At 44.9% G+C, this 71,833-nt stretch overlaps 2 protein-coding genes across 15 annotated transcripts; both read right to left on the bottom strand.

The window, feature by feature from the left end:
- Positions 1-22,819: 22,819 nt before the first annotated feature.
- On the bottom strand, positions 22,820-32,491 carry C19H19orf18 (chromosome 19 C19orf18 homolog). The gene is made up of 7 exons (XM_060084809.1): positions 32,168-32,491; positions 31,980-32,084; positions 30,996-31,037; positions 27,970-28,071; positions 27,451-27,553; positions 24,267-24,421; positions 22,820-23,074 (listed from the first exon to the last, which is right to left on the bottom strand). The coding sequence occupies exons 1-7, from the start codon at positions 32,289-32,291 to the stop codon at positions 22,956-22,958; spliced, it is 750 nt and encodes a 249-aa protein (XP_059940792.1). The 5' UTR covers positions 32,292-32,491; the 3' UTR covers positions 22,820-22,955.
- A 1,772-nt stretch (positions 32,492-34,263) lies between these two features.
- Positions 34,264-64,265, bottom strand: LOC132480134 (zinc finger protein 606). 14 transcript variants are annotated; one of them, XM_060084056.1, is made up of 10 exons: positions 63,910-64,265; positions 62,742-62,850; positions 61,958-62,014; positions 61,236-61,324; positions 53,011-53,137; positions 52,684-52,782; positions 47,482-47,599; positions 39,904-40,072; positions 39,280-39,384; positions 38,131-38,201 (listed from the first exon to the last, which is right to left on the bottom strand). In XM_060084056.1, exons 2-8 carry the CDS (start codon positions 62,770-62,772, stop codon positions 40,051-40,053), a joined length of 543 nt encoding a protein of 180 aa, XP_059940039.1. In that variant the 5' UTR covers positions 62,773-62,850; positions 63,910-64,265; the 3' UTR covers positions 38,131-38,201; positions 39,280-39,384; positions 39,904-40,050. The 14 variants fall into 14 exon arrangements, with proteins under 14 accessions (XP_059940031.1, XP_059940032.1, XP_059940033.1 ...); XM_060084048.1 differs by lacking the exons at positions 39,280-39,384; positions 39,904-40,072 and adding an exon at positions 34,264-35,482 and having other exon boundaries at positions 37,534-38,201; XM_060084049.1 differs by lacking the exons at positions 39,280-39,384; positions 39,904-40,072 and adding an exon at positions 34,264-35,482 and having other exon boundaries at positions 37,741-38,201.
- Between the last annotated feature and the right edge of the window lie 7,568 nt (positions 64,266-71,833).

The following is a 71,833-nucleotide window of genomic DNA, read 5'->3' as shown; positions in this document are numbered from 1 at the left end:
CGTTCCTCCCCGGAAAAGGTCACAGCCACATCTTCAAAGGTCACGCCATCCTGCTATGATGGGGACAGATGAAACCACACACGGCCCCACTCTCAAGGAGCCACGATCCATTCTCCACCAACCCACCCAGCCCACGTCTACCATAGGCCCACCCTCCTCCAACCTCCCCAACGCAGAGAAGCCGGGCCCTGGTACCATTGGTGCTCCTGTCCCCTCAGGGGCCCGCTGATCACTGGGCAAAGCCATCAGCAGCAGGAGGCACAAAGGCAACCAGCAGCTAAGCTCTGGGACAAGCACAGAAGGACGTACCACCTCCACAGGCTATTGCCTGGGTGTGGCCACAGTCATGTGGTTTCCAGTGCAGTGCCCTAGACCATCAGACGTGCTCCCTGTCTGAACGCACATCCCTCACAGCCCCACGCCCAAGGCCACCAGCATCAGTGCCCCTTACTGTAGGCGTCTTGTTACTCGTATTTCAGTCACCTCCTCATAACCCCACTGGGGAGGGTGTAATTCCCACCCTAAGGGTGTGGCCAAACACATGACCCCTGACACTGGCCAGATGCAATCAACAGCCATTTACTAACCACATATTAACATGTGGGAGACAACACACAAGGCCATGGGAAGGCCACACGCCGGCGGAGTGACCAACCAAGGGCTGTGGGATGCAGTCTCTGTGGGATCGAGAGGCTACGGTGCCCTGCTTCCCGCAAGAGGACATGACTGGCTTGTTTAAATGACTCTGCAGGCTGGTAGGGAACTGAAACTCACTACAAAGGGATACGCAGGAACTGTGCCTTCTCCCTTTGATAAAAAGGGTTGTAAGGTTAGGAGACATTACCTGTGAGAAGCATGTGGAGGGAAACCTGCACCACGGCCATTTGAGGGCATCCTTGTTTCACCAGATGTCAAGGCAGCATACCTATTGGCCTTAATTTTAGAACTTACAATACAACTTGGCAGACAGCATCCAGAATATCCTTGACAAATTCAGAGAGGATCCAGTACAACTACAGACTTCCCATGGTTCTTGTTAGCAACCACAGCCCCAAATCACTCCATGCAGGTCTCATTCAACTCCTTGGCTCAGACACAGCCACAGAGAACCATGTGTGGATCGCAGCTACCCATGGTCCTATCTGCTTTTTCTGCACTTGCTGTGCCCTCAGAAATCACACCCTTCCTCTGTCCATCCAACCATCATTCAAAGCCCAGCCCCACTGATAACCCACCCCAGATCTGGTGACTCACAAATGACTGAATTTGCCCCTGATCATATGCACCTGGCTGAATGAAACATCCTAGACTCCACCAAAGTCCTCACAAAATCTTGGTGAGTCCATAAAATGGTAAAAAAGCACAAGTTTCAGCCTGAGTATATCTTTAAGTATGAACAATTTATGGGAAGACAGTTAGTCAATCCTCATTTTTCATGGATTCTGTATTTGTAAATTTGCCTACCTGCCAAAACTGGAAACCCCCCAAATCAATACTTACATTTTTACACTTATTCAGACATATGGAGACACAAAAAATCCGAGTCACCCAGTGTATGTGAGATACACAAGATGATGCTCTGTCTTCTCTTTGCGGCTCTCATACTGTAAACAAGCATTCTTCCCATGATGTATTTAGTGCCCCATTTATGCTTCTTCTTGGTGGTTTTGTGGCCCAAAATGGCCTCCAAAACTGGCGCTTATGGGCGGCCTAGAGTTCCTAAGACCAAACAATGTGGCTTAAAGAAAATACATGTTAGGTAAGCATTGTTCAAGCATGAATCATCGTGCTGTTGGCCATGATTTCAGTGTTAACGAATCAACAGTATACAGTAAATGAGTTGTTTTTAAAGAGAAACACATGGAAAACCATGTTATGTACTGACCAGTTGACAAAAACGTTGTGACCAGAGGCTCTCAGGAACCTAATTACAGATTTCCCCTAGGAACAACGGCTCTATATTCACTGATTCAGAGAATTAGAGAACATGACTAGTGTGAATGACAACTGATTGTACTTCAGTAAAGCTGTTTAAAAAGCAAAGGTAACTCTTAAAATTTGTAACTTCCTAATTATTTCACTATGCTTTACTATTCTATACATTCTCAAGGTTATTTGCGTCTACTATTATCAGTACAGCAAAAACAGAATACAACGTGGTACCTTCTTTGCATCTTTGTCTCTTTTCAGGCTGCCACAACAAAATACCACAGACTGGGTGGCTTATAGAAATGTATATTCTCCTATTTCTAGAGGCTGGGAGTGTAAGACCAAGGTGCCATCAGGAATGGTTTCTGGTGAGGCCTCTCTTTCTGACTCCTAATCAACCACCTTCTTGGTGTGTCATTAAATGGCCTTTCCTCTGTTCGTGAATACAGCGAGAAAGTGAGCACCTTCTGGTGCCTTGTCTTCTTCCACAGACACAAGTCACACTGGATTAGGACCCCGTTCTTATGATCTCATTTGTCCTTAGTTATCTCCTTATAGGACATAACTAAAAACATAGTTACATTGGCTGTTAGGGCTTGAACATATGAATCTTGAGGGACACAATTCAGTCCGTAACAGACTTACCTATATTATGCAAAGGCCTTTATTCCTTGTGAACATTCTGGTATTTAGGAGACTGGGGTTGAAGGTAAAGGACTTTCCATTCACTGCACTCATAAGGCCTTTCTCCAGCATGAATTCTCTGGTGTCCAATGAGGCGAGAGCTCTGGCTAAAAGATTCCCCTCGTTCACTGAACTCACATGGCTTTTCAGCAGGGTGAACTTTTCGATGCATGATAAGGTTGTACTTCTTGCTAAATAATTTTCCACCTTCCCCACACTCATAAGGCTTTTCACTAGTGTGAACTCTCAAATGCTCCGAGGCTACAGTTTTTTCTAAAGGATTTCCCACACGCACGCACCTGTAAGATCTTGCCCTCTTGAGGACTCTGGTGCGGAACAAGGGTATGTTTGGGGCTGCGAGCTTTCATGCGCTCTCGCCGGTTGTAATGGTTGTTTACACTGTGGAAGGCAACCGCACACTCCAGTCCGCTGTTTTGACTTCTCCCTGGTGTGAGTGGCCTGTTGCTGAAGATGTCCCGAGCTGGCCAGAAAGTCCTTCCCAACCTCCTTACAGGTAAAGGACTTCCCTGACACATGGAATTAGCAGCTCTTCAAGAACAAGGCTCTGCTCATGCTGCTTTTGAAGCATTTCTCTCCAACACGCTGCTTGTGCAGCTGATAAAGGTCTGCAGTGAGAGGAAATTGTTTTCCACATGCCCCACACATGTGCAGTTTCTGCCTGTGATGTGTTTCCTGGTGTTCAACCAAGTGCAAACTGTCTCTCAACATGGGGCCACACATCTCACAGAGGTGGGCCTTCTGGAGAGACAGACCTGCTTTGAGAGTCCTATCCTGTGGCATTACTTTGGCAGAAATGCTGTGCTCAGAAGATGCCTCCTTATCCTCCACTCCACACCAACAACCTGAAAGAAAGAAATGCTGGTGAAGTGCATGTTGATTCCGGTGAGAAGGGTAACCTGTAGAAAAGTGTGTGTGGGACAAACCCAGGAACAATCAGTGGGATTGTTCTGGGAACCAAAGAGTTGGGTACAGGTTGAGAATGGGTTGCTTAGCAGAACTGGGCCTCTAAAGATCACAGAACAGGGGAGGACTCACAAGGTTAAATACACCACCACTGGGTGCAGCACAGGGAGGAAAGGGTCTCCAACCCCTTCCTTTGGAAACAACTCTCTCTGGAGATCTGGTCTTCTGCTGACATGGGTGTGTTATGTAGAAGAGTGTGTTCAGGCCCAAGAAAATGCAACTGCAACAGAGTAGCTGGTGTTCAATGACTGTTTAAGAATATGTGTGTGGGACTTCCCTGGCAGTCCAGTGGTTGGGACTCTGCATTCCACTGTGGGGGATATGGGTTCGATCCCTGGTCGGGGAGCTGGGATCCCACATGCCTTGGGGCCAAAGGGCCAGAACATAAAACAGAAGCAATATTGTAGCAAATTCAATAAAGACTCTGAAAATGGTCCACATCAAAAAAATCTTTAAAAAAATAAAGAAAGAAAGAATATGTATGCATGTTACGATGCACATGTAGAGGCCAATATCAGAGAGTACTACAGGTGGAGCAATGAGAATGGCGAGTGATATGTGTAGCCCACAGATGTGGTGAACAGCCCTGAGCTGGAAGAGCAGAAGTGACAAATAGCAGAGCTGACAAGTTGGCAGTGTCAAGAATGGGAAAGGAAAGGCGTTAGGCTGCCTTTGTCAACAGCACCAAAATAATACTCAAACAGAATAGGTTTCTGTATGATCTGAGCACAGCTCAGACATCGTGCCTCCCCCAGGGCTAGGCTCCCGTGGAATCCATACTGCTGTAGCTGGATTTATGCTACAAACTCAAATGTTTATGTCCCTGCAAACACCATATGTTGAAATCCTAACCCTCAATGTGATGGTAGTAAGAGGGGGGGGACTCTGGCAGGTGATTAGGTCATGAGGGAGAAGCCCTCACCAATGGGATTAGTGCCCTTGTACAAGTGACCCCAGAAAGCCTTCTCATTCTCCTTCTGCCATGTGAGGACACAGCAACAAGGAGACCATTTATGAACAAGGAAGTGGGCCTCACCAGACACTGAAACTGCCAGTGCCTTGATTGAGGACTGCCCAGCCTCCAGACCTGTGACATAAATGTTTGCTGTGTAAGTACCAGCCTATGGTAGTTTCTTATAGAAACCTGACTGGACTAAAACAGAAATTGGTTTGAGAAGTGGGATGCTTCTTGCAAGAAAAACCTGAAAAATTAGAAGTGGCTTTGGATCTGGGTAATGGTCAGAGGCTACCAAGAATTTTGAGGTGCATATTTGCAAAAGCCAATATTGTCAAGAACGCTAAGTAATTCTGGTAGGAGCTTAGGAAGAAAAGAGGGGAGTTATAGACAAAGCTTCCATCTTCTTAGATGATAATGAATCATGAACAAAATGTGCATAGAAATATGGATGGTAAATGCTATTCTATTCTGATGTAGTCTCAGAAAGAAATGAGGAACATGTTATTAGACAAGGAACACTGAAGATCCTTTTTATAAAGTGGAAAAGAACTTGGCTGAATTTTGTTCATGTTCTAGTGTTTTATAGAAGGTAAAATGTGTGAGCAATGACATTTGATATTTAGCTGAGAAAATTTCTAAACAGTGCTGCAGAGCGGCTTGGTTCCTCCTGACTGCTTAGAGTAAGATACAATTAGAGAGATGACTTGAGGATGGGATTGTTAAGCAAAAAGGAACCAGAACTTAAAGATCTGAAAAATTCTCAGCCTATCCATTTTGAAAAGAATGAGGTGTTTTCAGAAAAGAACACTAAGACTTTGATAAGATTAGCATGCATATGACCCAGGAACCTCATCTGCCATCTCAAAAGTGATTCCCCTTGGGATTCCCTGGTGGCACAGTGGTTGGGAGTCCGCCTGCCGATGCAGGGGACGCGGGTTCGTGCCCCGGTCCAGAAGATCCCATGTGCTGCGGAGCGGCTGGGCCAGTGAGCCATGGCCACTGAGCCTGCACATCCGGAGCCTGTGCTCCGCAACGGGAGAGGCCACAATGGTGAGAGGCCCACGTACCGCAAAAAAAAAAAAAAATGATGCCCCTTAAGGTGATCAGGGACCCTCACGGCTGCCACCCCCACCACAGGCCCAGAAAGCAAGGGCCAAGGGAGAGCAACATGACTCCAATAAGTGGGGCCACCTATCTGGGTCAGGCACACCACGATGTTCCTGCTCCGTGCCTCATGGTGGGGCCCCGGCAGAGAGCTGTGGTGTGCTCGGCGGACACATGGGGCCAGGGATTCCCAAAGCCGTAGCACCTGGACCCAACACCAACAGAGCCACCAGCTAACAGTGCCAGTCTGAGAGCCACCGTCATGAGATCCCAATCCAGGAGAGCAGCAGAGGCAGGACTGCTCCCCAGTGGGCCTGGAGGACAGAGCAGTGAACCACAGAGGATTACTCTTGAGGCTTAGGGTCCAAAGACATTTGCCCCAGTAAGCTTTGGACTTACTCGGTACCTATCACTCCTTTCTCCCTTCTCTTTAGAATGGGAATTGCTTCATTCTGGGATGGGAATGTCTACCTCATGCCTGTTCCACCACTATATTTTGGAAGCACATAACTTGTTTGGTTATATAGGTTCTCAGCTGGAGAGAGATCTGTTGCAGGGTAAACTGTATTTCAAGTCTCACCAATATCTGATATAAATGATACTTAGATGAGACTTTGGAATTTAGAGTTGATGCTAGAACTAGTTAAGATTTTGGGGGCATGTTTGCTGGCCCTGCAAGGTGGAAATGGTGGCGTAGTAGGTGTTTGGGGTTTTTTTGTTTTTTCCTTTCTGCCCACAGGGTTTGGGTTTCTGGCTGGGAGTCAGGTTTCTGGAAATCTTTGTGGAAAATTAACGGTATATGCGGTATCTGTCTTCAATAGGGCTAAAAGGAGCCCAAGCCCGTTAACCAGCTGAACAAAGACTATGATGGAATAGACCCTTGCTGAGATTTAGACTGGAGAGGTTGTGGAAGTGGGGCTGGGCCAGGATACAAAGAGAAACATGGGGGAAGAGAGAAGTTACTGAGAAGAATCAAGAGATCCTAGCATTCTTATTTGCTGCGTGATCCTAGTCAAGCAACTTATTCTCTTTAGGAATTCTTTTATAAAATTTGACCAACAGGACCCACCTCACAGAATTACTGAGAAGAAAAAAATGAGAATTCTATAAACCTGAAGGTAAGCTTTTAGAAAAATCATCAGAAGGAAGGAATTAGAGAAATAAAACTGGAAACATTCAGAATCTTGATGGTGTACCAAACCAAATGTCAACTGGAGCTCGACCAAAAACTAAAATGAGCAAACCAAGGCCCAGGAAAGCCATGTGGCTGACAGGGTCTTGGTGCTCTGGCCTGGTGTCAGGCCTGAGCCTCTGAGGTGGGAGAGCCGAGTTCAGGACATTGGACCACCAGAGACCTCCCAGCCCCATGTAATATCAATTGGTGAGAGCTCTCCCAGAGATCTCCATCTCAACACTAAGACCCAGCTCCACCCAGTGGCCAGCAAACTCCAGTGCTGGACGCCCCATGCCAAACAACTAGCAAGACAGGAACACAACCCCCCCCATTAGCAGAGAGGCTGCCTAAAATCATACTAAGTTCACACACACCCCAAAAAACACCACCAGACGAGGTCCTGCCCATCAGAAAGACAAGATCCAGCCTCACTCACCAGATCACAGGCACCAGTCTCTTCCACCAGGAAGCCTACACAAACCACTGAACCAACCACACTCACTGGGGGCAGACACCAAAAACAACAGGAACTACAAACCTGCAGCCTGCAAAAAGGAGACCCCAAACATAGTAAGTTAAAAAAAATGAGAAATCAGAGAAACATGCAGCAGATGAAGGAGCAAGGTAAAAACCCACCAGACCAAACAAATGAAGAGGAAATAGGCAGTCTACCTGAAAAAGAATTCAGAGTAATGATAGTAAAGCTGATCCAAAATCTTGGAAATAGAATGGAGAAAATACAAGAAACGTTTAATAAGGACCTAGAAGAACTAAAGAGTAAGCAAACAATGATGAACAACACGATAATTGAAATTAAAAATTCTCTAGAAGGAATCCATAGCAGAATAACTGAGGCAGAAGAACGGATAAGTGACCTGGAAGATAAAATACTGGAAATAACTACTGCAGAGCAGAATAGAGAAAAAAGAATGAAAAGAACTGAGGACAGTCTCAGAGACCTCTGGGACAACATTAAGTGCACCAACATTTGAATTATAGGGGTCTCAGAAGAAGAGAAAAAGAAAGGGTCTGGGGCTTCCCTGGTGGCACAGTGGTTGAGAGTCCTCCTGCCGATGCAGCAGACACGGGTTCATGCCCCGGTCCGGGAAGATCCCACATGCCGCGGAGCAGCTAGGCCCGTGAGCCATGGCCACTGAGCCTGTGCATCCGGAGCCTGTGCTCTGCAACAGGAGAGACCACAACATTGAGAGACCCGCATACCGCAAAAAAAAAAAAAAAGAAAGAAAGAAAGGGTCTGAGAAAATATTTGAGGAGATTATAGTTGAAAACTTCCCTAACATGGGAAAGGAAATAGTCAATCAAGTCTAGGAAGCGCAGAGAGTCCCATACAGGAGAAACACTCCAAGACACATATTAATCAAACTATCAACAATTAAATACAAAGAAAAAACATTAAAAGCATAAAGGGAAAAGCAACAAATAACTTACAAGGGAATCCCCATAAGGTTAACAGCTGATCTTTCAGCTGAAACTCTGCAAGCCAGAAGGGAGTGGCAGGACATATTTAAAGTGATGAAAGGGAAAAACCTACAACTTAGACCACTCTACCCAGCAAGGATCTCATTCAGATTTGATGGAGAAATTAAAACCTTTACAGACAAGCAAAAGTTAAGAGAATTCAGCATCACCAAACCAGCTTTACCAAATGCTAAAGGAACTTCTCTAGGCAGGAAACACAAGAGAAGGAAAAGACCTACAAAAACAAACCAAAAACAATTAAGAAAATGGTAACAGGAACATACATATTGCTAATTATGTTAAATGTAAATGGATTAAATGCTCCAACCAAAAGACATAGACTGGCTGAATGGATACAAAAACAAGACCTGTATATATGCTGTCTACAAGAGACCCACTTCAGACCTAGGGAAACATACAGACTGAAAGTGAGGGGATGGAAAAAGATATTCCATGCAAATGGAAATCAAAAGAAAGCTGGAGGGCCTCCCTGGTGGCGCAGTGGTTAAGAGTCCGCCTGCCGATGCAGGGGATACGGGTTCGTGCCCCGGTCTGGGAGGATCCCATATGCCGCGGAGCGGCTGGGCCCGTGAGCCATGGCCGCTGGGCCTGCGCATCCGGAGCCTGTGCTCCGCAACGGGAGAGGCCACAACAGTGAGAGGCCCACATACTGCAAAAAGAAAAAAAAAAAAAAAAAAAAAAGAAAGCTGGAGTAGCAGTTCTCGTATCAGACAAAATAACTTTAAAATAAAGACTATTACAAGAGACAAAAGAAGGACACTACATAATGATCAAGGGATCAATCCAAGAAGAAGATATAACAATTGTAAATATTTATGCACCCAACACAGGAGCACCTCAATACATAAGGCAACTGCTAGCAGCCATAAAAGGGGAAATTGAAAGTTAACACAATAATTGTAGGGGACTTTAACACCCCACTTTCACCAATGGACAGATTATCCAAAATGAAAATAAATAAGGAAACACAAGCTTTAAATGACACATTAAACAAGATGAATTTAATTGATATTTGTAGCACATTCCATCCAAAACCAACAGAATACACTTTCTTCTCAAGTGCCCATGGAACATTCTCCAGGAGAGACCATATCTTCAGTCACAAATCAAGCCTTGGTAAATTTAAGAAAACTGAAATCTTATCAAGTATTTTTTCCAACCACAATTCTATGAGACAAGATATCAATTACAGGAAAAGAGCTGTAAAAAACACAAATACATGGAGGCTAAACAATACGCTACTAAATGACCAAGAGATCACTGAAGATATCAAATAGGAAATCAAAAAATACTTAGAAACAAATGACAATTAAAACATGATGGGGCTTCCCTGGTGGCGCAGTGGTTGAGAGTCCGCCTGCCGATGCAGGGGACACGGGTTCATGCCCCGGTTTGGGAACATCCCACATGCCGCGGAGCAGCTGGGTCCGTGCGCCATGGCCGCTGAGCCTGCGCATCCGGAGCCTGTGCTCCGCAACGGGAGAGGCCACAGCAGTGAGAAGCCCGCGTACCACAAAAAAAAAAAAAAAAAAAAAAAAAAAACATGATGAGCCAGGGGCTTCCCTGGTGGCGCAGTGATTGGGAGTCCGCCTGCCGGTGCGGGGGACGTGGGTTCGTGCCCCGGTCTGGGAGGATCCCACATGCCACGGAGCGGCTGGGCCCATGAGCCATCACCGCTGGGCCTGTGCGTCCGGAGCCTGTGCTCCGCAACGGGAGAGGCCACAGCAGTGAGAGGCCCGCGTACCGCAAAAAAAAAAAAAAAAAAAAAAAAACCCACGATGACCCAAAATCTATGGGATGCAGCAAAAGCAGTTCTAAGAAAGAAGTTTATAGCAATACAAATCCTACATCAGAAACGAGAAAAATCTCAAATAAACAACCTAACCTTATACCTAAAGCAAATAGAGAAAGAAGAACAAAAAGCACAAAGTTAGCAGAAGGAAAGAAATCATAAAGATCAGATCAGAAATAAATGAAAAAGAAATGAAGGAAATAATAGCAAAGACCAATAAAACTAAAAGCTGGTTCTTTGAGAAGATAAACAAAATTGATAAACCATTAGCCAGATTCATCAAGAAAAAAAGGGAGAAGACTCAAATCAACAGAATTAGAAATGAAAAAGGAGAAGTAACAACTGACACTGCAGAAATACAAAAGATCATGAGAGATTACTACAAGCAACTCTATGCCAATAAAATGGACAACCTGGAAGAAATGGACAAATTCTTAGAAATGCACAACCTGCCAAGACTGAATCAGGAAGAAATAGAAAATATGAATAGACCAATCACAAGCACTGAAATTGAAACTGTGATTAAAGGTCTTCCAACAAACAAGAACCCAGGACCAGATGGCTTCACAGGCGAATTCTATCAAACATTTAGAGAAAAGCCAACACCTATTCTTATCACACTCTTCCAAAATATAGCAGAGGGAGGAACACTCCCAAACTCATTCTATGAGGCCACCATCCCCCTGATACCAAAACCAGACAAAGATGTCACAAAAAAAGAAAACTACAGGCCAATATTACTGATGAACACAGATGCAAAAATCCTCAACAAAATACTAGCAAACAGAATCCAACAGCACATTAAAAGGATTATACACTGGGCCTCCCTGGTGGCACAGTGGTTGAGAGTCCACCTGCCGATGCAGGGGACATGGGTTCTTGCCCCAGTCCGGGAAGATACCACATGCCGCGGAGTGGCTGGGCCCATGAGCCATGGCCGCCGAGCCTGCACGTCCGGAGCCTGTGCTCCACAACGGGAGAGGCCACAACAGTGAGAGGCCCGCGTAACACAAAAAAAAAAAAAAAAAAAAAAAAAAGGATCATACACCACGATCAAGTGGGGTTTATCCAAGGAATGCAAGGATTCTTCAATATATGCAAGTCAATCAATGTGATACACCATATTAACAAACTGAAAAATAAAAACCATATGATTATCTCAATAGATGAAGAAAAAGCTTTCGACAACATTCAACACCCATTTAAGATAAAAACTCTCCAGAAAGTAGGCATAGAGGGAAACTTCCTCAACATAATAAAGGCCATATATGACAAACCCACAGCCAATATCGTTCTCAATGGTGAAAAACTGAAACCATTTCCTCTAAGATCAGGAACAAGACAAGGCTGCCCACTCTCACTACTATTCAAGATAGTTTTCGAAATTTTAGCCACAGCAATCAGAGAAGAAAAAGAAATAAAAGGAATCCAAATCAGAAATGAAGAAGTAAAGCTGTCACTGTTTGCAGATGACATGATACTATACATAGAGAATCCTAAAGATGCTACCAGAAAACTACTAGAGCTAATCAATGAAATTGGTAGAGTAGCAGGATACAAAATTAATGCACAGAAATCTCTTGCATTCCTATACACTAATGAAAAATCTGAAAGAGAAATTAAGGAAACACTCCCATTTACCACTGCAACAAAAAGAATAAAATACCAAGGAATATACCTACCTAAGGAGACAAAAGACCTGTATGCAGAAAACTATTAAGACACTGATGAAAGAAATTAAAGATGATACAAACAGATGGAGAGATACACCATGTTCCTGGATTAGAAGAATCAACATTGTGAAAATGACTATACTACCCAAAGCAATATACAGATTCAGTGCAATTCCTATGAAACTATCAATGGCATTTTTCACAGAACTAGAACAAAAAATTTCACAATTTGTATGGAAACACCAAAGACCCTGAATAGCCAAAGCAATCTTGAGAAAGAAAAAAGGAGCTGGAGGAATCAGGTTCCCTGACTTTAGACTATACTACAAAGCAACAGTAATCAAGACTGTATGGTACTGGCACAAAAACAGAAATACAGATCAATGGAACAGGATAGAAAGCCCAGAGATAAACCCACGCACATATGGTCACCTTATCTTTGACAAAGGAGGCAAGAATGTACAATAGAGAAAAGACAACCTCTTCAATAAGTGGTGCTGGGAAAACTGGACAGCTACATGTAAAAGAATAAAATCAGAACACTTCCTAACACCATACACAAAAATAAACTCAAAATGCATTAAAGACCTAAATGTAAGGCCAGACACTATCAAACCCTTAGAGGAAAACATGGGCAGAACAACTCTATGACATAAATCACAGCAAGATCCTTTTGGACCCACCTCCTAGAGAAATGGAAATAAAAACAAGAATAAACAAATGGGACCTAATGAAACTTAAAAGCTTTTGCACAGCAAAGGAAACCATATACAAGATGAAAAAACAACCCTCAGGAGAAAATATCTGCAAATGAAACAACTGACAAAGGATTAATCTCCAAAATATACAAGCAGCTTATGCAGCTCAATAGCAAAAAAACAAACAACCCAACCCAAAAATGGGCAGAAGAGCTAAATAGACATTTCTCCAAAGAAGATATACAGACTGCCAACAAATACATGAAAGGATGCTCAACATCACTAATCATTAGATAAATGCAAATCAAAACTACAATGAGGTGTCACCTCACACTGGTCAGAATGGCCATCATCAAAAAATCTATAAACAATAAATGCTGGAGAGGGTGTGGAGAAAAGGGAACCCTCCCGCACTGTTGGTGGGAATGTAAACTGATACAGCCACTATGGGGGATAGTATGGAGGTTCCTTAAAAAAGTACAAATAGAACTACCATATGACCCAGCAATCCCACTACTGGGCATATACCCTGAGAAAACCATGATTCAAAAAGAGTCATGTACCACAATGTTCACTGCAGCTCTATTTACAATAGCCAGGACATGGAAGCAACCTAAGTGTCCATCAACAGATGAATAGATAAAGAAGATGTGGCACATATATACAATGGAATATTACTCAGCCATAAAAAGTAACAAAATTGTTATTTGTAGTGAGGTGGATGGACCTAGAGTCTCTCATACAGAGGGAAGTCAGTCAGAAACAGAGAAACAAATACCATATGCTAACACATATATATGGAACCTAAAAAAAAAAAAGTTTCTGAAGAACCTAGGGGCAGGACAGGAATAAAGATGCAAACAGAGAATGGACTTGAGGACACAGGGAGGGGGTAGGGTAAGCTGGGACAATGTGAGAGAGTGGTTTTGACATATATACACTACCAAATGTAAAACAGATAGCTAGTGGGATGCAGCCGCATAGCACAGGGAGATCAACTCGGTGCTTTGTGACCACCTAGAGGGGTGGGATAGGGAGGGTGGGAGGGAGAGGCAAGAGGGAGGGGATATGGGCATTTATGCATACATATAGCCAATTCACTTTCTTGTACAGTAGAAACTAACTAACACAACATTGTAAAGCAATTATACTTCAATAAAGATGTTAAAAAAAAAAGATTTTGGGGGCTGTTGGAATGGATAAATTTATTTTGTATGTGAGAGGACATGAATTTTGGGAGCCAGGGGTAGAATGCTATAGATTAAATGCTTGTGTCCCCCCAAAATTCATATGTTGAAATCCTAATCCTCAATGTGATGGTATTAGGAAGTGGGGGTCTTTGGCAGGTTATTAGGTTCATGAAGGTGGGGCCATCATAAATGGGATTAGTGCCCTTATAAATGAGACCCCAGAATGCTCTCCAGCCCCTTCCAACATATAAGGACATAAAGAGAAGGTGGAAGCTATGAACAAGTAACAGGGCCCTCACCAGAACCTCATGCTGGTGCCTTGATCTTGGACTTTCCAGCCCACAGAACTGTGAGAAATCAATTTCTGTTGTTTATAAGCTACCCAGTCTGTGGTATTTTGTTACAGCAGCCTGAATGTACTAAGACAGACAGGGATAAACATGTGGGTAAAAGGGTTAGGTAAGCTACTAAGCAACACACTAATGTAATGTATTATGTAATCATAATTTCTGCCCTTTAGCTCCCTTTCTACCTTTTAAACTGTCTCCTAAACTGCAGGTTTAAAAATTTATAGTGTCAGGATATAGTTCCTAGAATGTGAAAATCACTGTGCTCTACAGATCTAAAGGAGAATGAGGTTTGTTACTCATTTAAGCACTCCAGGTTGCAAGTGATAAGGCAGGATTTGGAACCCTGAAGTCCTTAATGGGATTTGTGGGTGTTGAGGCCATAGTTCCTTGGACAAGCTGCTTCTCCTCTGTGAGACCCAGTTTCCTGGTTATTAACCATTTTCCCCATAATCTATGCTTGGCCTCTTTGCTGAGAGAGGCCATGTTTAGAAGTAGGATTGGGTGGAGGATGGAGGCTGTGAATGGAACCACACTGTAAAGCAAGACCCAACTGTTCACCAGAGGCTCCAGGAGAGGACTTTTTTGTTTTATGTCCTCATGGAATGTTGTCCAAATCCTGAGAAGTTGTCAAAGAGAGGCAAACCATCCTAGGGCAGTAGACAGTACATACTTATTCTTTTCATAGAAAAAGAGGAGGCTCTTTCCACAAGGCCAGTGCCTTGATCTTCAACTTCCCAGACTCCAGAAGAGTGAGAAATAAATGTTTGTTTAACCATCCAGCCATGTTAGTTTGTTATAGCAGCACGAACTGACTACAACAATTTATTTCCATTCTGTGAACCACCAAGGGCTCTCCACCCCACCCCCAAGATGAGCAACTACATGGGACCTGGGTGATGAAGTGTTAAGGGCAAGACAGCACAGATGGCATTCAGGATTGGCCCGGAATACTGATAGCCCACAGGAAAGAAAACTATTACAAAGGGAACTTTGGGGGAGGCTCTTACAAGAACAGAACATGATGCACGTAAGTAGTGACTATGTCAGTGATGGTAACTGCTGGCACAGGCAGGCATGAGGAAATGTCAGCTAGAGAAAGTAAGTTAGACCTGGGTCACACACGTGCCTTGGATGTGGACAAAGTCACCTGGCCAGGGAGAAGGCAAGTAAGGTAGAACTCAGGATGAGTACAAGACTCCAGACCCTGCATCCTTCCCTGGGAGCCTTCAGGAAAGCTGGTGTTGGGCCTGCTCTAAGAGAGGAGAGGGCAGTCGTACCAACCACAGCACCTACTCAGGAAAATGAGGAAGCAGTGCCCACAGTCCTCATTTGAGAAGGACAGAGCTGGTCCTGGGCAGAGACTATCTCTGGGCACAGCGGTAGGTTTGAGGGTCTTACCCAGGGAGGTTACAAGTGCCAAATTCTCCAGTATCACATCTTGACATACAGACATCTGTGAGGCTTGTCAAGGAGATTCCATTCCTCCAAAGAGAATTACATGGCCACATCCTCAAAGGTCACATTGCCCTGCTAAGATGACGACAGAAGAACCAAAAGCAGCCCACTTCTGAGTCACAGTCCCTTCCCCCACACATCTATTCCAGGCCCACCCTCCTCCCAAGCTCCTTAGCTCAGCGTTTTGAGAAACTAGGCCTTGGCACCACTTGCCATTGTGTCTTCATGTGCCCATTAATCACTGGGTCAAGGAGGCAGGTGGACAAACATACAGTTGACCCTTGAACAACACAGGTTTGAACTGCAAGAGTCCACTCATACTTGGATTTTTTTCAATAAATAAATATTACAGTACTCATGATCTGTGTATAGGCAGGATGAATCAGCAGTTGTGGAACTACAGATACAGAGGGCCTAACTGTACACCTTTATGCAGATTGTCGAGTGTGCAGAGCGTTGGTGCTCCTAACCCCTTGTTGTTGAAGGTCAACAATACCTAAGCCATGGGCCTGGCACAGAGGATCCAGCGGCTCATATTACCCTGGTATTACCGAAGTCTCAATACCAGATCCTGGAACTATCAGGTACACTCCCTAAGTTCACACCACTCTTTAGAATGCACATCCCTCACATCCCTAGATTCCACAGCCACATGCCCATGGCCACCACCACCTTAGGGCCCACACCACAGGCATGTCCTTGGTCTCCCCACATTACTCGTGTCTTAATCAACACCTCTTCACCCCACTGTTGAGGGTGGAATTCCCAGTGTATAGTTATGGAGACAGCCAAACATGTGACATTTGACACTGAACATATGAGATAGACAGCAGTTTATAAATCACATATACTCACAGCCTGAGAGAGGAGGACACACCACACTACACAGGGCCATATGGAAGTTGTACTCCAGAAGAGAGGCTGTACACCGGGGGCTGTGGGACATAAGCTTTGTAGTATCAAGAGGGAGAAGTGTTCCTTGGTTCCCATGGGAGGATGTGATTGGCTTTGTGCAAAATTCCATGGATTGGTAGGAACTGAAACCTGCTACAAAGGGATGAACAGGAACTGTTCTGGTCTCCTTGCTAAAAAGGGGGTATCTGGTAGGAGCGGAGTGGGGAGGGCAACTTGCACTGAGGACATTTGAGCCATCCCAGTTTCTACCACCCATGCTAAGGCTACCCATAACGGGCCTAGGCTGCAATTTGGCAGATGACATACAGATTATGCTTGACGTAGTTAAACACAATCCAGTATGATGCCAGACATCCCATGGCTTCCACTAGCAGTCACAGCCCCAAAACTTTCTATGAAGATCTCCCTGCCTGGCTCAGTTCCTTGCCTCTGACTTAGTCACACAGAACCACACGTGTATTTCAGACACACATGGCTCTCCTCCACTTGTGTGCTTCACTTGCTGCCCCCTACCACTCACAACCTTCCTCTGTCCACATACCCCTTGTTCAAAGAACAGCCCACAGGTGGCCTACGCCAGGCCTAGTGACTCTCACAGATGACTACATTTGCTCTTGACCTTATCCTCCAGGCTGAATGAAAAACAAGCTCCATGGGCTTCCCTGGTGGCACAGTGGTTAAGAATCCGCCTGCCAAAGCAGGGGACACGGGTTCGATCCTTGGTCCAGGAAGATCCCACATGTCGCGGAGCAACTAAGCCCGTGCACCACAACCACTGAGCCTGCGCTCTAGACCCCGCGGGCCACAACTACTGAAGCCCGCGAGCAACAACTACTGAAGCCCGCGTGCCTAGAGCCCGTGCTCCGCAACAAGAGAAGCCACCGCAATGAGAAGCCCGCGCCCTGCAACGAACAGTAGCCCCCGCTCACGCCCTGCTCGCCACAACTAGAGAAAGCCTGCGCGCAGCAACAAAGACCCTACTCAGCCAATAAATAAATAAATAAATAAATAAATATTTTTTTTTAAAGAGAGGAACAAGCTCCACCAAAGTCCTCACAAAATCCTGGTGTGTACAGAGAGTGGTAAATAAGCACCAGTTCTGGCTTGAGTATCATCTCACTTCAATTGCTACTATGACTCTGCAGCCATCTCATGTCCAGTCTTTTCTTGGGAGCCTTGGCCACCTGCCAGACAATACTGTCTCTGAGAGCCTCCCCAATTCCTTTTCCACCACCCCAGGTGGGACTCAAGGACTGGGGAAATAGCACTTAAGTGTCTCAAGACACCACAATCCAGAGAACATGTGATACAGTGTTAGGCCCAGCGAGGGAACGGGACACCTTCCACTTGACTGTGTTGGTTCCATAAGCAGCCATGGAAATGTGGAACAAGTGATGAGTCTATGGAGGGGTTTGATGGGCTCAGGCTTCCATGTACCCTTGCCTGGCCCTGAAGTCTGGGATAGCTACTTAATCTCTGAGCCTCAGTGATCAGTTCGCCTTTTACAAGGTGTCCCTGTGCCTGTCACCCTCCCCCACTTGCCACCACACTGTCAGAAACAGGGCCCCACCAGAAACCTAGCAGGACCCTGAGGGGCTCCTGGGTACGGAAGCCTTTCTGTGTCTTGCGTTTCTTGTTTGTAGGTCAAGGGATACGCATAACAATATCCTTGAGCTCTACTGCAGAACTAAAACCCCCAACAAATAGAGATGCTAACTACTTGATGAAGCATTCTTCAGAGAAGATCAGGAGACCACCTGAGGCCAGATTAAAGGAATGCAAACCCTGCTCACACCCTGATCCTTATCAACAACCGCGTTCTTCAACTGTTGCTATAAAACTCCTCACCAAACTCCCCCGGGGTTGGGACAAGAGGTTTTCGGGGCACGAGCCCACTGTGTCCCCCGTTGCCTGGCAAAGCAATAAAACTATTATTTTCTGCTTCACCGAAAACTGTCTCCGAGATTCGATTCGGCACCTGTGCACAGAGGCCAAGCTTTTGGCATCACACCCACGGCCGCCTCACCATCCTGGACACCGGGTCCTGGGCGGCTGGGAGCACGAGAGCAGGCGCCCCACACTGGGGGCTTTAGTGTCTGCTGGGGTGAGGGCGGTGAGGGCCCGGAGGACAGGCATCTACCTGAGGCGGGTCCGTTCAGCACCGCCGCTGCCACTGGGGTCTGTGGGCAGAGCGGGACCCGGATCGGCAGTCCCTCTCCCAGGCCTGGCGCGGGGCATCGGGGCGGCGTCGCCGAGCCTCAGACCTGCTTTTGTCCTGGGGGAACAAAGCCTCTTCTCGGATCTTGTTGGCCGTAACGTCGGTCCAGACCCAGCAGTCCGGAGCCAGAACTGACTCAGAGCAGTTAAAATGGCCGCCACGGGAAGGAAAGCGGAAGTCCCCCCTTATGAATTGCACCTGATACGGAAACGCATCTTTTATGAGACTTTGATTGGCTGAGTGGCGCTGCCGCCCGTCGTGGAGCGTTCTGGGTAATGTAGTTCCCTCAGAGCCACAGGCCGCGTGTGAGGATTCTCCCTGCAGACCTCTAGTAAAGAAGGCAGAAAAAAAAAAAAGGCAGAGCTTCGCTGCCGGGGGCGAGGGGGAAATGGTGCGTCTGGGTTCCCGGGCATTGGAGGGACTTCGCTCCTTCTTGAAAAGGCCATACTCAGATTTCTGGGGAGCCCTTTCTGCAACTGATCGCGCAGGTGTTTGGAAACGTATTAGTTTGGACTCCCGGGAAGCTCAAGCGTGCTCTCAGAGGCTAAACAAATTCTTTCAGACGCCCCTAAAGGCTACACCTGTCATTCCACAGAGTCACAAAAGTTGTGTCCCCGGGTATAGGAAGCTCATAAAAATTATCGTATGCAATTCAAGCGTCAAAATTACAAAAATTCAACCATGTTTAGGAATTCAAGAAATTATCTTTAACAATCATACGGCAATGATCATAGATAGACAAAAATAAATTAACTATGTACGTTTGAAGTAATTGCTTGAAACAAATTGAGATATAAATCTACAGTAAAAAACAAACACAAGGGGGCTTCCCTGGTGGCGCTGTGGTTGAGAGTCCTCCTGCCGATGCAGGACACACGGGTTCGTGCCCTGGTCCGGGAAGATCCCACATGCCGCGGAGCGGCTGGGCCCGTGAGCCATGGCCGCTGAGCCTGCACGTCTGGAGCCTGTGCTCTGCAACAGGAGAGGCCACAGCAGTGAGAGGCCGGCGTACCGCATAAAAAAAACAAAACAAACAAACAAACAAAAAACCACACAGGGACTTCCCTGGTGCCGCAGCGGTTAAGAATCCACCTGCCAATGCAGGGGAGATGGGTTCGAGCCCTGGTCCGCGAATGCCACGGAGCAATTAAGCCCGTGCGCCACGACTACTGAGCCTGCGTGCCACAACTACTGAAGCCCGCGCACCTAGAGCCCATGCTCCGCAACAAGAGAAGCCACCTCAATGAGAAGCCTGCGCACCGCAACCAGGAGTAGCCCCCGCCCCGCACCGGGCTTCCCTGGTGGCGCTGTGGTTGAGAGTCCGCTTGCCAATGCGGGGGACACGGGTTTGTGCCCCGGTCCGGGAAGATCCCACATGCCGTGGAGCGGCTGGGCCCGTGAGCCATGGCCGTTGGGCCTGTGATCCGCAGCGGGAGAGGCCACGGCAGTGAGAGGCCCACATACCGCAAAAAAAAAAAAAAAGAGTAGCCCCCGCTCGCCGCAGCTAGAGAAAGCTTGTGCAGCAACGAAGACCCAATGCAGCCAAAAATTAATTAATTAATTAAAATAAATAAATAAATATGGTCTGGGGACTTCCCTGGCAGTCCACTGGTTAAGACTCCACGCTTCCAATGCAGGGAGTGCGGGTTCGATCCCTGGTTAGGGAACTAAGATTCCACATGCCGAGTGGCGTGGCCAAATAAATAAGGTCTGCAGCATTGAAGTACACAAATGGTAAAATATGAATTTAGACCTCCTCTTCAAACTATACACAAATATTAGTTGCCGGTAAGGGCACTGGTAGATTCCAAACCTTGGGGCAGCTGCAGGGAGATTGCAGTCCTGCAGTGCCGGGCAACAAAAAGACTAAGGCAATACAATGTTTAATGCCCTGAGAAAAATCAGAGCAAGGGTGGGGAGTGAGACTATTAGGGAAATTAAGACATTTAAATGCAGCATAGGGACTTCCCTGGTGGCGCAGGGATTGGGAGTCCACCTGCCAATGCAGGGGACACGGGTCCGGGAGGATCCCACATGCCTCAGAGCAGCTGAGCCCAAGCGCCACAGCTACTCAGCCTGTGCTCTGGAGCCCGTGAGCCACAGCTGCTGGGCCCATGTGCCAGGAGCCCGTGCTCCGCAGCAGGGAGAGGCCACCGCAGTGAAAGGCCCAGGCTAGCCTCAACTGGAGAGAGCCCGCACGCAGCAGCAAAGACCCAATGCAGCCAAAAATTAATTAATTTTAAAAAAAGACTAAAAGGCTTTCAATCCTACTTTTAAAAAATAAAAATAAATGCAGCATACTGTATATGGTAGAACTGGTGAAACACACACACACACACACACACACACACACACACACACACACACATACACACCATGGAAGATGCATGTCTGGTAAAAAACTGAGAAAGCCTGAAGCCTTCACACTGGGTTGATTAGTAGAGGTCTTTCCCTGCACGGAACCAGTCCCTAAAGACTTGGACAGGTGGCTTAATGTAACAATTAAGAGAGCGACAATCCCATCACTTTTGCGTAATCACAAGAGTGACATCCCTCATATTCAAAGACCCACACTCAAGAGAAGGGAACTACACAGCTGTGTACACCAGAGGGCAGGCGTCTTGGGGCCATCTTAGAATTCTGCCTGCCTCAGTGATTCTTGCTAAGACACATCTGCCTGAGAAGATTCATGTTCTTCTCATGTACTTGATACTTGATAAAAAGCAGTCCAGGGATTTCCCTGGCGGTCCAGTGGTTAGGATTGAGCACTTTTGCTGCGGTAGCCCAGGTTCAATCCCTGGTCGGCAAACTAAGGTCCTGCAAGGTGTGGCCAAAAAAGAAAAGAAAGAAAGAAAAAGAGTGTATATATATATATGTATAACTCAGTCACTTTGCTGTACAGCAGGAATTAAAACAATGTTGTAAATCAAATATAACACCTGTCTCTTGAGTACTGGTCTTCTGAGTGGTGAGCAGCTGAACTTGGGTTTGGTACCAGCCTCCTCAAGTTACACTAATCTTCTTTTCAACATTTTCATTGCCCCCAGGAGAATCTTCCTACCCACCAGCCATCTTTCCCTTTTCTCCCCTCCTCCGGCACCTAGAACCACTTATCTACTTTGACCCTCTATGGATTTGCCTATTCTCGATTTTTTTTTTTTTTTTTTTTTCTGGTACACGGGCCTCTCACTGTTGCGGCCTCTCCCGTTGCAGAGCACAGGCTCCGGACGCACAGGCCCAGCGGCCATGGCTCACGGGCCCAGCTGCTCCGCGGCATGTGGGATCTTCCCAGACCGGGGCACGAACCCGCATCCCCTGCATCGGCAGGCGGACTCTCAACCACTGCGCTACCAGGGAAGCCCTATTCTAGATATTTTGTATAAATGGAATCATACGATGTGTGGACCTTTTGTGTCTAACCGCTTTTACTTAGCATAATGTTTGCAAGGATCACCTATGTTGTACCATGTGTCAGTACTTCTTTTTCTTGCTTAATAACATCCCACTCTATGGAGAGACCACATCTTGTTAATTTGTTTATCAGTTGATGGACATATGCGGTGTTTCCACCTTTTTGCTCTTATGAATAATGTTGCTATGAACGTCTGTGTGAGGGTTTCTCTTGTGTGCAGGTACATATATTTTCAATTGTTTTGGATATATACCCAGGAGTGGAATTGCTGGGTCAGGCAGTGACTCTATGCTTACCTTTTCGAGGAACCATCAGACTGTTTTCCACACCAACAGCACCACTCAGATTAAATCCTGCCCCTTTTGTGTTTCCACAGCTCTCGGTGACTCCCAGTTTATAGCACTCAGTACATCTGGCAATGCTTTATAGCTCTTTGCCTGCAGACCTATTTCCTGCACCAGATCCCAGATCCCTAAAAACAAAGGTTACTGTCTGCTGTCATATTCATTTTGACATTCTCAGTCTTGTTATACATAAAATGGAAGCGAGCTACTGGAATTAACAGATAATGTCACTGGGGAAGCTTTGATTCATGGAAGTGGTTTCCTCACATGGTCTGAGAGACTTACCCGAAGAAACTGCTGGTTAGGAGAAAAGAAAATCCTGACAATTTCTCTTTCACACTTACGAAGTTGGATTTTTTTCTTTTCCAATTAAGTTGTATTTATTCATAAACTCTAAGAACTAGGAAGCAAGATTGCTAGATCATATGAATTTATTTCCTGTTTTTACGTCTGGTGTTCTTCCTTTAGAGTGCTCTTGCACAAGGTTCTCCAGGAGCAAGTCATGCTCACATTCTGTCATCTGTCACTGTTTCCTCCACACTGGCTGGCATGTCCTGCCTCTCTTTCATTTCTTTTCACAGAAGCCCCGGATTTGCGGTATGTATAGCATCCTTTATTTCCACTTCCTTTACCAACTTTTGCTGTGTGTTCAATCTCTTCTTTTCCATATGTTTTCTTCTTTTTGATCTAATGACTAAAATGTAGACATAACATTATTTAGCTACTAATAAATCAGGAAGTAGAGACAAAAGAAGGGAGGAAATATATGGAAAAATAAAGGAACAAACAATGGAATTTTCAGGCTTTCATGAATGTTATTTGTCTGATAAGGATGGTGAAAATTGCATTTCGAAATGATTTCCCACTTTCTGTATTCAAGCTTTATAAATATCCAGTTTTAAAAATTTATAATATTGTAAATCAACTATACTTCAATTTTTAAACATTTAGAAAAGTTATAATTCAATGCAATGAAAAGACATTAAAAATATTTTCTAAGAGTACAAGGGCGGTCTCCCTCAGTAAGCATCAATTATCTCTTCTACTCTTGGCCTCTCAGCCTCTCTCTGACTGTCTCTGGGGTGCTTAGAGAGCAGATCCATGCAGCGGATGCTTAATAGTATTGAATCAGACACTGCAATCTACATCGTTTTGCTCTAGAATTTTTTAAAGCAAGTACTGAAGAATCTCAGAACTTCTACAAAATCAGGTTTCTTTGAGCATGTATGTTATGCTCTCCTCACAAGGATGTGCAGGGGTAGTGGGCAATTCTCACTGGGGCGTCTCTGACCTGGGGGTAGTAACCTCTGTTTCGTGGGCCTGCATCCCATTTCCACATCAGACTGAGGCAGACAGCGCGGGAGGGCATCTGCCTGTCTGTGGTCAAAACTCGGCAACAACACGACATTGATACGTATGTTTAAGGGAAATGTTGCGTCCAGGACAAGTCTTGTTTCCTTAACTCTCTTTTCAGTCCTTGGAATTGCCTTGCAAAAGGAATCAAACAGCCACACAGCTGTTTGCCCCTCTGTGTAACTTGATGCGAATGGTTCCTTCCTGCAAGTGTGGCTGTAAATATTCATTAGCTTTGCCTTTGAAGACCCAACCACCACGGTCAGCTCAGCTTCCCTTGGATTTGTTTTTCCGGTTCGCGGGCCGCTCACTGCTGTGGCCCCTCCCGTTGCGGAGCACAGGCTCCGGACGCGCAGGCCCAGCGGCCATGGCTCACGGGCCCAGCCGCTCCGCGGCATGTGGGATCTTCCCGGACCGGGGCACGAACCCGCGTCCCCTGCATCGGCAGGCGGACTCCCAACCACTGCGCCACCAGGGAAGCCCTCCCTTGGATTTTGGATCTGACAGGATCCAAAAGCTGGTTGACCCTCTACCTGAATGAATGAACTTCTCCAGCTCCTTCTCCCTCTCTGGAAGGAGGCGCGTGGACTCGTCCTCAGAGCCCTCCTCTTCCTCTCCTAATAATGGTATCTTGACATTTTCATAGAGTGACGCAAGTTGTTGTTTTTCCTCAGCCTGTACCATTCGACTGGAGGACAAAATAGATAAATTTAAAAGCACAATTTTCCCACTAAATCATCCTGTCTTAATCTCGTGACTTTCTGACTGAAAAGGGGTCACTAGTACATGGGGGAGGAGGCAGAAATAGACTTAAACCCAAATAATTATAGAACTATAATTAATTACAGAAATATAATTAGAATTATAGAATTCTATAGTTCTATAGAATTATAGAACTCAGATTGGGGCTGACACGCAGAAAAGGGGCGAGTGATTTGGAGCCAGGTGACGGGAATGGGGCACTCGGGCTGGGCACAAACCTCCGTGATCAAGTTCAATAACATCTTAATGCAATGTTTTACACAAGAAAAATGAATGCCAACAAATCCATGAGGAACACAATGTCAACATTTTAAATAAAGGTAGCATAGGTACCGCCGATTTTTCCTTTCGCTTCGTCTCCAATATGCTTTGGCCTGAACACCATCACTGATCCTGTATGTAGAATGTTGCTATTTTGTTCATCATGGACTTTTGAGGGCATTTAGACTTAAACATATTGCCATAAATCACTATTTTTCTCGACTACTGCACCCCCTTAAACTGTGCACCCGAGGTGAGTGCCGCACTCGCCCCACCCTAGGCCCAAGCTTGGAAGTGGATCGTTGAACAGACATTCCTGTGTGACGTGAAGGGTAACAGAGTTCTAGTTGTTCCTGACATACTTACCTTCTCACTTGTGTTGGACTCATGTAATAACACATCAGTGTAGGGTTAGCTTATTTGTGTTCTAAGGGTCTGTGATGGAGGAAGGGATGTAGGGGGGACATTCCAGAATCATGCTCTGTAGCAGGAAGCAATGTCCTGATTGTAAACACTGTTACAGATAATCAGGAAGCTGGGACAGGACCAGATTTTGGGTGAGGAGAGTGAGGTGCTCGCTTTAGGTGAACACCTTAAGGGGGTGCCAAAAAACTCAGTAATAGGGATAATTATTTTGACTTAATATTGTAAAAAATTGAAATGAGGGGATTCCCTGGCGGTCCAGTGGTTAGAACTCGGTGCTTCCACTGCCTAGGGCCCAGGTTCAATCCCTGGTCGGGGAACTAAGATCCTGCAAACCTCATGGTATGGCAAAAAAAAATAAAAGAAATGAATGGGAAAAATCCATGATAAACAAAATATCAAAATTTTAAAGACAGGATCCATCAGTGCTGTGATGAACCATATGGGAGACTGAGTCAAAAGGGAAAATGTGAGTCCCTACGTACATGTTTTTATGTATTATTTTACGGTTCTTCTTTTCCAAAACATTAAAGTAGTTGAAATATATTTTAAAAATTGAAAAATGCTGTGTCAAAACTCACAGCATTATTTTAAGTTTAAATACTTTATCTTTACCAGAAACAAAATTTATTATAACTTTACTTTCCTGGTTTAAGTGAAATCAAACTCACCAATATATTTTCAAAAATCTACTTTTGGAAAAAATTAACCATTAAAAATTATGTAAAAACATGTACTTTGGGGCACATATTTTTCCTTTTGCCTCAGGTTCTAAAATGTCACTAGGGGGTAACACAAATGTAAAAGCTGTAAATGTTGACATTAGCTCAGTAATTTAATTGGGCACTGAAATTCCAGGAGGATACGTTGTAGTGAGTTACTTTAGCAATCTTCATATGTTAACATCTTTGTCTAGACTAATGAAATAAACTGAAATTCCAGTTACCTAAATTGAGTCATAGATAACCCAGAACCAAACATACTGGGGACACTCTCTCCTTAGCAAAATTTCTTCTATTTTACCTTTAATTTTGCCTTCATTTGACATACTCCAAGTGGTCCTAAAATGGCTACCTTAAAAAATATCCCATACATGGCAATACATTTCCCATGTACACACTTAATTCTGATAGAGTAAATAATTTAGTACTTCCTCAAGCTATTTCTGATGGGATATAATGGAGTCCTGGAACTAAATCCTAGAATAGGAATCAATGTGTTGGTCCTGATCAGAGTAGCATGATGTCACAGTGTGGCTCGCTTTCGTCTGACACTAATTTCAAAATGATCACATAACCTGAGCTTGACCACAAGCTTTATTTGTGTGAACAAGATGAAGTGTCTTCCCTAAACGCTACTATTACCCCTACTATTATTGCATTGATAATAAGTTTCTAGTGAAAGAGAGAGTGGTCACTCTTTTCTGCTTTGCACTATTAAGATTCCCTCCAAAGTATCAAGTTCACTCTAGAAAGCCACATTTTGGGAGGATGACAGCATCTCTGACTGTGGCTTTCAAACATTTTTGATCATGATCCACAGTAAGAGATAAGATTTACCTCACAATCTTCAGTCTGAAAAGGTTGAAAATCAGCATTTACTTTTTGTTGTTGTTGTCGTTGACTGCATTGGTTCTTCGTTGCTGTGTGGGTTTTCTCTAGTTGGGGTGAGCGGGGGCTACTCTTCGTTGCGGTGCGTGGGCTTCTCATTATGGTGGCTTCTCTTGTTGCAGAGCACGGGCTCTAGTGCACAGGCTTCAGTAGTTGTGGTGCGTGGGCTCAGTAGTTGTGGCTCACTGGCTCTAGAGCGCAGGCTCAGCAGTTGTGGTGCACGGGTTTAGTTGCTCTGAGGCATGTAGGATCTTCCCAGATCAGGGCTCGAACCCATGTTCCCTGCATTGGCAGGCGGATTCTTAACTAGTGAGCCACCAGGGAAGCCCAACATTTACTTTAATACTTTCTATTCTACTAAATTGTATTCTGTCCTGTTTCTTCTTTGTTTGTTTGCTTGCCTTCTTTTAAAATTAATTTCTATTTTTACTTAAAAAATTCTTTTTATCCAGTTTCTTTTAAATTTTTTCATTTATATCATGACCCAACATGAATATAGCCCATATTCTAAAAAACACTGTCTGAAAATGTATAATGACCATAATAATTTAAGGATTATAAGAATTATCACCATCATCATCATTACTATCACAAAATAATAACCTAGATAACTTGTTATGTCTTACTTAAGGATGGTAAAAGTTATTTAGCATAGACTTACTATATCATGTAGGAAATAGTGATCCCACATATCAGGGCAATACTGAAGGCTATACACGCAATTGTAATTACTTGAACAAGAGCAGGTCTATGAGGAATCACTGCTAAAAATGGAAAAAAAAAAGTTCTCATAAAATCTCATTTTAGGTGTGACTATCAGTTAATATATTTGTTAATCATATTGTTTTGGCAGAATGGGAGAGAAAATCAGAAATAACCTTAAAAATAGTATTCTTAACTAAAAAAAAAAAAAAAAACCACAGAGGCTAGATTGTACAGCCTGTGTGAACAAATATCATTTGAATTCCCACCCAATCTCTGATTCCTTTTTCCATCTGCCTCCTGTCTTTGGTCAAAGCCCTCTCTTATGAGACTGGATCCCTGACTCAGTACAGCAGAACCGGCCATCGATGTAGCTGAAAGGAGAGTGGCCTTAGTTTTACAGCTCAAGTGTTGCCCGGATGGTCTTAGGTTGTGTAGTGCTGTTACAAAAGGAATATTGTAGGGCAATTCAGAATCTAATTCCGCAAACCTGTATTGTGGTTGGTATTTAGGCCCACTGAATGTGCTACAAAACCTTGGATGCTTTTTGTAGGCTCAGGTGTACCACTTCTCCCATTATCTGAAATAAAAATAAATAAACAGAGCTATTGTTGGTACAAACTGAACAAAAGAGCAATTGACTAAGTACATTACTCAACCACTTGTAGGGACTTCCCTGGTGGTCCAGTAGGTAAGACTCCATGCCCCCAATGCAGGGGGCCCAGGTTCAATCCCTAGTCAGGGAACTAGATCCCGAATGCTGCAGCTAAAGAGTTTGCAAGACACAGCACAGACAAAATAAATAAGTATTTTAAAAAAACAACAACAACAAAACTACCCACTTGTAAAAATCTGACAGATTGAAGTGCCTACTCCTTGTCGCAAACGTGGCCCTCCCTCACTTTGTGTCCCTTCACTGGTTCAACGACTGAGCTGAGAAATACTTTGAGATTCATACCTCCATGTGAAGTCAGCCTGACATGACAAAAAGAACCTGGACTGTAAAAATGCTTGCAGATTCAACGCTTAATTGTAGACTTCAGGTGTGGCGTACATAGATGTTCATTCTATGATTCTCTCAACTTTTCTGTGTTTTCACATTTTCTTAATGAAATATTAGGTGGGGGGGTATGGGTTACAGTCGGTTTCAATACAATGACTCCTGAAAATTGGTTGCTGGACTTGGCAATGGGAAGGTCGTTGGAGACCTAGTCAAAGGAGATGTTATCGATGTGCGTGAGTGAAACAGGTTTGAGAGAGAACAGGGGGAAAGGCATTGGAGAGAGCAAGTTTTGGAAACTTCCTGAAGAGTTTTGCTGTCATGGAGGTAGGAGAAATGGGGGCAGCTCCCAGCGGGGGCTGAGGGATCAAGAGACGAGGTTTGTTTTTTAATATGGGAAAACCGACAGCATGTTCATAGAAGAACGGGGATGATACTTTTAAATGCTGTGATGTTCCTGGAAAGGGAGAGAGAATTGCCTGGGGTGTCCCCAGTTGGCCTGAGGGGATGTTAGCTGGTGCACAGGCGAGGAGTCAGCCTTGGCCTAGACGGGAGGAAAAATGAGAAGGTACAACTGCGCTGGATCAGGGGATGCAGACACTCTGTCAAGTGCTTGTATTTTGTCGGTGATGGAGGAAACAAGGTCATCCCCTAAGAGCGAGCCTGGGGTAGATATGTTGGGAGTATTTGTGGGATGAGAAAAATAGATGAGAAAGTCACCAAGCAAAAGGGGAGGGTAAATGAAGTAAGAAAATGGAGTAGCTTTCTTTCTTTCTTTCTTTTTTTTTTTTTTGCCACGCCATGTGGCTTGTGGGATCTTAATTCCCTGACCAGGGATTGAACCCGGGCCCTGGCAGTGAAAGTGCTAAGTCCTAACCACTGGACTGCCAGGAAATTCCCTGGAGTAGCATATTTTAAATAAAATTCCCAGAAATGGAATTGCGGGGTATATTGACTCTATTTTCTTATTTTCTATATCCTTGATGGTCTACCATTTGGGGCCTTCATCCTGGGAAGGCTCCACCTCTCAGGGCTGGCTACTTCCCAGAGACAGCAAGCGACTCCCCTGTGGTGTCTTTGATATTCAAACCAACCATCAAACCCTCACACACCAGGCCAATACTCCCTCTGCCCTGAATCACCCCAGGGCCAGGTACTGGACACCTGAGAACCACTCCTATAGCCCAGAGCCCAGCAAAATTATTCAAACTATGCAACACTAAGCTTACTCCATGTACCTACCCCACCTCACCCATTCCTTCCCTCAAAACCCCCAACAGGGGCCTCCCTGGTGGCGCAGTGGTTGAGAGTCCGCCTGCCGATGCAGGGGATACGGGTTCGTGCCCCGGTCTGGGAGGATCCCATATGCCGCGGAGCGGCTGGGCCCGTGAGCCATGGCCGCTGGGCCTGCGTGTCCGGAGCCTGTGCTCCGCAACGGGAGAGGCCACAACAGTGAGAGGTCCGCATACCGCAAAAAAAAAAAAAAAAAACCAACAGAAGCTCTGGGTCATTCTCTCCCCTCTCCTCCTCCTGCCTCCTAACCCACTCTGGTCCTTCCCCACATGGCCCGGCATGCTGTGCCATGCCTTCTGTTTCTAGGATTCCGTGTGTATAAACGTCTTCCTTCATGACAATCATTTCTGTGTCTGCGTGTCTTACCATACCTGATTAAAACAAATCCCAGGGATATTTCAACACTCTGGGTCAAAAAGTGAATGCATTCTTTTTATAAGAATTGCCAATTGCGCTCTGTAGAAGTTGTACTCATTCCTAGCCTACAAACAAGATATGAGATTATCTTTCCCTACTCCTTTGCCAGGAGAGTTTGTTGTACAATTTTTTGCCTATTTTCAACATGATAGCTGAAAACTGGAATTCTAGTGTATTTTCAATGTGTATTTTTCCTATTATGAGGTAGGCATCTTTCCATATAACCAAGAGCTAAAGGTTACAGGAGAAAATGGGAGTCTTCCAGTGATCTGACTAGACAAACAATTCTGTCTCCGTCTCTGTATCAGAAGCTACACTTGGGACCCAAAGCTCAGGCGTGGCAGAGGTTTCAGCGAACCTCTATGGCCATCTCACAAGACAAGTTAGTGTCAAAGTAAGGACTATAATGTGGGCCTTCTGACACCTTGGCCCGAACTCCTTTTCTGGGCTTTGGTGCTGGGGTGGGGGGTGAACTGGGAAGTGAAATATTATAGCTGAGCTTTAGGAAGGGTAATAACGTCTTTGGGATGGATGGAGGGATGGATTAATTGTGGGTTTGGTTGGTTTTTTTTCTGTATTTCCTGATGCTTTGACCTCTGTGCTATTTTCTAATCTGCCCCAAGCAACATCATTACTAATCCAACCATGGGGCGGGGGGCCCCTTTTTCTAATTTGCACAAAGGGGCTGTACAGGTTAGTGACAAGCAGCGCGGGGTGCCCTCTGGAGCCATACAGCTCAGCAGCTTTGTGAACGTCCATGGATCCCACCCACCGTCCCAGATGCCTTGACTTACCAGTACGCCCTGGGAATGGCGTGGGTGTAGTACGTGCTGGAGCTAGACGGCCGTTGAAGGGGATCAGAAAGAAGAGCCAGGTTTAAGATGCACTTAGGAAAGTCAGGATGTAACTTGGTATTAGATGAGGGGGCCTAAAACGTAGTTTCCAAATAGCTAAGATGGTAAATGTCCTCAGTAAGTTTATTCCGATGCCTAGTATTGACAGAAATGCGCGGCTTAATTTGCAGAAGCATGGTGCTCTGCTTGCATCCAGTGTTTCCTTTGATGAATCTGGACCATTAAGAACACAATGCGTTTGGGTCCTGGTCTGCTTTTGCAGTCACGCAAGCTGGGAAACCTCCTCCCAAGCTGAGGACCTGGAGAAACTTAGCACAGAGCTGAAGAGGGCTGTGCTCTCATCAGGTCGGAAAGCCGGGGCCAGGGAGGGCCCAACAGCCACAGCCCTTCTGTCACCCAGCTTACAGAGAGTGAAGCGTGTAGGATATAATTTCCAAACAATGCTTATCTAATTTTATTATTTTATGGACCATGCTACTAACAAATATACAAGAAGAGACACATTGGGCTTCCCTGGTGGCGCAGTGGTTAAGAATCAGCCTGCCAATGCAGGGGACACAGGTTCAAGTCCTGGTCCGGGAAGATCCCATATACCGTGGAGCAACTAAGCCCATGTGCTACAGCTACTGAGCCCGCACTCTAGAGCCCACAAACCACAACTACTGAGCCCGCACTCTAGAGCCCCCGCGCCACAACTACTGAGCCCACGTGCTGCAACTACGGAAGCCCGCGTGCCTAGAGCCCGTGCTCTGCAGCAAGAGAAGCCACTGCAATGAGAAGCCCGCGCACTGCAATGAAGACCCACACAGCCAAAAATAAATAAATGTTTTTAAATCTTAAAAAAAGAGACACATTGATATAGCACATAAGAGGACCCCAGGATACAGTTCTCATTTCACTGAACGAGTACTAACAATGACTCACCTCTGTGTTTTGAGAAAGCTCCTTGAACATGAGATAATTGAAATTCCTTAGCGTACAGTGTGGGCTTTTCGGTGACATTTGTGGGTCTTTGTGACTGTATATAACCTGGAAAAGAAAACTTGTGGCAGTGAAATATAATTACTCCTTTTTACTTCCCCTAAAACAAGTGAAAACATGCTTGAAGAGACCCATTACGTGTGTTGTTTGTCCAGCTGGTTTGAACTCACCTGCATAAGGCAAGCACAAATGAAGTGGGAATTCCATTAAAAACAAAAATAAAATGGCGAAAGAACTTTGAACCTTGTCCATCATTCCAAAACTGCTAGTTTGTTATCATATGGGTGAAAGGAAGTATTTAGTTGTAGGCTAGCATCTGTCCTATATTTCTCTGAGGAACTAAGGAGCTCTTCTCACTACAGAATGTTTGGGTTCTGACTGGGAAACACCAGTGTGACGTCAGCTCACGTTGCCACATGGAATTCTTTCATGGAACCAAGTCAGCCAGTGGGGAGCCTAACAGAATGAGTGAGTGCACTGGGAGGGATGCTCACCTCTTGGGTACAGATGTGAATAAGAACAGGTCCCTGTCCTCAGAGAGCATCCAGATTAGTGCGGAGGCAGAAAGAAATCAATTATAATCCCATGTGAGGCCTTCCCTGGCAGTCCAGTGGCTAAGACTCTGTGCTTCCAGTGCAGGGGGCCCGGGTTCAATCCCTGGTGGGGGAGCTAGATCCCACATGCACGCCACAACTAAGACCCGTCACAGCTAAATAAAAAAATAAATATTTAAAAAATAATAATAATTCAATGTGACACATCATAAGAAGTCAACAGAGAAAAAAGCAGGGCTCTGTGTTCAAATGCCTGAATTCTAACCCTCATCTCTGGCTTCCTAGATGTTTGAGCTTGATCAAGTTACTTACCCCTCTGAGCTTCAGTTTCCTCATCAGAAGAATAGGACAGGAACTAATACCTACTTCACAGGGTTACAGCGATGGCTCAATAAGGGAGTCCATGCAAAGCTCAAAAAGAGTGTGAGCACTGAACGTTAGTTCTGGTTGTAAAATGGGAGAGTATAATATTTGCAATAAAGCAATTCAGTACTCCTCCAGCCTCTGGGGGTGCTGTTCAGAAACCTAGACCCAAGTGGCCATCTCCAGAAGTTTCTTTAAAGGAGATTAAATGAATCATCTGAAAATGTGGAAATGGGATAGAAAATTAGATGGCATGGAAGAAGGTTGTCCCCGGACGTGCCCTTTGCCCATCTGGTAGTTCCCACAATACAGAAAACAGGTTTTCATTCCTCCTACCAATTAGAATAAGTGAACAGACCAGAGACCTTCCGAGGCTTGTAAAGTCCTCTGGGGTTAGGAGCTGGTTCCTCATGTGCTGTGCCCCAAAGGGCAGCTGTCCTTCCTGAATGTCAGGAGATGAGAAGGCAGGCCTCCAGATATACGCCCGCTGTGGGCCATGAAGTTTCTTGCTCTGCTCTTACAACAGCCCAATCTGCTTTCCTCCCATCCTGCCATGCCCAGGGATGAGCCAGGTAAGAACAGTGCCCCACACTCTCTCTCTAAATCCCGCAGTCTCAGAGTCACCCCCAATCAAGCCCATCTGGATGAGTTCATCTGCTGTGTCTCTTTGAACTTAGGTTGGGGCTCCCTATCGGTACTGTGACCTTTAGACCGGATTTAGGTCTCTCAAGCTCCCGATGGACACCTCTGTCTTTGGGACTGGTCTGGGATATCAACTTCCCAATGGTCACTACTGCCTTGCCCAATCCTTTCCGATAGGTCTGTGAACACCTGGCTCTTCCTAGACTTGGTTCTTACAGTCTGTGCACCCAGCCCAGCTGGATGAATCCTACAAGCATCAGAATACCACTGTGAGTTAATAATGCTGACAGATGTGTAGAGAATACAAGGTCAAGCTATGAGGATTAGGCCAAGAGATAAGATCTTTCATAATGTCACCAAAACCTTTCAACAGATTCCCTTAAATCCAGAGGTGCCTGACCTGTTCTCTTGGCTTTCTTCCAAAGTAGGGTGTCCGGTTGCAAAACTGTGTTCCCAACCTTCGTCATATGCCTTATAGGACTCTTCCTCATTGTCACCTTTACTAAAATTTGCCATCAGTGGCCATGTCCAGCCGTCCCAGTCAGTTTAGCATCTCGACAACCCAGGTGGCAAGTGTTATTCACCCCAAATAATATTGTTAATGATGTTGGAGCACTACAGTGTAGATTGTATTGTAGTTTTTTTTTTATTGAAATGTAACTGACATTAACATTATATTAGTTTCAGGTGTGCAACATAATGATTCGATATTTGTATGTATTGTGAAATGATCATGTCTAGTTAACATCTGTCACATATACATATTACAACATATATAATTACAAACTTTTTTCTTGTGATTAGGACTCTTAAGATCTACTCTCTTGGGACTTCCCTGGTGGTCCAGTGGTTAAGAATGTCTTGCAATGCATGGGACGCCGGTTCGATCCCTGGTTGGGGAACTAAATCCCACATGCCGAGAGGCAACTAAACCTTCGCACCACAACTAGAGAGCCCGCACATCACAATGAAGAGCCCACGCACTGCAACTAAGACCCGACACAGCCAAAAATAAATAAATAGATAAATATTAAAAAAAAAAAAAGATCTACTCTTAACAGACTGGTGGTTGCCAAGGGCGAGGGGGTTGGGGGAGGGATGGAATGGGAGGTCGGGGTTAGCTTTTATACAGAGACTGGATAAACAACAAGGTCCTACTGTATAGCACAGGGAACTCTATTCAATATCCTGTGATAAATCATAATGGGAAAGAATATATAAAAAAGAATGTATATATATGTATAACTGAGTCACCTTGCTGTACAGCAGTAATTAATGCAACATTGTAAATTATCTATATTTCAATAAAAGATAAAAACAAATAAAACTAAAAACATTTACTCTCTTAGTAACTTTGATATGCAATACAGCATTATTAACTACGGTTGTGACGCTGTACGTTACGTCCCCATGACTTATTTTATGAATGGATGTTCGTACCTTTTTACCCCTTTCACCTTTTTCCTTGTAAAAGTTTACAGTTTGTATTGTCCTGCTGCCTCAACATACCTGCAATCAGGCTGTGAGCACCCCTCCCAGGTGACCAGGCTTTCAAGTGATAAGGGTGGCTCCTGCTACAAGGGGCTTCCTCTTTGCTCTCCCCTGAACATGCCCTAGTAACATTCAAAAGCACCAATGACATGCCTCATGCCTCTTCCTGTGTATTCTACTCCCCCCCACCCCTAAGAAAAGCACTTGCCTGTGGGCTAGTCTTCACTCTCTGCTCCCCACCTGCTTGGTTGAGCCCGCTCCCTGGCTTGCAGCATGTGTGGACCTTCGTGGCATGCCGTAACTCCGTCTTTCTAGGACCTGTGAGTATAATACACTTTGTTTCTTCCTGCTACTCTCCTGTGTCTCCTCTTATGGCTGCACCTGACTGACCATCACCTAAAAGAACATAAAACAGTGTTCATAACATTATTTATAATAACCAAAAAGTTATTATAAACCCAAATGTCCATCAACTGATGAATGGATAAACAAAAAGGGTATATCCACATGATGGAATATTATTCATCCAAGAAAAGGGGCAAAGTACTGATTTATGCTACAACACGGATGAACTATGAAAACATTATGCTAAGTGAAAGCATCCAGAAACAAAAGGCCACATTATATCATTCCATCTATATGAAAGGTCCAACACAGGAAAATCCAACAGACAGAATGTAGATTACTGGTTGCCAAGGGCTGGGGGGAGGAACGAATAGGGAGAAGAGTACTTGCTAATGGGGTTTCCTTTTGAAGTGATGGAATGTTCCGGACTTAGATAATTGTGATGAGTGAACAGTATTGTGAATATACTAAAAACCACCTGAAAAAGGTTAATGTTATGGTATGTGACTACCTCAAGAAAGTGATGGACTGTTCCGGACTTAGATGATTGTGATGAACGAACAGTACTGTGAATATACTAAAAACCACCTGAAAAAGGTTAATGTTATGGTGACTACCTCAAGAAAGTGATGGAATGTTCCGGACTTAGATGATTGCAATGAGTGAACAGTATTGTGAATATACTAAAAACCACCTGAAAAAGGTGAATGTTATGGTATGTGACTACCTCAAGAAAGTGATGGACTGTTCCGGACTTAGATGATTGTGATGAACAAACAGTATTGTGAATATACTAAAAACCACCTGAAAAAGGTTAATGTTATGGTATGTGACTACCTCAAGAAAGTGATGAAATGTTCCGGACTTAGATGATTGCGATGAGTGAACAGTATTGTGAATATACTAAAAACCATCTGAAAAAGGTGAATGTTATGGTATGTGACTACCTCAAGAAAGTGATGAAATGTTCCGGACTTAGATGATTGCGATGAGTGAACAGTATTGTGAATATACTAAAAACCACCTGAAAAAGGTGAATGTTATGGTATGTGACTACCTAAAGAAAGTGATGGAATGTTCCGGACTTAGATGATTGTGATGAGTGAACAGTATTGTGAATATACTAAAAACCACCTGAAAAAGGTTAATGTTATGGTATGTGACTACCTCAAGAAAGCTATTGTTGTTTCAAAAGACTTTTTTAGAGTAGCTTTATGTTCACAACAGAGTTCCCACGTACCCCCGCCCCCTCACACACACATACACACACACACACACACACACACACACACACACACACACACAGCCTTCTCCATGATTGACATCCCACACCAGAGAGGTACATTTGTTACAGCTGATGAACCTACATTGACACATCATAATCAAAGTCCCTAGTTTATGTTGAGGTTGACTCCCAGCATTACACATTCTATGGGTTCTGACAAAAGTATCATGACATGTATCCAATCTTATAAAATGTCATACGGCACATGTGCCCTGCTGTAAAAATCCACTATGCTCCACCTATTCATCCCTCTCTCCTCCCCCAACCCTCTGGCAACCACTGATATTTTCACTATCCCCATAGTTTTCCCTTTTCCAGAATGTCATAAGTTGGACTCATACAGTATGTAGCCTTTTCAAATTGGCTCCTTTCACTTATTAATACTTATTTAATATATTCTTTAGTAGTATGTTTCTCCATGTCTTTTCATGGCTTGGCAACTCATTTCTTGTCAAAGCTTCAAAGCTCTTTTTAAAATAAGGTGTAGCTGATTCACAATATTAGTTTCAGGTGTACAACAGTGATTCAAAAATTTTATAGACTATACTCCATTTAAAGTTACTATAAAATATTGGCATATCCCTTGTGATGTACAACATATCCTTGTAACTCTTTTACACATGGTAGTTTGTACCTCTTAATCACCTACCCGTCTTGTCCCTCCCTGTCAAAGCTATTATTTTTTAAAAATGAGAAAAGCCTTTGAGTTTGGGTGATCTTAAGTGCAGCCCATGGACTACAACTCCCAGAAGGCCGCACAGGCCGCTGTCTCCCAGCGGTCTGAGTGCTCCCATTGGTCGGAGGCACGCCACGGTACCTTCTGGGAGTTGTAGTCTTCGCCTCACAGATGCTTCCCTGTCCGAGGAGGCCGGGGGGCCCGGCCCCACAACTCCCAGAAGGCAGTGCAGCCCAGCCGCGTCTCCTAGGTAACTGAGGATGGGCTCCACCATAGTCTCTTCCTGCTACGGTTGTTCTCCAGTTGCCTTAAGCTTTTTGCTTAAGGTTAGGAGTTTTTAATTATTACCGGAAAGAAGGTAAATCCGATCCAAGCCTCTCCTCCATGACCATGACCTTTTCTCTTGGGCTTCAGTACTTTTTAATAATGTGGTTTCTTTGTGTTTATCTTGCTCTGAGGTTCACTGAGCGGTTTGAATCTGTACGGTGAAGCGTTTCATCACTACTCTGCGCACTGCTGCACCACGTTGGTCCAAGTTTTCATGTCTTGCCGGAACGACCACAGTAGCTTCCGCGCTTCTCTTCTTTGGTAAAGGTTGCCTCCATCAGGTCATTATACACACAGCAGCCACTAGGACCTCTTTAAAAACAAAAGCATTTTCTGTCCTTCCTGGTTAAAGTTGCTCAGTGGTTCCCATACAGAAACCCAGCCTTCGTGCGTGTCTGGGCAGCTCACCAAGGCCTTGTGGGAGGTCATCCTTCCTGCTGTGGGTTCTGACCAGACCCAGAAGCAGGGCCTGGAGCCAACTTCTGCCAAACAGAAAACAAAATCAAGCTTAGGTAAGGAGAGACTACATTCAGAAAGACGATTCCAGTAAGGAGAGGGGGACTGTTGCAGTAGGGAGAACACTCTTGACAGTAGGATCTGCAAGCCTCTCCAAGGTTGCGCAGAAAGGAACTTTCTTTCACAGGGAGGAGTGAACAAGTCTAGAAAGAACCGGGTGTGGGGAGTGGAAGATCGGACTGCAGCAGCAGATGTCTTGCTGTCAGCTGGTTCTAGAGAGGGGCCACTTTCCTGCATTCGAATACTTATTTAACCTTAGGAGTAAGTCAGAGTTCAAGGGTCTTTGGGGAGGGAAGAAGCCGAACTAAAGTTTGGTGAAGTCAACTCAAGAGACTTTTGTTCTGACTGATCAGCGCGGACAGTCTAGCTAATCACTTATGAGAGTGAATGGAAATTCGGAGAGTCTGGCTCTGGCCTTGTCCTATGTGACAGAGGGGTCAAGAGTCCTGTCTGTCCTTCGCAGTAAGCCGTTTCCTGGAACACAAAAGGTTGGAGGGATTCAACTGTCTCTTTTCCAGGAGCCTGGAGGTAAGGTTCAACACTGTCACCCCTCACCTCCAGGTTTCACCCCTCCTTTATCCCAGGACCCTTTGAAGCGGATCTTGGGGTTGCCTCTCTAGGCCACATGAAGCCTGGGCTACCACCTTTTCCTATGGTGTCATCATTGCATGGGGCCGGGTTAGAGTCCCTCACACCTTGCTTGGGTCCTGCCCAAAGTGGACCCATAATGACCCAATCCAAGCTGGCATCCTTCCACGTCAGGTCCCACTGGATGTCTGCTCCCAGCATGACAACAATCTCCAGAGCACTGGGTCTAGCGGATCGGGGTTGAGGCCAGGAGGTCTATATTTTTAATAAGCCCCCAAGTGACTTTTAGGATCAGGAGCTTGGGGAGCAAGGCCAAACTTAGTGACTTCCTGCTGGAAAATCTGATCGGGTTCCCTGTGGTTTGGGCCCCCAGCTCTCCACCTGGGGACCCTCCATCCTGAGGGCATACATACTTGTCTAGACTCTTCAGCACTTCCTCCCACCACAAGGACCCACCTTGAGCCCAGTGCTGCCCGTAAGTGCTGCTCACTCCATCTGCAGAGGGATTTTGTCTCTGTGACGACACAAGGGTGGGTGTTGCCTGTGCAGACAGAACAGCACCTGCAGGGAAGGCTGGGATGAGCCCTGACCCTCGTGACTCGAAGACTCTGTGTTGCTGGGGAGCTCCCAGCACCACCCACATTCCTGGCCACTTCTCCCCTCTGCCCGCAAGGTGAGTCTGATTTGTGGCGTCTCTGATATCCACCCCCACCCCCCATTTTATGGTCAAGCCTTCTGACTAGTCCTCCCACATACAGGGGTTCTTGACCATCTGTCTGATTGCAAAGCCCTTCTCCCTGTGGGCACCACCCCACAGTCACCCCCAGTCTCTTCTCCATGGTCAGGAGACCCAGGATGATGAGAACTCATGGCCACCCCACCTGATGAGGTCTGGCTGCTGGGAAGCACAAGCAACAACCTGCTGGTGTGTTCCAAGCGCTCACAGAACCACCAGTGCTGTGCTGGACACTAGGGACACAGCACGACCAGGACCAATGAGGTGCCCTCCCCCATGGAGATCACAGCCTAGTTTGTGGTTTCGGGAGATGGTGTGGACAATAAGGAAGGAAAAAAATAGACCAGGTGATGTTCCGTAGTGACGTGTTCGATGAAGCAAGTAAAGACAGGGCAGTGAGGTGGAAAGTGAGAATTCGTTGACTGGACGGTCCGGCATCACCCACAGCTGCAGTGACACAGCCTCTGGTTCAGGCTTCCTGAGGAGTGGAATCAAGGCAGGGCTTCGGAGTAGCTGAGAGACAGGCAGAGACTACATCACATCAGGCACATGTTTCTCCATCCTGCCTCCACAGAGCCCTGGGCTGGTGAATCACATTTCAGTTATCTTGTGAGGTAAGAAGGCAGTGATTGGCTTTCTGATGTCTTCACCTCTCCATCCTAGCATCCATCCTCCCACCCCTGAATTCAGTGGGGCTTACAGTGACCAGGATCTGATCCTGTCTCATGTATGCATAAAAATTGATGGAGTAGCTGCTTCCCTAAGAGAAATAAATGTGCTCACTGGCCAGGAAGTAAGCAATTTTCTGAGCATAACTATTTCAAAAAGAAAAACACCACACTGGATTACAGATTCCACCAGAAGCACGTATATTAGAACAGATGGACCAAAATTTTAACTTAGTCAATTAAGTACATTTAAAGAGATACGGCATAATACTAACAATAGGAAATGAGAATAAGAACACATAAAAGAGAACCAAGTAGAAATATTAGAAATGTAAAATAGTGGTTGAAATGAAGACACAATAGAGGAAATGAGCAGCAAAATGGACAGCTGAGAAACAAACTAGCAAGCTGAGGAAATGTCCAGACAAAAGGAAGACAGGAGAAGGAACTAGAGAACATAAAAGAGCAGGTAACAGATATGAACAACAGACACAGACACGCTGACATCTAAATAATAGGAGTCCTAAAAAGAGAAACTTTTTAAATGGCAAAAATGAAATATTAAAAAATGAGATAGGGCCTCCCTGGTGGCGCAGTGGTTAAAGAGTCCGCCTGCCGATGCAGGGGATACGGGTTCGTGCCCCGGTCTGGGAGGATCCCATATGCCGCGGAGCGGCTGGGCCCGTGAGCCATGGCCGCTGGGCCTGCGCATCCGGAGCCTGTGCTCCGCAACGGGAGAGGCCACAACAGTGAGAGGCCCGCATACCGCAAAAAGAAAAAAAAAAAAAAAAAAAAAAAAAAAAAAAATGAGATAAATTTCCCAGAATGTAAAACAGAATAAAGACATCAGATTAAAAGGCCCATAGAAATGTCTTATGAAGTTAAACGTTTACTTACCATACAACTCAGCTATTCCACTTCTAGGTTTTTACCCAAGATAAATGAAAACCTGCATACACAAAAAAGCCCTGAAGAAGAATGTCCATAGCAGCTATATTTACACTAGCCCAGAACTGGAAACAAGTCAGTGTCCATCTACAGGTGAACAGGATGACTACTGCCTGTGGCACATCCGCATAATGGAAAGCTACTCAGCAAAGAAAGTAGACTGCTGATAAATGCTACAACGTGGATGAGCCTCCAAAACATGCTGAGCAAAAGAATCTAGATACAAACGTAGCATATGAATACAATACTGTATGATTCTATCTTTATAAAACTCTAAAAGACAATTCTAATATGTACTGTCAAAGCAGACATGTGGTTGCCCAGGTCTTGGGGTAGGGTGGAGATTAACTGTGAAAAGACATGAGGGAACTTTTTGGAGAAGGGCAAATCTTCTCTATTTTTATTGTAGTGGTGGTTGCAAGGGTGTTGACATTTTTCAAAATTCATCGAACTGTGGCCTTAAAGGGAGAGTCATCAGCATACCAGTGGTGTTTACAGGGCTTCAAGACTGGATGAGATCAAGGCACTGTGAGCAGATGGGAAGTGGTCAGTCGGACAGTAAGAGGTAAAGGAGGTGGGGAAGGAACAGCCAAGGGGCCTGAAATGAAGGCCAGAGAGGCAGGAGGCAAGTCCCCAAAGCCACGTGAACGTGTTTCAAGGAGGGAATGATCTATTATCTAAGAATCTAAGATGCTGCTGATAACGTCAAGGAAGAAAACAGAACTGACCACTGGATTTAGCAGTGTGGAGGTCATCTGGCAGCAAGGTAGGTTTTGGAGTGGGTCCAAGAAAGAATGGAAAGGGGTCTTCCCTGGTGGTCCAGTGGTTAAGAATCCGCCTTCCAATGCAGGGGACGCAGGTTCAATCTCTGGTCGGGGAACTAAGATTCCACATGTTGCCAGGCAACTAAGCCTGCGTGCCACAACTAGAGAGAAGCCCATGCACCGCAATGAAAGATCCCGTGTGCCCCAACTAAGACCCGACACAACCAAAAATAATAAATATTTTTTTTAAAAAAAGAAAGAATGGAAGGGAGGTGAAGACAGCAAGAAGAGACAACTTTTGAGATATTTTGCTTTCTGAAACAAAGCAGAGAATGATTCAGGAGCCAGAGGGTTTTTTGTTTTGTTTTTTTTTTAAAGTATGTTTACATGTCCATGGGGATAATCCAGTATATATAGAAAACCTGAGGATACAAGAGATAAGGGAAACTTGCTGGAGCGATGTCTTGGAGTAGTGGACATGGGACAGGCTCTGGTGCCAACCCAGTCAGTTCATATACAGGCACCAGTGGGAAGGCACGGAAATTACGGAAAGTGGGTAGGGAAGGTGGACAGATGTCATGTAAGGCCTCTGCTGGCTTCTGTCACTCAGGGAAACAGGAAGCAAAGTCGTCTGCTGGGAGCAAGCGTAAGGGAAGATTCAGTGAAGGGATTGTTGGAATCTTGGTACTAAACAGCCAACTAGCTTAGGAAAAGACACTTGAAACCAATGGTGGAGAGGTTCCAGTCACTGGTAATGGAATGGTCCTAGGGATGACAATGGGAGTGACTGTCTGTTGCAGGGTGGGTGACAAAACCGTGAGCAGACAGGTCAAAGAACTGTGAGGTCAGGACACAGGAAGATCATCTACCTGGACAATAAAATCAGGAGGTATTATGATGGGGGTGGTTTTAGATGCAATACAGCAAGAGCTGAAATCTTTACGGATGGGAAGGGTGAACCATTCATAAGGTGACTGCAACAGAGGGAAGCAAGAGTGATACGACAGTTTGGTGTCCCAAGAGTCAGAACTCAGTTTTAGAGAGAAGGGAGGGGAAACAAAGAAGAAGCGACAAATGAAGAGCGGGAGAGAAAGCAGCCACTCCCCGCAAGGATCGTAAGAAAAGGTACTGTGCAGAGGGGAGACCCAAGTTTCAGTCACAGCAGAAGGTGGCTGAATGGAGAGTTCCACCTGGGCCCAGCAGGTTTCAGAGTTGGGGAAGAGTGGAGCGTGGGGATCAAAAGGGCAATGAACTGAGCTAGATGTGGGTTAGAATAAGGGAGGTAAGAGGGGACCTGAGAGCCCTTGGCATACACAAGGTTGTGTAATAGGTGGTAGGGAGGTAGGGAATCCTTCTAGGAGGAAGCAGAAGTCTGGGACCCTTTTAGAAGGACACTTTAGAAGTCCAGGAGGCCCTTTTAGAAGTATTTTTTAAAAGATACTAAGCTTGGTGGTACAGTTACAGAACTTGCCAGGATGCTTGTGGAGTATTTGTGTATGACTTACAAACTCCTCTGTAGTCCCTACGTCAGACGCTCTGGGTTCGAAGTGTATTGCTTAGGGTATTAGGGCACCATACCCATATATTGGCAGTGCGCCTCTCGATGCACTAGGCTGCCGTGTCATACAGAGGTTAATAGTGCTGCCTGTGTCCTCGCCAAGGATCTCGGCACAAAGCACACAAGAATCCAATGAATTTACCCCGGCAACCTTTACTGTGTAACCCCTATACATTAAGGTAGGGTCAGTGTTACATACCTATGGAAGCGCCAGCTACGGGAGTCTGACAGTGAGCACAGAGTCCCACCATACCAGCAGGCCACTTTTTCTCAACCACTGGAGAGTCATGGACCCCTCAAGAACTAGATGAACCTTCTGTACCCTGGATTGCTAACCAATGCCCCTGAAACCCATCCAGGAAGGACTGCTGGCCCCTAATGATAGCCGTACCTTAGGGAAATACAGGAAATATTTGTGAACCGAAGAAACGCCACCCAAGTCCTCCTATTCATCTTGCCCCGATTCCACTCTGAGCACTCAGAGAAACTTCCTCGTTTTATGACTGATTAGCTCCTTTCCCTTCTGAATCTTCCCTACTATCAAGTAATCTCTTCATCTGGAGAAGATAAAGAAAATATAAACATTGAATTCTAGGGAGACCTCGAGAAATGGTGCTCTCATGTGCAGATGTGTCTCTTGCCCTCTGCCTCATGAAGGGCATTCTAAACCCATCAAGGGGCATTTCCTCTGACTTGCCCAAACCTCCAGTGAGTCCTCCAGCCCCTGCTCTGCTGTAATCTTCAGAGTCATAGGTGGTGAAATTTTAGGGAACCCAGGGCCCAGAAAATGCACTGATTCTGAATGTCCAATCCAGACTTCATATTCCAAAGGGAGCTTTGCTCTCATGGTACCCGAAATCCCACAGGGCAGAAAGCCAGGTAACTTTATTTCTCATTGTTTAGGAATTTGATTTTTATTATCAAATATCTACTATAAGAACACTGGACAAAATTAAAAAAAAAACATTAGGGGAAAAAAATCACTGCAGAGGCAGTGCAACACAGTGGTTAAAACAATCTCTGGAGCCGAACAATCTTTCTATTCCTAACTAGCTGTGTGTCCTTAGGTAGGTTTCTCATGATTTCTGCCTCAGTTTCTCCCTTTGTAAAACTGGGCTAATAATAGTACCTATCTCATAGAATTAACAGGACTGAACAAGTTAATATTTGAAGAGTATTTAAAACAAAGTCTAGCACATGATAAGTGCTGTATGTGTTTGTAAAACTTTAAAAAAAACCTTAACTGGGTTAATTTATCCATGAGTCTTTCCAGTCGTTATGCATATACACTTTTTAGATGTTATAGTAGATATGTATATACAATTTTGTGTCCTTTTTATTCTTTTTGTTATGTATATTGACTCAGTATCCATAATTTATAACTTACAGTGACTGCCTAAAACAGATTACAAACTAATTGTCCAACAATGCAGTAATGAGTAAACCATGGTCACTGACACACTGGGTTATTAAGTATCACCTTTTGTTCCAACATCAGTCTCATACTTATGGGCAATACCATTCCATCATTAGTAATCTCATTTACTAATCTTTTCTAAGGTTAATCTCGATCAACAGTAAATATCGCATTCAACACTTTTTTTTCCCTTAAATTCAGGTTTAGTATTCCATATTCTATTCCTTAAAGGGCACCCAGACCCTCCCCTTATAATAGCACAATCTGTGTTTCCGTAATGATGCACAAAATGTTACTGTAAAGCTTCCATCCAATATTCCAGCTTGATGCGAAACAGCGTATTTCTAGTTGAAACACTTTTCCTAGGATAAAGATTTTCCCTTAACAATGCACTCTGATCCACAAATAGTTGAGATCTCTTACTAAAAGATGTCTCATTCCCTACGTTCATGTTGCTCAAGTAGGATTCCTGGTGTCCTCTTCACTGTAATTATTTGATGTTAAATAAAGTCTACACAACTGTGGAAGGCTTTTGCCTATTCTTTTCATTCACAGGTTTCTTCTACGAAGATAATTTCTACTGATTAACAAGGGGAGAAGTCTTACTGAACTCGTATTAAAAATTTCCCCTCTTGATTACACTTATAGGGTTTTTTGCAATGTGTTATCAAATGTACAATAAAAGAAAAATCTCTCATCAATTCAATTCACAGAGTTTCTCTTCACTATGATTTCTCTGGTGTTGAAGTAGGGCTGAGTGACCACTAAAGGCTTTTCCACAGTCAGTGCATATAAAGCGTTTCTCTCCACTATGCATTCTCTGATGAATAATAAGAGAAGAATTCTTACAGAAAGCTTTCTCACAATGATTACATTTGTAGGGTTTTTCTCCAGTATGGTTTCTCAGATGTACAATAAGGGAAGAACTCTCATTAAATGCTTTCCCACATTCATTACATCTATATGGTTTCTCTCCAGTATGAGTTCTCCTGTGTGCAATAAGATGAGAGCTACAGTTAAAGGATCTTTCACATTGATTACATTTGTAGGGTTTCTCACCAGTGTGGATTCTCCGATGGGCAACAAGGTGGCAACTCTGGCTGAAGGATTTTCCACATTTATTGCACTCATAGGGCTTCTCTCCAGTATGAGTCCTTTGATGTCTAACAAGGTGAGCCATCTGGCTGCATGATTTTCCACATTTATTACATTCATAGGGCTTAATTCCAGAATGAATTATTTCATGTTTAGTGAGGGCTGAACGTTCTCTGAATGCTTTGCCACATTCCTGACAGTTATAGGGTTTCTCTCCTGTGTGAGTTCTCTGATGGGCAATAAGGTGGGAGCTCCAGCTGAAGGATTTTCCACATTCAGTACATTTATATGGTTTTGCTCCAGAGTGAGTTCTTTCATGTTTACTAAGGGCTGAGTAATCCCTAAAAGCTTTTTCACATTCATCACATTTAAAGGGCTTCTCTCCAGTATGCATTCTCATGTGGGCAATAAGATGGGAGCTCCAGCTGAAAGATTTCCCACATTCAGTACATTCAAAAGGTTTCTCTCCAGTATGAGTTCTCTGATGTCCAATAAGATGGGAGTTCCAGTTGAAAGACTTCCCACATTCATTACATACATAAGGTTTCTCTCCCGTATGAATTCTCTTGTGTACGATAAGATGAGAATTCCAGCTGAAGGCTTTTCCACATTTATTACATTCATAGGGTTTGATTCCAGTGTGAGTCCGTTCATGTTTAGTAAGGGCTGAACGATTCCTAAAAACTTTTCCACATTTATCACATTCATAGGGTTTCTCTCCAGTATGCGTTTTCTTATGTTGGATAAGGTAAGAGCTCCAGATGAAAGACGTCCCACATTCATTATATTCGTAGGGTTTCTCTGCAGTGTAAGTGCTTGTATGCTGTGTAAGGAATGAGTCATACCCAAAGACTTTCTCCCATTCATTGTACTTATATGCTTTCTCTACAGTACCAATTTTTTGATGTTCCATAAAGGATGAAAAGTAAAAGATATTCTCATATTCTTTGTAATCATACTGGTTTCCTCCAATATGAAGTCCTGGATGTTCACTAAATGATGGGCTCTGGTTAAAGATTTGATGGCATTCCTTATATTCATATAGTTTTTCTCCTGTATGCATTCCCATATGATCACCAAAATGTAGTATATGATTGAAAGATTTAACAGCGTCAGTACATTTGAAAAGATTATCTCCAGTCTGCACCCTTGCAGGGTGAACAGGTTGCATGGAGTGGTAGAAGGCTTTGTCATACTCATTATTTTCACAGGTAATCTTGTCTGCATACACTATGGCTGAGTCACATCTCCAACTTTCAGCATTTGTATCAGGCTTATAGAAATGTTCTATTCGAGGAACTTTCTGAGATGGAACAATGCTTAGGCTCTGGCTACACCCTGCCCCCAGTTCACAGAACTCAGAGCCTCTTTGAGACAGTACCTGCTTTTGCATGAAGACCATCTGCCTCACAGCTGTACTCTGGTTCATGTGATACATTTCTAATTGGTCTTTACCTCCCACAACTGCTAACCTGGAGAACCAAGGATCATCCCATATGTATCTCTCCAACTTCATGCTATGGGACTGTTCCTCCTCAAGAATGCTCTGTGTTGGGATCAACGCTTTGCTTTCAAGATTTCTCATCCATTCTGAAATAAACAGAAAATATCCATGAGAGCATAGGGAAAGAACTTCTAAGAGTAGAGTGGAAAAGGTAAGATTTACTGTCCATATTATTGAAAAGGTAAGCATGAACTTGTTTCCAAATAGACTTGTAACCCAGAAGAAGATCGTAATAGGAAAGAGAAGAATAGTAAAAAGTGAACAAAAGTAGTTAACCAGAATGCAAAGTGTGCACTGAATATGAATAAAACCCATTTAGGAGTATCTTCCCATGAAAAGGAGGACCAGTTATTACGTGTGTGCAGGAAAGAGTTAACTCTACACACTTGAGTTGGTCACACTTTGCACATTCCCAAGAAGGCCTGTTTCATGACTGGCCCTCGGCCAACTCCTAAGGACTGAGATCCTGGAATGTTCTAACTCATAGGAGTGTTCTGCAATGCTTGAACCCTTGAAGTATACTGCACTAACTTCTCTAGATAGTTTGTACAAACAATGTCATTTATGGTGAACACTTGCTTTCCTTCTGGGGTTCTGGAGCTTCCATGATTAGTCAGTCAGTCATGTGTGTCTAAATGACCAACCCCCAATAAACACCCTGGACTCGCAGGCTTGGGCAAGCTTCCCTAGTAGATGACACTTCACACAACTCATTGCTGAAGGAATTAAGTGAGTTCTTTGCAACTCCACTGGGAAAGAATTACTGAAAGCTTGCATTTGGTTTCCTCCAGACCTAGCTCCATGCACCTTTACCCTCTGCTGATGTTGCTTTGTGTCCTTGCACTGTAATAAACCATTACCCTGAATATAATGCCTTTTGAGTCCAGGGGGTCCTTCTAGTGAATCACTGAACCTGGGGGTTGTCTGGAGGATCCAGATGCATTTAATACTATTAAGGTGAAAAAATAATAACAGGTTTAACAAAAGACAGATGAACAACCAGCCCCTCAGCAACTAATGTTTCAATTATTAAAGTGTGCTAATTCATTTCTATGTTATGATGTCCTTACTGTTCCCCTACTTTGACACCTGCCAAAAAAAGAAGGGGATGGGGTTAAGAGAAAGTATCACCAACAAAGGTTTCAAGCTATCACATTATTTTCTATCTCACAGAGTTCAGTCAATAACACAAAATCATCCACCCGAATGGCAAAAATCACATGGTTTCAGGATACTCCTAAAGTTCTTCTAACATGTGTAGAATAATGACGAAAGAGATAGACTGGAAAGACAGCACACTGCAATGAAGCAGACACAGGAGTTATAGTCTGATAATCTGTATTTTAGTACTGGCTCTGCCACTATCCTTACGTGACTTTTCTGAAGATTAAATGAGATTGTGAATCCAGCAAAATGTCTGGCAAATTCAATATGTGGAAGCTACCTATCATCACTGCTGAGGTATCAGTCCTCCAACAACAGGGGTCTGTATTAGTTTCCTATTGCTGCTGTAACAAATTACCACACGTGTAGTGGCTTAAAATAACAAACTCACTGTCTCACAGTCTGAAAGTCAGAAGTTCTAAATGGCTTTCGCTGGGCTAAAATCAAGATAGCTTTCCTTCAGAAGCTCTAGGGGAAAATCCACATCCTTGCCTTTTCCAGCTTTAAAAGCTGCCTGCATTCTTTGGCTCGTAGCTCCCCCCTCCGTCTTCAAAGTGTATCATTCCAACCTTTGCTTCTGTCAGTCACATTTCTGTGTCTCTGACACTCCTTCCTCACTCTTAGAACGACCTCATGATAACATGGGCCCATCCAGACAATCCAAGATAATCTATCTCAAGATCCCTAGTTTAATTCACATCTGAAAAAGTCTCTTTTGCCATATAAGGCGCCATATTCACAAGTTTCAGATGTGGACATTTTGCGGGGGCAGGTATCATTATTCAGCATACCACAGGGTCTAATGCTGCAAGTACCCGACAGGGCCTAGACCCTTGTCCTCTTTCTCCAGGTTCTTCTTCTTTCTTCACTATATACCATTTCCCCCCTTTTACTACCCAAGTCTATTACAACAGAGAGAGATCCTACTCTGCTCAAGTAATGGCACTTACTATCAATTTTAAGCTTAGCTCCTAGTAGTTAGGGAATGATCTTCAAACAACTTTTGAATTTTTCCAGTAGAAACTTTTAAAAATGATAGCTGACCAAGTCACTGATTAGATAAGCAATGTCCGTCCAGCTTCATACTCAGTACTTATGGCCTGAGTGTCTCTTCCACCTGTAAATTATAATCTATGTGATGAGGTGACAATCTAAACAGTTATGAATACACACATTACATCACTGAGAGTTTGTGGGGTTGTAGATGCTAAGTGGATGGCAGGTCAGAAAAGGAGACCACGACAGAAGCAATCAAGGAAGGTTTCACACAAGAGAAATAACATGAGCTCAGTCTTCGGGCATGGCTCAAATACAGACAGACTGCTGGTATGGCATGAGCAAAGGCATGAGTGATGTGACTGAAATATAAGGAGGACCTTAAGGATGCCAGCTGAGTTAACTGCAGGAACTAGTCAGGAAATGAGCAAAATAATAGAAAAAATTGGAAGGTCTTGAAATCTGGTCAGAGTTATTTAAAAGGCAACTCAAGTCACTGTAGGTTTACTGGCAGAGACCTCATAATGGAAGATTTCAGGGATATAAATCTAGAAACAACATCTGAGGGGGCTAATAACAAATAATAATTCACTCACCAACTTGAGCTGGAATTTTATGAGGGTGCCTACCTGAGGGTGATGTTGGTGGAAGCTGAATGACACAGCTGATATTTCAGAGGAAGAAAATCTCAGAAGTCAGACAAGAGATTACTTCTTAGAGAGGAAAGAGCAGGCAGTCAGAATGACTTCCCCAGTTCCAGCTTAGCGGACTCACAGAAGGTTGGCATCAGGGATATAGATCAGGAAGACGGGGAAACAATCTAGAAGGGAGAGCCGAGATTCCTGGTTCTATCAAGATCAAGGAGACAGTTGAGATGACTTCCAAGAAGGCAGAAGCGTAAGGATGGAGGTGGTGGAACCACAGGGCTCAGGACAGTTACTTAGAATGGTCAGCACTGACCATTAAAGCTACTGGAATTCATGACTCCTTGGTGGAAGGTTTCAGATCCAGATAGGGGGCAACTGGTAAGACTCCACAAAAGTTCACTTCGTTAGATAGGAAGATGTCCAACCTCAGGACTCAAGAGGGGGCCATGGTACATCGTTAAATTAAAAACAACAAGATACAGAACAATGTGTATTGTATTCTACCTTTGGAAAGGTGAAAAGTAACTACATATGCCTATATGCTTATAGTTGCATAAAGAAACTCAGGAAACAAACAATAGAAATTATTGCAAGTAATTAACCTCGGTAAGATGCCAGTGAAATTTCACCACTCCATAAAAGCAACCATAAAACTGGCAAAACCTGACAGAATAAGTTTCTTCAGAATTATCTAAATTAACCAAAGCCTTGCAGCAACCCAGGGAGAGTTTATTCAAGGAAAACTGAGTTTCAATAATAACGGTGAGTTTTGTGGCATTTTAACTTACCCTAATCCCATCTGACTCCTCAACTCAGCAGTAGCCTTGGAAAATAACAGCTCACAGTTCTGGTGATAGAAGGAACAGAACAAAGCTAGAGCTTTTTCAAAGCCTCATTCCCAAAGAACAGTCATTATCTGACCTGTTTGGTGGTTCCCAGGAAGACCCCCACTTGAAAGGCTTGTGGGAACTTGCATAGCGCTAAAAACTTCTAGGAAGCAGGTATGTGTCAAACATTTAATGGCAATGTTTTAAAGCGTTACTGTCTGAGGTGATGGAAAACAGATGGGGTACACAATACACAAACCAGAAAATGAAAGTAAAACCCGAGGAGTGAGATGTCCATAGATTTGAAAAGTCCTAACATATTCCTGGGAATCTAGAAGGCCCATGCATACACACTGTAATTAAACTTTCAAAAGCCAAAGCCAAAGAGAGAATCCTGAAAGCAACAAGAGAGAAGCAAGTCATCACATACATGGGATCCTCAACAAGATAAACAGCTTATTTCTCATCAGAAACCACGGAGGCCAGAGAGAAAAAGAAATATGTCAACCATGAATTCTATACCTGGCAAAACTATCATTCAAAAATGGAGAAATCAAGACATTCTCTGATAAACAAAAGCTAAGAGTTTGCTGCAAGTAAACCTGCCCTACAAGAAATGCTAAAAGGAGTTCTTTAGGTTGAAATGAAAAGACACTAACTCGAAATACTGACCACCAGTAAAGGTAACTACATAGGTAAATACAAGAAGAGCATACAAATGCATTTTTTGTTTGTTTCCTATCTGATTTAAAAGACAACTACATAAAGCAATAATTATAAATAAATTATAAATCTGTTATGAATCTATGTTGAGACACAATGTACAGATGTAATTTGTGACCATAATAGCACAAAAGAGGGAGGACAGAGCTATACAGAAGCGAAGTTTTTGTATACTATCAAAATTAAACTGATAGTAACCCAAACTAAATTGTTATAAATTAAGACGTTAATTATAATTCCCAGGGCAACCATTAATAAAATAACCTCCAAATTTATAGTAAAAGGAAAGTGGTTACCTGTGTGTGCATCTGTGTGTCTGTGTGTCTGTCTGTGTGTCTCTCTGGAGAATAATAATAATGTGGATAAGAGGAGAGAGTATAAATGAGATTTTTTTCAGCTTATATTTTATATAGCTTTGAGTTTTTTGAATCATGTAAATACATTATCTATATTAAAAAAACATTTTTTGTTGTTTTTTCGAAAGAAGAGTTAGTGACTACAGGCCACAAGTTTAGCAATAAAAAATTAAAAAGCAGGTAAATGAATGAGAAGTCTTCTTAGACAAAGGGACAAAGCAGAGAACATGAGAGGTGAGGAGGGAAACTGCAGCATACAAAAACTGTTACCGTGTTACAAAGGTGGGCATCTTTGCTCTGAATCAACAGCAGAAAAAAGTCAATATAAGGGGTAAAGCTCCTTGGACGGAACTGTGACTGTCTCTGAGGAAGTGAACTCCTCACGGCCTCAGCCCACTTCTCAAACAAGGAGGGCTTGGAGGAAGGTTCCTCACTCCCACCTGGGGTCTGCTCTCACCTGGACAAGTGCCTTCAGGAGGATATGCCTGCTCCACTGACCACGGCTCTTCTCCTTGCTCCAACAGGGAGATGACCTCGGGCTTGGCGATCTGATTCCCTACATGTGGAGGAAAAACACAGACTTGTAGAGCCATGTAACCCTCCCTTGCCTATTTCTCATGAATGACTTCACTTCATGCTTTATGAGCAATAGGGATTTCGTCCTTGAACCTCAGGGCTCAAGATCATCTCAGCCCTTCTGAAGCCTCGTAAGCTTGTAAACAGAGAGTGGCACAGGGGATCGCAAGGGGGACAGTATCGTTTACTTGGGCAGTCCCCGCCTTACCCACAGAGAGCAGATGCCCATAGGTCTCCAGCATCACATCACGGTACAGGGTCCTCTGAATAGGGTCCAGCTGTCCCCATTCCTCTTGGGTGAAGTCCACAGCCACATCCTTGAAGGTCACTGGTTCCTAAAAGAGCACACATGTTCCTCCTCAGCCCGGAGCTACCCCCGCTCCAGTGTTTTTGGGGCTGGAGTGAGGCTGACAGCCCTGGGGTGGAGAGAGTACATAGAGGAATTGTCCTGGATGCGTTCAGTATTCTCAATGACATGGGTCAGGTCTCACTGGGAGCCACCCAGGGCCCTGCATTTGGGATGTACTCTTAGGGAGTTAGATATCTGGGCCCACAATAACCACAATAAAGATGAACAGGTCTCTCCTAAGATCTTGCCCAATTCTAGTTAACACTGGCTAGTATGGACAGGACTCCCATCTGGGCAATTCCTCCTGCTTCTCTGGAACTGCAGACACTTAATAAGACTGAGACCAGGACCAGGGTGGATGCAGACTCTGAGCCCTGGTCACAGACCAGAGAACCTGGGGCTCAAGTCTGCTCCACGTGTGGATCTAGGATCTGGAAGGGTGACCGCCTTCCTGGCCACAGGAGAGACACTTCCACTCCCAGATTGTCTCTGACCCAAGGACTGGAGGTAGGGGTGAGACGGGATTGAGCAGAGCAGCCCAAGCCAAAGAGAATCACTTACAGTTGCTGTCAAAGCACTTTGAGTTTGAAAAAGTTCAAACTGATGTTTTTAGGAAAAAGAGAACCAGGAATACCCACTAGAAAGCTAAAGGGAAGTCTGATTTTTGCAATGAATGCATCCCTTACAGTCCTTTGAAGCCATCAACGTGAGACTCAGGTATCTGGGCACTTCCAGGGTGGGGCAGGGGGACTGGGGAGCGAGCTGTGCTTCATGGGAGGTGAGTGGGCGACAAACCCCGCAGCCCCTGCTCCTTCCTAGGGCCCCCTCTTGGCCTGTCTGTGCACTACGGTCCTCCCCTCCATGTCAGTGCAGAATCATCCCCAGGACAAACACCCACTGAATGGATACACGTGCAGTGCGCTTCCGCTCCAAGCATCCTTCCACTTCCTCACAGCCTGCTAATCACTTCTCTTCCACCCGCATGCGGCCTTCCTTTCTGTCCTGCGAGTCATCCCTGATCAGGGTCAGCCCTCATGCTGGTTCAGTGTAGACTTTACTCTGCTGGTCTGAACTGCTCCTCCTCCACCTTCACATGACTGGCTTGAAACACAGAACTGCTTCTGCTCCAGTGATTCTCTAACTCCAAAAAGCATTTACAACGGCTATTCACAACCTCCTTTAGTGAAACCCTCCCTAACCTTGGACTCCTCAATTCCAATTTTTTGATTTTCCTGTTACAGACATGCCCAGGCCTCAGTTTCCTTACTGGCTGCTGCTTCTACATTTTTTGGGTAAACTTTTTTTACTTAAATGTAACATTCGGGTAGAGAAGTGCACAAAACCGAAGTGTGCACCATACCTAAACTCAATGGACTTTCAGAGTGATCACACTTGGGAGACCAGCTGGGAGGCCAGGCTTCCTACCCAGGGTGCTCCTGGTGTGCCCGTCTCACGCTCCCTAATCTCCCTGAAGGGTGCACCTACTTAGATGGCTTCAAAGTTCAATAGTTAACAAGGTCCAAACCCACATCGTGGCAGCTGTCAAGCTGGTGGACTGAGCCACAAGTTCACCTCCCACCCTTCCCAAGACCCCAACAGATCCCCATACACATACTTAAGAAGGAACAAAACCACCACATCTAATTGACACAGAAGGAACGAAATCACTAGAGAGATTCTGCAACCCCTACTAAAATAGTGGACATTGGCAATGATCATCGATGACTGCTAAACCACGGGTGAAAGGCAGAAAGGGAAATGTCCGATGGAGGGGTCAGGCTGACAATACCTGCACCCACTAATCCATCACATCATCTGGAAGTGGGCCAACCAGACAACCTGTGCCCACTGATGCAGGACAGTAGGAAGGACCCAGCACCACCTATCAAGTACTCTTGCCCAAAATACAAAGCCTGAATCTGCCCTATTCCCTAGCTCACCTACCAATCTATGGGAAACAGCAGTATAGAGGAACTCATCCAAGGTCATCCCAAGGGCAAAATCAGGCAACCCAACAAGACAGGTGACCTGGTTTCTTGAGTATATGAAGCACATGCAACATGCGGTCCTGGCTTGGATCTTGATCTGAATAAACAACTGCAAAAGACATTTTGGGGACAAGTGGGGAAAAGCGAATACGGGCTTGGTATTAGGTAATAGTAAGGAATTACTGTTGTTAATTTTGTTGGGTGTGTAAAGGTATTGTGTTTATCTTCTAAAAGGTATGTATGTCTCAGATACATACACAGAAGTGTGAAATGATACAGTATCTGTGCTTCACTATAAAATACTCGTTTTTTTTTTAAAGGTTGTCCGAATAAATGAAAAGGCAGAAAGCTGGAAGGTGACATTTGCTAAGGCTGGTGAATGTGGGTGTCTGTCGTCAGCTGAATAATGGCACTGCCAAAGACGTCCACATCCTAATGACTGTTACCTTAATATGACAAAAGATGTCATAGTTACAGAGATGTGATTACGTTAAGGATGTTGAGATGGGAAGACTATCTTGGATTATCCAGTGGGCCCAGTGAAATCACAAGGGTCCTTACAAGTGAAAGAGGTAGGAGGGTCTGCGTCAGAGAAAAGGAGACAATGCAAGCGGAGGTCGGAGTGATGCACACTGAAGATGGAGGAAGGGGCCATGAGCCAAGAAATGGCAGGTAGCTGAAAGCGAGTGAAAGCAAGGAAGCAGCCTCTCCCCTGAGCCTCCAGAAGGAACACAACCCTTTGGACCCATTCTAGACTTCAGACTCCAGAGCATGAGAATAAGTTCATGTTGTTCTAAGCCATTAAGTTTGTGGTAATCTGTTACAGCAGCAACAGGAAACTCGTAGGGTTTTAAAATCTCCTAAAGTTTTTTTTAAGAAAGTAAACGACGTAACGGGCCAGCGAAGAGCCTGTCGGCATGTGGCGTTCTACACATTCCCGGAGGATGGGGAGATGAGTGTGGCTGACCAAGGAAACAGAGCAAAGGAGACCCCAGGCCTGCACGTTAGAAGGGGCTGCAGGGGAAGCAGGACCCCAGGAGAGGCTCTGGGCTCTGAGCTTAAATGCCACTGAAGTCAGGAGAATCAGGCTGCAAGGTCTATACTCAGGACCTCTATATTGAGGACAACTTTGCCAGTTGCCCCATATTCCTGCCAGCCACTTTGCCTTATGGGCAAAACTCCCTGGACCCTCCTCATACTCAAGAGTGCGGGAGGTTCTCAGGATGAGTGACTACCGTGGAGTTCAGACCGCTTCAGCCCAACACAGGGAGAGGGGAGGGGTCTGTGGCCTAACAGCCAGCTGTGCACCCAGGAAACCGGAAGCAGAACCGACCTGGTGATCCTGGCCCACCAAGGCACATGGACATTAGAGTGAGACTTGTCAGGGGAGGGAGGGAGAGAGAGGGAGAGAGACAGGTAGAGACAGAGACCTAGAGGCAGGTCAATCAGGAACCAGACCTGCTCAGGTGTACAAAGCAGATCTGTCAGACACAGCCTCGCAGCTCTTCTCTGGTAAACAAAGACAGACCAGAGGGCCCCTGCACACATGAGCAACATCTGCACAGGTGGAAAGACCGAAGTTAGCAGCTAAGAGGACAGAGAATCCAGGCAGCAGTCACATCCAACTTCCAATGACCTATACTTTAAATTCCCAGATTGGAAAGATTCAGTGTAAAATGGGACAGGATCATACAAGAGGCTCAGAGAATATGAAGAGATAAAAAACACAGCAGTCAGGGGGCCATCTAATAGAGACAACCTCAGAAAAATAATATAAAGGAAAACAGGAGGGAATGTTTAAAAAACACAGGACTTCTTTAAAAAAGACACAAAACACTCGCCATAAACAAAGACAGATATATTTGACAAAAATATACCAAAAAACATTTCACTGATCAAAGACACCATAGAGACAAGCTACAGATTTGGAGAAAATAATCCATATGCAGCAAAGACTCAGGATCCAGAAAGCATGAAATGCCTATATATTGTGAGAATCTACAGAAATCTAGGGATGGGAGACACACACAGAAAGAAGGAAATACAGATGGCCAATAACTCCTTTAAAGATATTCAACCTCACTAGCAATCAAGGACATGCAAAGGAAAATAGCGCAATAAACTTTTGTGGTCTTGAGGTAAACAAAACTTAGAAGACCCGGTATTAATAGTGTCCAGTGGCAGCAAAGATGCAGGGAAATAGGCCCCTTCTCTGAGTGGGGAGACTGAGAAGGGGCTTTGCCCTTTCAGAGCCCTTGGCAGCACTGCTCCCACTGAAAGCACAAACCCCCTGAGACTCGGCGAAGTGCTGCCTGCAGGGTACGGCTGTACTGATGGACTTGCACGTGCGCACCAAGTGAAACTAACGGCAAGAACTCCCACAGGGCTCTGCTTGGAATAGGAAGGATGGTGTAAGGAGGAAGGACGGAGAAGCCTCTTCTCAGAAGAGATGGATAGAGGTGGCGAAAGAAATGTACTGGACCTTCATCTACCACGTGGATGGACCTCAAAATTGACCTTGAAAGGTGTAGAAAAGCTACATGGAGAAAAAGCATTGTTAAAAGAACCAGATTATTACCTTATAATGTCTACAGAGTTTATTACCTACATTTGAGTATGAAAATGCATTAACTGTGTACATATCTTAAGTGGTTGTTGTCAGGAAGGGTGTGAAAACAATGTGATTGGGGACTAAAAGGAACGAAAAGCAAATATGGCAAAACATCAACGATGATTAATTTGGAGTGGGACCCTGTCTGTTGAATCACTTTTTACACTTTTCTGCAGTTATGGAACTTGTCAAAATAAACATTTAAATAAAAAGTATTTTCAGAGTTGAGAGATGTCATCCAAACTGCAAGGGCCCATGGACTGCCAATCAGGAAGGAAAAAGACCCCCAGTGGAATATGCCCCAATGTCAGGGCTCACAACTCGAGGAGGCCTTAGGGATGCAACGAAAATGCAAAACTGAGGCTGGTGATGAAACAGAAGAGACAGCATAAGATAGGCACCTAGTCTCACCAACTGTGGAGACAAGGGGTGGGGCTGGGAGACGAAAGTCTCACTGTTACCTAATGCTTAGGAGCAAGGACGCAGGGCAGAGAAGGGCCCCACCCCCTGGGTAGGACTGAGCCCTTCCATTTCACAGGTAACCCTTACCTGAACTCCTACTTTCCAAATATCATCTGCCAGGATGACTTGCAAAGATGTTTCACCCAAATTCTCGTAAACATTTTTGGACATGTTGCTTTGTACACAAGTATAATCATTTATCTAGACATTCTACGGCACTTTATGAAATCTGACACACCAGCCTCACGTTTAAACTACAGGAAGGTTTAAGGGAGGATGAGAGGGTGCTGAGCTGGGTCTTAGCTGTTTGCCTGACAGCTAAGGATATCATCTGATTGCTCCTGCATTACCTGAATTCTCTGACAACTGGCCCCTTCATGGAACCTGGGGAAGTTCAGATATACTCTCTGGCATCTTCAGAATTGCATTACTTATTAATATTTTAGGGCAAGCTCTTTGCAGAGAAGGAAAATATAACTAAACTGTGCTCAACCTGGAGACAACCAAAGATGGAGGCAGAGTATTCCATTAATTGGTGTTTTATGTGAATGTTTACTGTGCAGAAATCTTTGGTGGATTGTTATAGTGGGGGTTTGAGAGTTTCCATATTTGGGGGGGCTGACTGGGGTTTTTATATGGGCTGGGATATTATTATTTTCCCTATTCATCAAAATAATGGGCTCCCACTAGCTGAAACTTCACTAACCAACATGTTTGTAAGATCGGACTATTCAGATAACAAGGGATGACAGCATTTGGTATTTTCACCAGGTGAATGCTTTATTTCAATAAATATTTAGTTTGGAGGGAACAATAGAGGGATAAGGGGCTCTTGTTTGTGTTCCCAAGACCTCACTTAATACAAAACTCACACACTCAAGTCTTGAGTTTCCCACAGGGAAACATCCAAAGTGGGTGTGGGAAGGGGCCAGGAGTACATGCTCACAAATCACAACTCTTCAGACATTAGGGGGTGGTGTTATTTTAATTCTCCATTTTATTTTCTCAGCATTAACTCTAATAACTCTCAGAAACCCTCACATAAATTGACAGCAGAGTGCAGCACAGTGGTTATTAGAACTTCTTCACAGCACTTCACTACAGCTAACTTCTGTTCCCAAGCAACTGATCAGGGCCCATCTTTCAGCCTAGTCTAGCTTCACTATCGATTGTCTGCAAATGACCGCACGTTGTAAGAGCAGCAAACACCAGTCACCCAAGCTGTGATGCCCTCATTACGTGGCTCAGACCTGAGACGGCAGTGCTGTGACGTGGGGACAGCATACTCACGACGTGCTTCACCAGTCAGCCTTGAAACTGTGGGAGGTTTTGTTAACTTTTTTTTAACTTGGCGGGAGGGGTAAAGCTAAGCAGAGATGTTATTAACATTTTTATATCACAGTATCTCACATTTGCTCGATTCATTATTTTAACTTAGAAATGAAAAATCTAAATATAGTAATGAAACTATTTTTGTCTTTCACAGCAGAGAATCATTAGAGTACATGTAAATCTGAAGAACTAGGATAAAAATTTCTCATTTAGAAAAAACCCTAAGAAACTGAAACAGTAAGTTAAAAATGGCTACTTCCAAGTCATGAAAAGAAATAAAATACTGATAAACGATACGACATACAGGACGCTTGAAAATATGGTAAGTGACAGAAGCCAGACACAAAAGGCCATATATTATATGATTCCCTTTATATGAAATGCCCACAATGCGCAAATACAGAGAAAGTAGATTAGTGGTTGCCAGGAGCTGAGAGCTGGGGAACCAGGGAGTAACTACTAATGGGTATAGGGTTTCTTTTTGGAGTGATGAAAACGTTCTAGAATTAGAACTTTATGGTACATGGATATTTCAATAAAGCTTTTCTTTACAACACTGTTTTAAGTGGCCGCCTCCAGTAAGGGGGCTGAGCAAGGGGGGGAGGGAGATGACGTAACCTGTGCTGCCCTGTCTCTCTCGGGAGCCACCCTGTGCCCGTACAGTCCCGACGTCCTCCTGCCTCACCTCCCCTGCGCCTCTCAGATCTGGCTCCCGGCGCTGGTCGGGCTGAAGCCTGCGTCCCACGGCCCCCCTTCTTTCTACTCCCCCGCCAGGGGCCACTTTCCAGCCACATTCTCGACCCTGGTTCCTGCTGCTCCCAACACTTCAGAGGCTTCTCATTACCACCAGGATGGAGACCCAGTTCGGTGGCGGGCATTCAGGATGCGGCTGGGTTTGTCCTGGCCTCTTTGGCCTAAAATCTAATTATGGTCAGCCTTCACCCAGATGCTGGTCATGCAGTGTGTCCCCATGCTGCTACAGGAGGCCAGATTCCTGCTCACCAGGCTATGCCCACCTGGCTGACGTGTCCCCTTTGCCCCTTGGCTCAGGGGTGTCCTATCTCCCAGGCAGCCTCCTCTCCACAGCAAAAGGACCCCAGGCGCTCTGGGCCCCAGGGCCTCTATGCAGACTCTCCCAAGGCATCAGGTGTGCTCCGCTCCTCCAGGGCTCAGGGCCTCCCTAAGCATCTCTGGCTTGTGTCCTGAACCACTTGTGCAGCACTAGGCAGATGGTGAGGTCTCAGCAGTCGACTGAACCACCCTGGAAAGTGGCATGGGAGCTCCTCAGGATGGGGGCTAACACTTCACCTTGTTCTCTTCCCAGTAAGCACAGAGCTCAGCAGACATCATCAATCTGAGTCAGGCACTGAATATATGAGGGAAGGTGGGAGGGAAAAAGAGGAGGGGGCTGCTAGCCAAAAGGGAGCTGCCCCTTATCCACCAAACAGCCCACAGCACAGCTGAGGCTCGGGACTCTGAACAGGCTGGTTGACAGTGAGGCTGCAAGTCATGGAAAACAGAATTCTCCCGACCTGTGCTCAGGAATCAATAAACTTCTAGCTGATTCCTTCTCTACCCAAACCCTAGCTGTGGTAAACTGAGGAAGTACATCGACTGGGATGGCCGGGAACACCCTGAACACCTTAGGGAACAGGGCAACCGTTGAGGAAAAAGCAGAAGCCCCATCTTACCTGGGCCTGGGCTGTCGGAAGCCTGGGGGCCCTCCTCCTCTCTTCAGGGGTCTTCTCCACGCACCAGGTAGAGTCCTGAGGACACAGAGCTGGGGGAGGAAAGTGAAGTCACAGAGGCGGTTCTCCCTGCCAGAAGTATGCCCACGTGAGTCCCACCTCCTGACGCTGTCCTTCCCCTCTGGGCAAGGGGAAAACCCTACCTCCTCATGGTATAGATGAAAGCAGTGAGGCCGAGGAGTTAAAGAATGTGCCTAAACACATGAACCATCCCGCCTTGCTGAGGCACTGTCTTAGGCAAAGTGCCTCTTCACAGACTTTCTAGGCCTGAGCCCTAAGTGGCCACACATTCATTCTCATGCATCCTGTCCTGGATATACCATCACACTGTATCCCCCAGTGGAGTGTTCTGGTCCCTCCCTGTTCCAGCTCTGCCCAGAGACAGAGCTGGACCAGACCCCACGTCCCCGGCCCCCTCCTCCTCGGCTCTAATTCCCTGGCAATGGCAGGTTACTGCTGGGAGAGACCACAACATGTTAACCAATGTGGCTGATGGGGACACAAGTTGTTGTTTTTTGTTTTTTGGGTTTTTTTTGCCACACCATGAGGCATGTCGGATCATAGTTCCCCGACCAGGGATGGAACCCCCATCCCCAGCAATGGAAGTGCGGAGTCTTAACTGCTGGCCCACCAGGGAAGTCCGGGGACAAAAGTTCTTGACTCACCCCAGGAGGCCCACGGGTCAACAGCCGCCATCCCCCAGGGCTGGTCCGTAAGGATACCTGCATCAGAGGATCCGGTTAGGACAAGGAAAGGAAAGAACTGTGACACCAATCCTAGTGACTAAAGGCTACAGATGGAAAAGGAGAACTGTCTCACTAATGCGCAAAACAAAATTCCGTAAGGAGAGACCAAGGACGTGTGAAACAAACCCAACATAAGCTAGATTTAGAGCAGAAATGCACAGGTGGGTCACTTTCAGGAATTTTATTGATATGATACAGCAACGGAATAATTAAGAACAGAACTCTTTAAATGGGCTGGAGAGATATTTGATAAAATTTAACATTACTTAATTTTTAAAAAAAATTAGTAGAAAGATACTCCTTTGATGTCTTTAATGACAAATACATGAAAGCTCGTTTAAAGGTAAAACACACCACTGATACTATTTTAACATTGTTCTTATAAACCAGTGATATATACTAAGAAACAATAATAATAGTAAAAAATACGGGAGTAGTAGAGAAATTTTGGTTGTACGTACGACTGTCACACAAATCACTAGAAAATCTCTTAGAACTAATGAGACTTCTCAGGAGATGACTATGAAATACACAAAAATTACATTGTCTTTAATACAAACAACCAATTTTTTAAAGAAATGTCACTCAGTTCTAATTATGTACCAAGACAGAGAGACCCCCCCGCTCCAATCCCAAAAGCCCTCAGCCCCTCTCCAGCAGATCACTGCTGGGGAGGCCCAGAAGAAACAAGATTTGTACTCACCCCAGGAAGCCCACGGGTTGATGGCTGCCATCCTGCAGCATTAATCCACCAGGAGCTGGGCCAGGAGCAGTGGATCTGGGTGATTACTGAAAGCAACTGCAATACCCACCTAGTGATAAAAGTGAAAAAAGACAAAAAATGGTCTTTCCTCACAGAAGATCCAGTGGGAATAAAGAGAACACATCCACAGGAACAACAAAAGACTCCTACAGAGCATTATAAGAGTACAATTTACATGTCAAAAACATGACAGAATTTCTTAAGAGAAATGAAGGGTGACAAGAATTAGCTGAAAAATGGGCACGTTCCAGAATAAGAGAGCAGAAAGTTGTCAACAGTTCTCAAGAGACGGGTACTGACAACGACAAGGTAGCTTTTCTGTTGATTTAACGAAAATTACTGTAAAATCTACCTACAAGCTTCACATATAAGTGGCTGTCTAGAGCAGAAAGGAAGGAGGGACGGGGGAATGACTGCTTAACGGGTTCAGGGGTTTTTTACTTGGGGGGGGGTTATGAAAATGTTCTGGAATTATATAGTGGTGATGACTGCACAACGTTCTGAAAGCACAACAAAATCACTGACTTGTACGATTAAATGGTTAATTTTATGTTACGTAAATTTTATCTTAAAATAAAAAATCCACCTGGAAGACCTACCAGGCCCAAGTCTGTCTGTCTCTGCTGGTACAGAGGCCAACAGAAAGCCGGGTTTGGAGCCCAGACCATCCCCAACTCCCTAAGTTCTAGGCTTATTTATGCAAGTCCCGCACCTCTCTGAGGGCCCGACGCCCACTGGCAGAGCTCCGCGGGTTCCTGGGAGCGTGCATAAAGCACTGGAACGCCCACTGGGCACCAGGAGCACCGGGACCTGCGCCCGAACTCCAAGTCGGCACACTGAGTATGCTGCACTCTTGCCTGCAGCTTGACAAAGTCCTCGGTCACTGTACGTTTAAAGGGCTGTTCCCAACCCCTTTTTGACTTGCCTCCGCGTCAGATGAGAACGGACTCGCACGAGAAACGGCCGCCAGGGAAGGAAAGGTGGACTCCCCGGAACGGCCTCGGAGGCCTCCTCGCCTCCTGCTTCCTGGCCTCCCGCCCCGGATTTCCTCCGCAACCCTGCCGCGGGTGCGATGCTCACAGCCCGTCCCGGGAACGGCCGGACTCACCTGGTTCGCAGCCACCGGCCTCGCACCCCTGAGGGACAGTGCCCGCCGCTCTTCGCGGGCGACTTAAGCTCGCGTTTGCTTCGCCGGGGACGTTAGGCCCGGCTCGCCCGTGCGTCTGGGGTTCCCGCCCGGAGGACAAAGGCCCGACGCGCAGGGCTCACCCGGGCCCGCCCAGCCGTTCCAGCGCGGCCGCGAGGCCGTAGGCGGGTCGAGGGACCCGCCCTGGCGTCGCGCCCGCCGCGAGTGTAGGCGTCGGCTCTCCCCACCCGTTCTCCCGACCCTCCCAGCCAGCGGCAGCGGCAGCGGCAGCAGTAGTAACCCCACGGACTGGGCGACCGCCTCACCTCAGCAGCGGACAATGGCGGCCGCTCCCCCCACCCACCTCGGCCCGGCGTCGACCGGGACGCGCCGCGCAGGCTGCTGGGAGTCGTAGTTCCAGGCGGAGCGCTTCCGGCTGGACCGGAAGCGCCTCCTTGGCAAGTTCCTGGAGGTGCTCGGCGTCCGAGTTCCGCCTTCTAGGGGTTTACCCGGACCGCCGTGCCACAGACCTCGGCGAGGCGGGCGGTGCTTTCCCAGCCGCGGACCGCGCTCCCCAGCCACCGCTGCCTGACGTTAGGGGGCCTCGGTAAATCGCCGATCGGCGAGCCTCAGTTTGCCCGTCCGTAAAACGGCGGCTCGCGGTAGCCGCACTTAACAGTGGGAACTTGGTTGAAGTCTGAGACTTTCCTTTTCGTTCAGTAGTTACAAGATTGTAAAGAAGTGGTTGTTATGATACCTTTTTCGGACAAGGAACCTAATTTTGAGCTTCCCCTCACATATGAAGCCCTACTCCTTGTTACCGAGACGAATTTGAGTCCGCTGGACCGAGGCCTCCTTCCCAGCTGTGTTGGGTGGTGACCTTTGCCCAGAGCTCCCTAGCCCCTTCCTCCTTGCTCCTTATTCGCCATGCCTGTTTTTCTCCACCCTAGTTTCGACTGTTTAGTTGGGGGAACAGCATGGTGGTCAGAGAGAGAGTGGCCAATTGCAGAGAGCCTTAGGGGCATCGGAATGGCTCTGGCTGTGAGCCAGGGCATGGTTCTGAGCAGAGCAGTCATGGGCTCTGGCCTCCTCAAAGGATCACTCACTCTGGCTTCTGTGAGGAGAGCTGAGTTAAAGAGGGTGAGGGAAGGACCAGAGTGACCTTTGTACCAATGCAGTAATCCTCGTGGGTGGTGATCCGTGGTCAGATTGTGGAAATGTTAGTGTTCTAAAGGTAGCGCCAACAGGCAGTAGGTTAAAGGTTGTGCATCATAGGCTGCAGTCCAGTCTGTAATACCCAGAACAAGGAAGGGCATGGAGGAGGCCTCAATGCAGAGCTGTTCACCAAGGCCCGGCGGGGAGTGGGTTACAGGTGTGTGATGATATTGCGTCCCTCATACCCAGGCCCTCTCCTACTTCAGGTACCCCAGCTTGTTGGATGGTACCTTGTTCTCTCTGTGTCATGAGGTGGCAAACGCTGGGGCGAACAGCCATCTTGGATGCCACATTATGGAAGTCTGGGCTACGTCTGAGCTGTTATTGAGGTTTCTGAGTGGGGAGGGACCAGAGCAGTAGGAGAATCTAGGTTGTCTGTGGACATGCCCTTCCTCTGAGAGGTGCCCAAAATGTGGTCACCCCATGCCACGTGAAGGGCTTCAGCTGGTTCCATTTCCTCATAACCAGATAAGAATGAAAGGTAAAGGAAGGGGCTTCCCTGGTGGCTCAGTGGTTAAGAATCCACCTGCCAATGCAGGGGACACAGGTTCGAGCCCTGGTCTGGGAAGATCCCACATGCTGCAGAGCAACTAAGCCCGTGTGCCACAACTACTGAGCCTGCGCTCTAGAGCCCGCCAGCCACAACTACTGAAGCCCGCGCACCTAGAGCCCATGCTCTGCAACAAGTGAAGCCACCGCAATGAGAAGTCTGCACGCCACAATGAAGAGTAGCTCTCACTGGCCACAACTAGAGAAAGCCCGCACGCAGCAAGGAAGACCCAATGCAGCCAAAAATAAATAAATAAAACTTAATTAATTAATTTTTTTTTTAAGGTAAAGGGAGGAGGAGTCCAGGATACATTACTTGGAACAAGTAGGGTATTTTATGAACTGGGTTGTAGGGTCACCAATAGTATAATAACTAGCACAAGTCAGCTAGACTTGAAGTTACCTTATGCTCTCAAATCCTAGGATTAACTCATCTTCTCCAGCTAAGAGTCCAAGAGTCACTAAGGTCAACACTATGGGAGATTCTGAGTCCCCCCAGAAGGACGTCAAGATGCTTCTCTACTGCTGGTGACCACGCAGAAGCTCCCCCTTCCACAGCTTTTCTTTGCCACCAGTTCACCATTCAGCATCCAAATTCTCACATCCCTGGAATTTAACGTTAGACGTCTGCTCGTTTTTCTTTTAAGAAGAATATGTAAAACACAGTAAACTCATAAGAGATTCAATGAAACCCTGTGAACACACTCCTAAGCTGAAAAAAAAAAAAAAGAACATCAACCTACAGGCTGAAACACCTGTGTTTCCCTCGCCACTAGAAACCCCCGTTCCTCCACAGGCAGCCACTATCCTGAATGAGATGTGGATCACTCCATACATTTCCGGAAACTTTACATGCCTGTATTCGAGAGCAATACAAAGCACGTTTTGCATTCATATAAACGCATAAGATTTCATCTGCAACTTGCATTTTTTGCTCCATATATTTATCATTGAAAGATTTATCCTTTCAGTGTTCTTTTTTTTTTTTCCGTGTGGCATGTGGGATCTTAGTTCCCCAACTAGGGAATTGAACCCGGCCCCCTGCAGTGGAAGCATGGAGTCCTAATGCATTATTTAAAAATTGCATTATTATTATTTTTTGCATTATTTTTAAAGATTTTATTTTTGACGTGGACCATTTTTTAAAAGTCTTTATTGAATTTGTTACAATATTGCTTCTGTTTTATGTTTTGGTTTTTTGGCCATGAGGCATGTGGGATCTTACCTCCATAACCAGGGATCGAACCTGCACCCCCCTGCACTGCAATGCAAAGTCTTAACCACTTGACAGCCACTTTTTTTATTTTTTTTTTAATTTTTTAATTTTTTCGGTGTGCGGGCCTCTCACTGCCGTGGCCTCCCCCGTTGCGGAGCACAGGCTCCAGACGCGCAGGCTCCGGACGCGCAGGCTCAGCGGCCATGGCCCACGGGCCCAGCCGCTCCGCGGCATATGGGATCCTCCCAGACCGGGGCACGAACCCGTATCCCCTGCACCGGCAGGCGGACTCTCAACCACTGCGCCACCAGGGAGGCCCGGGATTGCCTTTTTATATGCTTGTAATGAACAACTGGAAATTGAAAATAGTAAAAATACTATTTACCACAACATCAAAAAATATGAAATACTTAGGGATAAATGTGACAAAAGATGTGAAGAATTCATACACTGAAGACAAAATATTGCTGACAGAAATTAAAGAAGACCTAAACAAATAGAGAAATATACTTGTTTATATGTTAGAGAACTCAATATTGTTAGGATGTCAATTATCTTCAAATTGATATATAGATTCAATGCATTTCCAATCAAAATCCCAGCAGGAGTTTTTGTAGACATGGAATCATATGAAAATGCAAAGACCTAGAATAATAAAACAACTCAGAAATGAAGAAAAGTGGAGAGTTACCACTATCTGATCTCAAAAATTATTATAAAGTACATAATCGAAACAGCATGGTATTGGTATAAACAGATACATCAATGAAACAGAATACAGAGCTCAGAAATAAGCCCATACATCTACGGATAACTGATTTTTTACAATGGCACAGAAGACAACACGGGGAAAAGGATAGCCTTTGCAGCAAGTAGTACTGGAACAACAGGATATCTATCTTTATATTTTTTTTGAAAAAGAACTTTGATCCTTAACTCACACCGTGTACAAAAATTAAATAAAAGTGGATCAACAATAAGAACCCAATTTTTGAAAAAAGGGTAAAATATTTTCATGAAAGAAGATAGGCAAATGACAAACAAGCACTTGAAAAGATGTTCAACATCAATAGTAATTAGAGAAATATAAATTAAAACCACAATGAGTGGCTTCCCTGGTGGTGCAGTGGTTAAGAATGCAGGTGACACAGGTTCAATCCCTGGTCTGGGAAAATCCTACATGACACAGAGCAACTAAGCCCATGCACCACAGCTACTGAGCCTGCGCTCTAGAGCCCGTAAGCCACAACTACTGAGCCTGCATGCCACAACTACTGAAGCCCGCGCACCTAGAGCCCATGGTCTGCAACAAGAGTAGCTACTGCAATGAGAAGCCCGCGTACCGCAATGAAGAGTAGCCCCCGCTCACCAAAACTAGAGAAAGCCCACGCGCAGCAACAAAGACCCAACACAGCCAAAAATAAATAAATAAAATAAATAAAGTTATTTTTTAAAAAAACAGGACTTCCCTGGTGGCGCAGTGGTTGAGAGTCCGCCTGCCGATGCAGGGGACACGGATTCGTGCCCCGGTCTGGGAAGATCCCACATGCCACGGAGCGGCTAGGTCCGTGAGCCGTGGCCGCTAAGCCTGCGCATCCGGAGCCTGTGCTCTGTAATGGGAGAGGCCACAACAGTGAGAGGCCCGCGTACCACACACAAAAAAAAAACCAACCAAACAAACAAACAAAAAACACACACAACAAGAATCCAATACACATCTACTGGAGTTGCAAAAATCAAAAAAACTGACCATACCAAATATTGATGGGGATGTGGAGGAACTGGAACTCTCATACTTTGCTGATGGGAATGTAAAATGGTATAACCACTTTGAAAAACAAAATGACAGTTTCTTAAAATGCTGAACTTACACCTACTGTATGATCCAGATATTTTAATCCTATTTATCCAAAAGGAAATATATGTCCATACAAAGACTTGTACACTATACTAGTGTTCATAGCAGCTTTATTTGTAATAGCCCCAAACTGGAAACAACCCAAATGTCCACCAACAAATGACTGGATAAACAAATTGTGGTAGATCCATAAAATGGAATACTAGTCAGCAGTAAAATGGAATGACCTATTGATACATGCAACAACATGGATGAATCTCAAAATAATTATGCTAAGTAAAAGAAGCCCGTTCCCCCTCCCCAAAAAAAGAGTATGTGACATATCATTCCATTTATATACAAGTCTAGAAAATTCAAGCTAATCTATAGTAACCGAAAGCAGACCTGTGGTCATTTGGGAACAGAGGAATGGGGAAGGGTGTGGAGAGGTAGGAGGAGGGACTTCAAGGGGCAAGAAGAAACGTGCGGGGGGGTGATGGTCATATTCATTTTCTTGATTGTGGTGATGGTTTTACAGATTTAAACGTCAAAATTGTGACTTCCCTGGAGGTCCAGGGGTTAAGACTCGGCACTTCCATTGCAGGGGGCATGGGTTCAATCTCTGATAGGGGAACTAAGATCCCACAAGCCGCATGGCGTGGCCAAAAGAATAAAAAATAATTTTTTAAAAAAAGGTCAAGGGGGAAAAGAAAAGTCAAGTGGACTTCCCTGGTGGTCCAGTGGTAAAGAATCCACCTTCCAATGCAGGGGACGCAGGTTCGACCCCTGGTCAGGGAACTAAGATCCCACGTGCTGCAGGGCAACTAAGCCTGCACATCTCAACTAGAGAAAGAAGTCCATGCACCCCAACGAAGGATCCCGCATGCCGCAGTGAAGATCCCGCGTGCTGCAACTAAGACATGATGCAGCCAAAAATAAATATTTTTAAAAAGGTCAAAATTTATGAAATTGTACACTTTAAATACATGCAGTTTATTTTTATTTTATTTTTATTTTTTGGCTGCATTGGGTCTTCGTTGCTGCGCTCGGGCTTTCTCTAGTTGTGGCGAGTGGGGGATAGTCTTCATTGCGGTGCACGGGTTTCTCATTGTGGTGGCTTCTCTTGTTGCGGAGCACAGGCTCTAGGCACAAGGGCTTCAGTAGTTGTGGCACGCAGGCTCAGTATTTGCGGCACACACACCCTAGAGCGCATGAGCTCAGTAGTTGTGGCTCACAGGCTCTCGAGCACCAGCTCAGTAGTTGTGGCGCATGGGCTTAGTTGCTCCACAGCATGTGGAATCTTCCCGGACTGGGGCACGAACCCGTGTCCCCTGCATCGGCAGGTGGACTCTCAACCACTGAGCCACCAGGGAAGCCCGTTAGTTTGGAATTTATAGTTTGTTTTTCTCAGAATCTTCTTTTACCAAAAGTATTTTCTCCTTTTATCACTATTACATCCTTGTTTCTGCCTTGATTAGAAATATTTTTTTTCTAATTTCTTGTGTTTAGCACTAAATTTATTTCCATTTCTTCTTGTTTTCGCTACTTTAGTGCACCCATTTCTAATGATTCAGACTGACATTTGAGCTTCTTTCTCCTCCTTGTATTTTTATTTGTTGTAAAACTGTACCAATATTTAGAGAAACATAAAAAGGCACAGTATTCCCAGACTCTTATTAAATTAGCTATGTTCATTTCTGTTTTCTTCTAAGCCCTTGTCCAGATGCATACATTGGATAACACAGCCACAACAATTCTGCACTTCTCAGTACACATTACAAGTGCTTTCCAAATTTCTACAGTGTTCATAATAACAGTTTATGGTGACTTCCTGAAACAAATTATTAGTACCCTAACTTTCTAGCATTGGCGAACAAAGAAGTAAATCATAGCACTCTGGCTCTTTGAAATAGTACATTCAGTCTTTGAGTCAAATATCATCAACCTATTCTGACTTCTCAGCAACGGCCTTTCTCACACTGGTTGATTGTATTAACTAGTATTATTGAAGGGAGTTTTGATTTTACTAATTATTTTTCATTGGCAATTTACCCAGTATCAAATACCACCCAGTCTCAGTCCTTCTCTGGAAATGGTTAAAAAAGACAAAATCTACATACACTTGTACAGCTTTTGTGAATTAAAATGAAATGTGTAATTTCCTCCCCCTGGTATGAGTTCCTTGGTGCCCAATAACGTTAGAACCTTGATTGAAAGCTTTCCCACACTGATGACATTCATACGGTTTCTCTCCAGTGTGTGTTCTCTTATGTTGAGTGAAGGATAAATGAAAACTGTAAGTTTTCCCACATTCATTATATTTGTAGGGTTTCTCTCCAGTATGTGTTCTCTTGTGCACATTAAGATTACACCGTCCACTGAAGGATTTTCCACATTCATCACATTTATAGGGATTCTCTCTAGTATGAGTTCTCCGATGTACATTAAGGTGAGAATTTTGGCTAAAAGATTTTCCACATTTATTACATTTATAAGGTTTCTCAACAGTGTGAATTCTCTGGGGCAAAATGAGGTGAACACTCTGCCAGAAAGATTTCCCACATTCATTACATTCATAGGCTTTTTCTCCACTGAGATTTCTTAGATGGTGAGAAAGAGATGAAAGCTTCTTAAAGGCTTTCCCACATTCATTACATTCATAGGATTTCTCCCTACCATAAGTTCCCATGAACTGAGAGAGGTGTGACCTATGGGCAAAAAAATCCCCACTTTCCTTATATCCATAACATTTTTCTCCAGTACTAATTATCTCATGTGTAGAAATGTATATGCTCTGGTTGGTATATTTACCGTGCTCATTCAACTTACACAATTTTTCCAGGACTTTTCCACATGGACTGCCTTTACAAGATTTCTTTTACCAAGATTTCCTGATGATTCTGTAAAACAAAATTATGCTGTAAACTGTGAACTCCTGAGTCAGTTTGATGAAAATGTTCTTTGATAAGAAATCTCTGTGAAGAAACAAAGTCGGAACTGAAGCTGCATTTCCCCACAACTTCAGCATTTTCCCAATCCCTATCCAGGGTCACTAGTTGCCCTTGTTCATATTCCACTGGCCCCACACT

The sequence above is a fragment of the Mesoplodon densirostris genome, chromosome 19 (assembly GCF_025265405.1).
Source record: "Mesoplodon densirostris isolate mMesDen1 chromosome 19, mMesDen1 primary haplotype, whole genome shotgun sequence".
In the NCBI taxonomy this organism is placed as follows: Eukaryota; Metazoa; Chordata; class Mammalia; order Artiodactyla; family Ziphiidae; genus Mesoplodon; species Mesoplodon densirostris.
Note: the sequence above shows the minus strand (reverse complement) of the source record. Positions and strands in the feature narration are given on the sequence as shown.

Bases quoted from the DNA above. Each gene is read 5' to 3' on its own strand.
- C19H19orf18 (XM_060084809.1), bottom strand. From the start codon at position 32,291: ATGATGGACAAGGTTCAAAGTTCTTTCGCCATTTTATTTTTGTTTTTA. The intron at 32,085-32,167 runs GTCTCTTCAAGC...TTTCTTTTCCAG, and splicing joins ACAAACAACACACGTAATGG to GTTATATACAGTCACAAAGA. The intron at 24,422-27,450 runs GTAAGTCTATGC...TTTGTCCTCCAG, and splicing joins ACTATTTCCTACATGATATA to TCGAATGGTACAGGCTGAGG.
- LOC132480134 (XM_060084044.1), bottom strand. From the start codon at position 62,772: ATGGCAGCCATCAACCCGTGGGCTTCCTGGG. The intron at 62,015-62,741 runs GTGAGTACAAAT...CCTCTGATGCAG, and splicing joins CAACCCGTGGGCTTCCTGGG to GTATCCTTACGGACCAGCCC. The intron at 61,325-61,957 runs GTGAGTCAAGAA...TTCCTCCCCCAG, and splicing joins TGACCCGTGGGCCTCCTGGG to CTCTGTGTCCTCAGGACTCT.